Source organism: Silene latifolia, chromosome 6, assembly GCF_048544455.1.
Source record: "Silene latifolia isolate original U9 population chromosome 6, ASM4854445v1, whole genome shotgun sequence".
NCBI lineage: Eukaryota > Viridiplantae > Streptophyta > Magnoliopsida > Caryophyllales > Caryophyllaceae > Silene > Silene latifolia.
Genome location: NC_133531.1, coordinates 133,516,870 through 133,588,063, shown reverse-complemented (window position 1 = coordinate 133,588,063; position 71,194 = coordinate 133,516,870). Strand labels below are relative to the sequence as shown.

At 37.9% G+C, this 71,194-nt stretch overlaps 4 protein-coding genes and 1 non-coding gene across 5 annotated transcripts; 3 read left to right on the top strand and 2 right to left on the bottom strand.

Annotated features, from left to right (window-relative positions):
* Positions 1 to 14,771: 14,771 nt before the first annotated feature.
* LOC141588724 (uncharacterized) lies at positions 14,772 to 15,482 on the top strand. Its single transcript, XM_074410151.1, has one exon. The coding sequence runs from the start codon at positions 14,772 to 14,774 to the stop codon at positions 15,480 to 15,482; it is 711 nt and encodes a 236-aa protein (XP_074266252.1).
* Positions 15,483 to 30,298: 14,816 nt separating this feature from the next.
* Positions 30,299 to 47,736, top strand: LOC141585764 (methylsterol monooxygenase 1-1-like). The gene is made up of 5 exons (XM_074406826.1): positions 30,299 to 30,657; positions 46,001 to 46,323; positions 47,055 to 47,202; positions 47,313 to 47,345; positions 47,436 to 47,736. The coding sequence occupies exons 1-5, from the start codon at positions 30,328 to 30,330 to the stop codon at positions 47,487 to 47,489; spliced, it is 888 nt and encodes a 295-aa protein (XP_074262927.1). The 5' UTR covers positions 30,299 to 30,327; the 3' UTR covers positions 47,490 to 47,736.
* A 36-nt stretch (positions 47,737 to 47,772) lies between these two features.
* TRNAK-CUU (transfer RNA lysine (anticodon CUU)) lies at positions 47,773 to 47,845 on the top strand. The gene has a single exon. It is a non-coding gene; the product is annotated as a tRNA-Lys (tRNA).
* Positions 47,846 to 50,646: 2,801 nt separating this feature from the next.
* On the bottom strand, positions 50,647 to 51,495 carry LOC141588722 (serine/threonine-protein phosphatase 7 long form homolog). Its single transcript, XM_074410150.1, has one exon. It carries the CDS (start codon positions 51,493 to 51,495, stop codon positions 50,647 to 50,649), a length of 849 nt encoding a protein of 282 aa, XP_074266251.1.
* A 1,898-nt stretch (positions 51,496 to 53,393) lies between these two features.
* On the bottom strand, positions 53,394 to 56,991 carry LOC141587323 (ACT domain-containing protein ACR8-like). Its single transcript, XM_074408776.1, has 6 exons — positions 56,677 to 56,991; positions 55,760 to 55,805; positions 55,537 to 55,651; positions 54,813 to 55,447; positions 54,571 to 54,675; positions 53,394 to 54,357 (listed from the first exon to the last, which is right to left on the bottom strand). Exons 1-6 carry the CDS (start codon positions 56,742 to 56,744, stop codon positions 53,995 to 53,997), a joined length of 1,332 nt encoding a protein of 443 aa, XP_074264877.1. The 5' UTR covers positions 56,745 to 56,991; the 3' UTR covers positions 53,394 to 53,994.
* Between the last annotated feature and the right edge of the window lie 14,203 nt (positions 56,992 to 71,194).

The following is a 71,194-nucleotide window of genomic DNA, read 5'->3' as shown; positions in this document are numbered from 1 at the left end:
ACTCTACAAAAGAACACCCCAAAGGATTCTCCTCCTTTACATTGACCATCACAAAGCCAAGAAAGTCATGGGAGAGGTTCACGACGGAGAATGTGGCCCTCACATGAGTGCAATGATGCTTACACGGAAAATCATGCGGCTAGGTTACTATTGGACCACCATGGAAGCCGATTGCCGTAACTACGTCAAACATTGCCACAATTGCCAAATCTTCGCCAACGTACAACGCATACCACCATCCCTTTTGTACACCATGACGTCACCCTGGCCTTTCTCAACCTGGGGCATCGACATCATCGGGAAAGTCAACCCGATAGGCACCAAGGGGCATTGCCTCGTCCTCGTCGCCATCGACTACTTTACCAAATGGGTAGAAGCACAGTCATATGCAGTCGTGACCGCCAAACAAGTGGCCAAGTTCATTCAAAACAACATCATCTGCCGATATGGGGTACCCCATGAAATCATCAGCGATCAAGGCTCTCATTTCCGAGCGGAAACTCAAGCTTTGCTGGACAAATACAAGATCAAACGACATCGATCGTCCCCCTACTGTCCCCAAACTAACGGAGCGGTGGAGGCAGCGAACAAAACTCTTGTCACCATTATCAAGAAAATACAAGACAACTACCGCGATTGGCAGAGCAAACTCCCATTCGCACTCTGGGGATACCGAACCTCCATTCGAACACCGACAGGCACCACACCCTTCTACCTAGCATATAGTATGGAGGCGGTTCAACCGGTAGAGTTAGAGGTCTCATATCTACGCATCCTACTGGAGAGTCAAGTCCCTGAGGCGGAATGGACCCGTCGAAGGTACGAACAACTCACTCTTCTAGACGAACGGCGACTCAACGCCTTGCACAACGTCCAGCTATACCAACGACGTATACAACGGGCATTCAACAAGAAGGTTAAACCCAGAAACATCCAGGAGGGCGACTTGGTCCTCAAATCAGTTCGAGCACCATTACCCGTCGATCCGAGGGGAAAATTCAAACCCAACTGGGCCGGACCATACCTGGTCAAGAAAATACTTTCGGGGGGCGCAGTGAGACTGAGCGACCTAGATGGGGAGGACTTTACAAACCCGACCAACCTAGACCAACTCAAGAAATACTACCCTTGAACCCTAGCAACCAACGACCTAGCCTAATTTTACAACTAGCAACGTCCTCAACCCTTTTCAAGTCAAGTTCCTCAACGTGTTCTGATTTGAAATTGCATGTTTTATCGAGTCTAAGCCGCGGCACTTTTCCCGTTTCGAATGTCCTTTGATCTGTCAAAGGCAACGTCCATTTGCACTAAAACAACAAACCCCCTGAACTAAGAGCATGGTTTGATTTCACCTCTTCAGGTGGATACGTAGGCAGTCCCTCTTATGCTTGAGGGATACAACCACAAAACTCAATTCAAATTCACAAAACATTTCGAACTACGATCATGGTTTGATTTCACCTCTCCGGGTGAATACGTATGCAGTCCTTTCTTACACAAGAAGGATACAACCATTCCCACAATCAAAAAAACATTACCCACATACAAAAAACATCCCAAAAAAGGAAGAAAGGGAAAACCATTTCCTTCCCCACAAAACTACAAAATTGAGCCTTTCTCCCTTCCCACAAAACTCCACTTTCCCAAGTGCAAATGTTTAGGACGATTGAAATTGAATTGCCTTCACCAAATGGATGGAAGAAACAAGCGTTCACAATTTTCGACACGGGCAATCCTCTTATTTAATTAATAATGGGAGGGATTACAATTTCAACAACAAATAAAGCTCGACGAGTCTACAACTTGTCAAAACTAAGGTGTCAACTAACACACCTCACATAACAAAATTAGCACAAAACACACAACAACTAGCTAGTACAACATAATAAAAACTCACAACAATAATACAACATAATAATAAAGCGGGTAATGGAGGTCTTCACTCTTCCATTCTACCCTTGCCTTTTCCTTCGGGGTACATCTTCCCCTTACTCTTCTTGTTGGCCCGCCTAGCATGGATTTCCTCCTCGGAGCGGATCCTCAACGGATCTAAGACGGCGATGGCCTCCGGTCTAGCACAAGACCCCATATTCGACCCAAGACAAGCCAATGCACGGCCCACCATATTCTTGGGGCCGGAACTCCTCCTCTTCGGTGGTCTCATCACATCGGGAGTAACACCATCAACGTACTCCTCAAAAAAGGCACGGTTGGCCTTGCCAACCTCTCGATACTTCAAGTCGACAACCTCGTCCTTACAAAATTTGGATCTCTCTTCCAAGAACGGAGCACGTGACCACTTGACATAAGCGGGAGTCACCCATGTTGTGGCAACGGGGTTTGGCACCTCCCAAAGCGGCCGAGTGGCCCACCATCTTTCGAAGAACTCTACAAGCTCGGAGTTCCGGAAAATATTCTCTTGGACAAGAGTATCTTAAGCGGGCACCTTTTGTTGACGCCCCATTTGCCTCATGAGCCTTTCGGGATATATGAAGGAAACAACCTTCAAGCCCACCACCATCAAAGAACGAGGACTAGCACCCGAAGCGGGCAACCGCATGAAGGACTTCAAGTGCCACCACGGCACCGCCCAACGGATATCAGGACCACCCTCCTCCGCCAATCTTGCGGCCCAATAGGCCTCGGTGGAAGCAAAACTATCTGGGTACAACTTCTTCCTCATAGTAAGGTGACGGAAGGAGTAAGAAGAAGGATTAATCGGAGGCTCCACGTACCTTAGCCTCTCCAATAGCCACACTTGGAGGATCCTCGGGGATCCGAAAGAGGGAGATTCTCCACAAGAGCCTTACTTGTCCAAAGCTTGGATAATCTCCCCAAGCACCAACCATGATGGATCTCTACCATGCTCCATTTGCTCAATCACATGGATAAGGGTCATGCTACCATGGCATCTTGGCCCCTCCTTCTTCAAGACATCAACAAAGAGGTACACATGGACAAGGGAAAATGCAAGAGCCCTTCTCCTAGCCACCTCCGAGACATTAACATCTAATCGGTTTGAAAAGATGTTAATAAGAGCAAGAAGAAAGTTGATTTGGCTTGTTGATAAGCCCAGCATGGAACGGAATTTCTCCTTGTAGCACAACCGAGTCGGAGGAAGCACCGGAGCACAACCCGGCCACCCACCAATGGCTCCAACTTTTTCGGCAAGAGGACAAAGCTCACCTTTCGGGAAAACGAAAACATGGTATTTCGAATCCCAAAACCGAGAACATGCTTCAAGAAGCGAAGGTTGCACCTTGACTTGACGAAGCACCAACAATTGACCAACTCCCATGCAAGCGAGTTGATACTTTTCGGGAGGCGACAAATCCCGGCACCATTGTCGCAATGCGTTCTCAAAAGCATCCATGAAATATTTTTGTGGAAGAAGAAGAGGTTTTGTAGAGATGATTTTGTGTTTCGGATGATGAAACAATGAAGCACGAACGTCCCTATTTATACAAAATGATCAGCGCATTTTTCAGAAAAGGGGAGAGCCGGCTTTCATCGCCAGGCCGCTCGCGCCTCTTTGAGGCTTCTCCAGGATTCCCGTTGTTGACTTGTCTCTTTCAACATGTGTTTTCTCCTGACACCTCAAACCTCCCGCCAGGAAGCTCGCGCCTCTTCGGGATGATCCGGGACATTTTGTGTTTCCGCACCCTCACATTTCCTTGTTGTCGCGTTTTACGAAATCCGACACGGTTTCCATGACGCAGCTTTAAACATACAGATTTTTCTTTCTTTTTTTTTAAAGGGGGAAGGGCTAGTCGCCCCGATCCGCGATGGATCGTTTCCACGTCAGTCGAAATTCCGAAAATTTTTCGCTTTTTCGCAATTTTCCATCAAAAATCAAAATCGAAGATTGATAACACAACATCAATTTTCCTCAAAAATTCAAGCACTCACAAACTCGAGTCTTGACCTCAAAAATCAAAAATCAAATATACTCGCAAAAATCCTTTTGTAAAATTATTTCCTGACGGTTTGAGTTTGAATTTTTCGAGTCAACTTCAATAATTTCGACGCAATTTAATTTACGACACGAGTTAATTGCTCAAATTTTCAAATCATTCCCTTTGAATTCCGAACGTGACGACTTGTCACGGAATTTTCAAAATTCATTTCAAAATTTCAATTTTAACTTCAAGTCATCTTGGTTAACTTTGATCTTCAAACAAATGCTTTACGTGTTTTCAATCAAAATGCTTCTACGTGTCTGCATTTTCGCGTATGTTCTATCTGTTGCCTGTTTTCTACACTAATGATGCAGGAACTGGTGCAAAGCAAAAGGAGAATCAAACAGCCGACAGCGCTCCTCCGAAACACAACACAAAAAAGCCAAAAATCACAAAATAAACCACAATCCAAAAGCACATATATACAAACCGCCTTACGCAAAATACATCGACAACCGTCTATCATACAGACAATGGCCTAAACAAACGTCTATCATACAGACACTGGCCTAAAACAAACGTCTATCATACAGACACTGGCCTAAAACAAACGTCTATCACACAGACACTGGCCTAAGACAACGAACTGGGGGCTATCCGCCACCTACCGAACTAAGCACTCCCTACCCTTCCGATCAGAAAAGAAAGGGAGCAACATAGGGAACAAAGGAGCAACAACGGAAGCAGAGGTGATTACCATTATGGTAATACCCCGTTCCTGCTCCACGACAAAAAAGAAGACAGTGCCTTGCAGACTTTGGATGATGAAGAGGCCAAGAACCATGATGCGATGCACCACTCCGATACTGAACCCCACTCATCAGTCACCCTGTCTATGAGCCACAACGAAAAGGACAAGTCGGCCATATCAGCCGCCTCTCCTCCTCTACGGAAGCATGCTCCACCACTGCCTCGAATACGGCAGCCTCCTCGGCCGCTACAGCCCCTCCAGGATCGACTTCCTCCTCCAAAGCCTCAATGACGGACCCCATAGGTCGCAGACGATACCCTCCGATCAAAAAACAACAACAAACAAAAAACGTCAGCCGAAATTCGGCATTACGACGGCATGAAATGGATAAATCCAAAAAATCACAACCTGCAATGCAAAACAAAGGCAATCCCGCCCAAAATCCAACCAAACAAAGTTCACAAAAAAACATTCACAAAAAAAAAAACAAACATAAAAACGACTCGCCCCTCTTTTCAAGCAAAAGACAACTCAAAATCACAAAAACGGCATTTCAAGACCCATGCAAGGTCTGCCTACAAACCAAAATACATTCCCGACACAATTACGGCTCAAAAAGGCAATTCATACGCTAATTTGAGCCCAAATCGGTCAAAAATTCGAAAACGATCGCAAAAAGGCAAACGTGATTTTATCACGCCTCAAAAAGACCAAAATTACCAATAAGGTCCATTTCAAGGCAAACTGACTCAATTCAAGCCCAAACAGGCGCTTATTTGGTCAGACTTAAGACTGTCACAAAGGGCAAAAATCCAATTTTGCCCACAAACATCCAACGAAGGTCTATAAATGGCAAATACGGGTTTTCCCAACTACAATGCAACCTAGTGGGACCCACTACCCAAGCAAATAAACTTGGCATTGCAAAATGAGACGGTTTCTCGCCTCACTCACGCCTTTCGAGCATAGGGAGCGGGGACGGGACCAAAATGCAAACTAAAAGCACCCCTATACTCCTAAACAGGTTTCTAACCTAATGCAAGCATCAATTTCACTCGAAATTGGCTCAATCAAAAACGTCTAATTCGATTTTTAGGGTAAAATTCGCCCTAATTCAATTAAGCTAAAGATCAACAAATTTGAATGGATTCAAGAGGAAATACTTACCTTGAGATGACATTGTTGATAGTGGCACGAGTAGAAGCTAGCAAAGGTCCTTCAAATGGCGATTTTTGCGGGTTTTTGTGTCGAAAGGAAGAAGATGAAGTGAGGTTGATATGCGGACCAACCTCGCGTCTTTTACAGAAAAATAGGGAAGCTCCTTTGGTTCGCCAGTTGGCTCGCGCCTAAACCAGACCTCCCCTTTGCTCTTTCAGCGGATTTTGGGCTTTAGCCCAATTTCCCGTAATAAACTTCAAGTTTTCATTCGACGATATATAAGGTCGTCATTTTTCTCGAAAACAAATAGTGAAAACTTAAATTCACTATTTTCGAAGGCTTTAAACGACGGCACATAAACCGTCCCTCCAATCGAATCGTGAAAATTTAAATTCACTATTTTCGTAAATTTTCAAGCAAACGGCGATCAAAACCGCCAATTTCAAAAATAATGGTGAAATCAAAATTCACCATTGTCCTTCAAAATTTCAAAAAAAATAATAATAGCGGAAATTCAAAAACCGCTATTTCTCCAAATTTTAAGCGACGGCAATTAAAACCGTCATTTTCAAGATAATAGTTGGGAATTGAAATTCACTATTTCCATCAAATGTCAACGGCGGCACATAAACCGTCACTTCAATTAATAGTGAAGATTCCAAATTCACTATTTCCATCAAATGTCAACGACGGCACATAAACCGTCACTTCAATTAATAGTGAAGATTCCAAATTCACTATTTCCATCAAATGTCAACGGCGGCACATAAACCGTCACTTCAATTAATAGTGAAGATTCCAAATTCACTATTTCCGTCAAATGTCAACGGAGGCACATAAACCGTCACTTCAAAACGCAATAGCAAACTCAAATTTGCTATTTTCCTTCAAAATTAAAACAAACGGCGATCAAAACCGCCACTTCAAGTTCAAAGAAGAACGACGAATGGTGAAGATGCCAAATTCACTATTCTTTCAAATACCAGCAGGGGGCTTCCTCGCGGAACCTGCTCATTCCAAAAACAGTGATAGTGAAAATCCATACTCACTATTCCCACAGCGGCATCACAAGTTCGCTACTTTCAAAACAAGTCCATTCGACGCGGCTACTTCCATGGTCCATTAACCGACCATACTCATGGCTGGCGAGCCTTTGTCCGCAACCTTTCAAGGACAGATCCCGAAGATGCCTCGGGTACATTTCCTTACCTTTGGCTGGCGAGACTTTGTCCGCAAGCATTCAAGGATACATCCCGAAGAAGCCTCGGGTACATTTCCTTATCATGACTGGCGAGCCTTTGTCCGCAACCTTCCAAGGGCAGATCCCGAAGATGCCTCGGGTACATTTCCTTACAATGGCTGGCGAGCCTTTGTCCGCAACCTTCCAAGGGCAGATCCCGAAGATGCCTCGGGTGCATTTCCTTAACATCAGTTGGCGACCCTTTGTCCGCAAACGTGCGAAGACATATCCGAAGATGCCTCAGGTATGACTCCTTCTTATGGCTGGCGAGCCTTTGTACATAATCTAATGGACTTTAAACGACCCGCACGGACAGTCGACAGACTCTAAACTGTTCCTGACGATAGGTCCTTGGCTCGTACCCTCGAGTCACCTTGGCGTCGCCCTTCCCGACGGCAGGTCCTTGGCCCGAATCCTCTCGAGCCGCCTCGACGTCGCTTGGGTCTCCAGGTTGTAATCTTCGATTAACCTAGGGGCTCTACTTTGACTTTCGCCTTGTCCAAGCCTCAGTCAAATTGGGGGCTCTGTAGATACCCAGTATCTGTTGAGACTCCAACAAACACCCGATGATTATCGGACTACAACATGTTTTGGGATCGCGGCGTTTGATCGACAGTTTGTGTACAACTTTACGTCGGAAAACTTAAAACGATTTCGAAAATAAAACATTTTAAAAATACCTGGAGTGTTTAATGCATGACGACGGGGTCACAATGACACTAACTAGAGTCAAAACCGACACCGAGCCAAAAACCGACTCAAAAATTCAAATCCCGACTCCAACAACGAGTCAAACCGAGTCAACCACAAAAAACCAAACATTTCAAACCTTCTACCTTAAGTTTTCCCGGATTCATGAATGGTCAAGTACCAAACATGTGACTACAAAACCTAGGAAAGAACAAATCATGATTGCGTTTGTTGTGAAAGTGACAACACAACTCGAAGAACCGCAACGTGGCTCGCGCCTCTTTGAGCAGCCCAGGTGGCCACGTCACTCAAAACTAACACAACCACTCATTTCCCTATAAATACCCCTCAAATGCCACCCATTTGAGAGTTACGCGAGTGTCCGCCCCCTCTTTTCTCCCTTAAAATTCTCGACTCGACTTCTTAAGTCATAATCCGACGCGTATTTACGACCTACCGATCGTAAACACGAGCCTTACACATTGTTTGGTACCGTCATCGTACATTAAATCACTTGACCGACCATCTCGACCACTACACCATAACTAAAGCTTAAAACACTCTTTTTTACTTACCAAAACGGTTTTAAACCGAGTTTTTTCCGATCAAACGAGTTATTACACTTACGTCGGTCACTCGCCATAACCAAACATGTAAGTATGAGGGTGTAAAAATCCTCTTTTATTGTGTTTTCATTTGTTTCATGACTATAACATGCTAAAACATGCATAACATGAACCAAAACATGAATAAATGAGCCAAAACTGATTTTTGGTCTGAGGCAGAAGCCCTTTAGGTCGCCAACTAGCCCGCGCCTAAATGGGGTGTTCAGACTAGAGATCAACCGTGTTTGTTCTCGTTATTTCCCTTAACCCATTTTTCATATTTGCAATCGGTTTTCACCATTTCAAGTATTTTCGAACCATTGTTATTTTATTTCACATGTTTTAACCATAAAGCATTTTTCACCCTTGGTTCCTCATACCATGACGGTTAAATCCGTGTTTCGGTGATAATATTTGGTTAATGACATTTAGAAGGTATTTTAAAGCCTTTTATTTCATTTCTTTACATTTTCAAACAAACATATTAGTCACCAACACAAAGTCATCCTTGGTTCTACATACCATGCCGGATTTTAACCCGGGTACGATGACGGGTATCGACTAATAACATTCAAATGGACTTAAAACAATTAGTCCATAATCATTTTCAAAACTATTCATGTCAAGTTTGTCAAATCGAACCCGACACCGAATATTATCAAAATAATGATGATTATTCGAGTCTAGTTCTTCAAATCAACAAATGCGGTCTAAACGACCCCTTCAAATCAAATCGGGTTCAAATACCCATTCTCAACACGTTTTATAACGTTTTCTAAAAGGTCAGAACACGGCACATAAACCGTGGGCTAACCCGCGCCTAAACAGGCTCTCCATTTCTCATTTTCAAAACCAGAGGGAGGCCACTTACACCGCCGGCTCGCTCGCGCCTCATATAGCCGTGCAGTGCACAGGCTGTTCCCTTCCGAAAGATAGTCTAGGACGATCCCGACTTCGGTTAACCCGGATACAGGACGGATCAGATGACTATTTGATTATCCAAAACCATATTTGCAAAATGCCTTACTAAGACAAATGGATCATGTTATGCACCGTAAACCTAATACGGTAAATGGATGTTTAATTTCCGTCTTGCATGCAAATCAACCATTAATCCAACTCAACATCTTACACTTGATACTTGGATTAAATCAACCGATTTAGAAAGCTCTCACATGTTAGGTTTAAATTATTGGATGCGCATTCATTCATTTAAACCGTTTTATCAACTTTTGCATTCAACCAACCAAGATCGATCAGTAGAGGACGTTAACGCGGGCGGGATTGGGTGTCTGATTAAAGGTCTTCCCAATACGTACCTACACCTCTTACTCAGAAACTTTGGATAGTGGACGACCATATCCAGGGCGTACGAGAGTCATTCTAGAGATAGGATGCTAAAGAGGGCCGATTTCCTTATCTTTAGTACCTATGTCAAAACGCTGCTTTGTGCTTCGATTTGACTGAGGTATAAACTGGAATTCGAACGGGTTCCAGGCATCCCACAAATGCTTGGTGGCGACTCCAAACATCTCTAATCGTTTTGAGACCCTTACCGAGACGAAACCGTCCGATCTAAAATGATCTGGTCGAAAGCATCTTTACGCCGCCGAGCGTGGCTTTCAAAAAGACCGCTATACGTCCACAGATTGGCCTGGCTTGTAGGTGGCTATGTCCATACATCTCCAGGTGGATCCTGCTCTTGTATCTGCGGTTTATCAGCAAATCATGCAGGCTATGTAGTCTAAGGATCATAATTCTTCTATGGAATGCAATTCTGCAGCCGTCAATTTTGCAGGTATCATTCTTGCCACCAATGCTGTCTCAGATATGAATGCATTTAGTCATATTGATTGGATTTTAGACTCTGGTGCAACCGATCATATGACTGCTCATAAATCACTTTTTTCTGAACTTGAAAGCCCTTCCAAAGCCAGTTTTGATTGGTCTTCCTGATGGTTCTACTAAGACAGTGTCACACTTTGATAATATCAAATTAAGTACAGACATTATGCTGGTTGATGTACTGTATGTTCCTGATTTCAAACATAATTTGCTATCCATTGGGAAATTAATGTCTCATTCCGGCCTAAGAGTCCTTTTTGACAGATATCAATGTATGATACAGGACCAGGATAACAAACCGGTGGCTGCCTGTCAAAACGATGGAGGGCTTTATAAGCTCAAGCAAGTTACTTTTAACCAGAGAATTCTCAATAATAGTCCATTTTGTGATAGTAGTACTAAGTCTAGGAATACTGGTTGTTTTGTGGAGACACATATCTCTTGTTCTGGTAATGGTCTTAGTTGTTCCAAATTGGATAGATGTGTTGTTCATAGTAAGGTGGAATTAATGCATGCTCGTCTGGGTCATACTTCCAATGTAAAAATGGAGCATATTCTCTCAATAAATAAGAATGATATGAAGAATTATATGTGTGAAACATGTGTTATGACCAAAATACACAAATTGTCATTTGAAAGAGATTATTCTAAAGCTGTACACCGTTTTAACCTCATTCACATTAATTTGTGGGGTCCTTATAAAGTTGCCAGTATAACTGGTGCTCATTATTTCCTGACAATTGTAGATGACCACTCAAGAGTCACATGGACTTTCTTATTAAATAACAAGGAACAAGTTCCTTTTACAGTAGAGTCTTTTTTAGCTCATGTTCAAACACAAAGATAATACTCGTGGTTAGGAGAGTTAGGAGTGATAATGGGACAGAGATAGTTCAGGATACTTGTCTCCAATTGTTTGCTAAAAAAGGGATCCTTCACCAAAAGAGTATACCTGGGGTACCTCAACAAAATGGTCGAGTGGAAAGAAAACATCGTCATTTGCTTGAGACTGCCAGGGCAATTCGGTTATATGCAAATTTGCCTAAGAAATTTTGGGGAGAATGTTTGTTGGCTGCCACATACATCATTAATAAGTCGCCTACGCAATCCTTTCCTGGAAAACCCCTGTTGAAATATTGATGGGGAAGGAACCTAGTTACGAAGAACTGAAAGTCATTGGGTGTTTGTGTTTTGCCCTAGTGTCTGCGAGAAAAAAAGGATAAGTTTGATGCAAAAGCTAGAAGGTGTGTATTTGTTGGTTATCCTTTTGGACAAAAAGGATATAAGCTCTATGACTTGGAAACTCACAAGATCATTGTGAGTAAGGATGTGGTTTTTAATGAGGCCATATTCCCTTATAGGCAGGAAGTATCTTCTTTGAATACATCTTGTCATGATGATTCATCATTCTTTGATCCTTCTCCTTCACTGGGTCTGGGTCATGATGATCCAGCATTGACCGGATTGCCTGGTACATCTCCTGTGGCAGCCACAGAGCAATATTCTACTGAAGTATTCATTTCTCCTGATTTAGTTCCTAGCTCCACATCTGCTCCATATGAAAATGTTGCTCCTGATATTAGGAGATCTCAAAGAACATCAAGGCCACCTAGTAATCTACAAGAATTCATTTGTCCTACTTTGTCAAAACATCATTCCTTCTCAGTTTTTGACATCACATCCTATCCACCTGACATCATTGCATCCTTAAATAATGTGATGTCCATACCTGAACCTTCTACTTACAAGTAAGCTCAATCTGATCCTAATTGGATAAAGGCTATGCAATTGGAGTTGTCTGCCTTAGAAGCAAATGGTACTTGGGAATTGACAACTTTACCACAAGGATTTAAAGCTATAGGATCCAAGTGGGTGTATAAAGTCAAGTATAATCAAGATGGTTCAGTTGAGAGGTACAAGGCAAGACTAGTTGCCAAAGGCTATAACCAAGTTGAGGGTAAGGATTTCAAGCACACATTCTCACCCGTGGCAAAATTTACCACAGTGAGAGTACTTTTATCTGTGGCAGCAGCAAAAAATTGGCCAATAAAGCAACTTGATATCAACAATGCCTTCCTCCATGGTTTTCTTGAGGAGGAAGTGTATATGCAACCTCCAGAAGGGTACATTAAGGCCAAATCACATCAAGTCTGTAGACTTAAAAGATCTTTCTATGGACTCAAACAAGCTTCTAGACAATGGAATGTGGAACTCAGTAAATTACTTCTTTCTTAAGGATTTATTCAATCTAAATATGACTATTCCTTGTTTATAAGGGAAGTTGGTGGTTCATTTGTCATGGTCTTAGTCTATGTGGATGACCTACTTCTTACTGGGTCAGACATTCACTACATAACTCATCTCAGGACAGTTTCAGATAAGGCTTTCACCATTAAAGACTTGGGAGATGTTAGATACTTCTTGGGTTTGGAGATTACAAGATCATCAAAAGGTATATTAACCAATCAAAGAAAGTATGTGACTGATCTTCTTCATGATTCTGGTATGATGAATTGTACTCCAGCTCCTTTTCCATTACCTAGAGGATTGAAGTTATCCACTCAAGAAGGAAATTTATTACCTAATCCTGAAATTTACAGGAAAATCATTGGTAAACTTCTTTACCTAAATTTGGCACGTCCTGATCTTTCTTATTCCTTCCAACATCTTAGTCAATTTTTGAATGCACCAAAAGAGCCACATCTTCATGCTGCAACTCATGTACTGAGATACTTACAAGGAACTAAGGATGCAGCACTCTTTTATCCAGCAGAAAATGAGCTCACTTTGCAGGCATTCGGTGATGCTGATTGGGGACCCTGCCAGTTCAGTTGCAGGTCCGTCACTGGTCAGTGTGTTTTCCTTGGTCACTCTCTGATTTCTTGGGAAACCAAGAAGCAAAAGACTGTATCCAAGTCTTCTGCTGAGTCTGAGTATCGTGCCATGTCCTACACAACAAGTGAAATTGTTTGGTTGCAAGGATTATTGCAAGATTTCAAGGTTCATGTGCCTCATCCCATTACTCTTTTTTGTGACAACAAATCTGCACAACACATAGCTGTTAACCCCGTTTTTCATGAGCGCACAAAGCACTTGAATATTGATTGTCATTATGTATGGGAAAAAGTGCAAGAGGGTCTTATTATAACCAAGCATGTCCAGTCTCAACAACAGTTGGCTGACTTGTTAACTAAACTCTTGGGTCGCAAGAAAGACAGATATGTACCTTTCATCCAAGCTGGGTTTGTGTTTTGATTCTCGTTTCACACACCCACCTTGAGAGGGGGGATGTGGAAATAATAACTTGTAAATATGTCGTCATTACTTTGTACATAAGACAGTAACTTGTATATAAGTAGGATATTGTACACATCATCATAAGTTAATACAATTCACTCTTCTATTTGCCCTCTCTCTCTACATATTTTTCTCTCACTAACAATAATAGAATTCTCTAGAATCTTTCCTTTCTTAGTAATCAAATCCGCCATGGATGAAATCTCGAGCTCCGCTGCTCATCTTCACAAGTTCCATTATTAGCGAATGACTTTTTATCACTACCCTTCAAAAATTACGAGCCTAACATTATTTGTGTATTTACCATCGCTTTCAAAATGATATAGAGGCAAATGCAATAATCGATCACCTATTCCCACAAAAGGTGGGTGCTCACACCATTAGTAAAAAAAATGATGTGTAATAGTTTCAAAAACCTTGATTGATGTCTAATCTCTAATCATAATATGTATATAATACAGATTAAGGGGCCATCTTAATGCGATATTGTTGAATAGTTTGATTCAAAATTAATTAAATGTATTATAATTGTAATTATGTGGTTTAATATTTTGTTAATGGGTCAAATAGGAGTTATGGGCTATGGGCTGATTTGATCTGTTTTTGGGTATGTCGGTTTTTTGGATACTATATAAGAACCTCTATGTAAATTGGTGTTTACCATAAGTGGAAGTAATCTATTTTGCCCACCTCTTACTTTTCCTCTGTCTCTACATTTCTGGCATCAGAGCACAGGATTTGGTCCATACACAAAAAAAAGCCTTCCACTATAAACAATTGCAACTTGCAGAAGAAAGCAAAAAAAGGTGTGAAAAACAAAAAAAACCATCTTTCTACCGCAAGAAAGAAAAACAACAAAAAAGAAAAAGAAAAATCCAATAAATTGAAAACAAATCAGAAAGCTTTGATTAGCAACATCAATGGCGTCAAATAATCCATCATCACAACCCTTAATTCCAATTTTTAAGGGGCAAAATTATCAATTTTGGAGCCTTAAAATGAAGACTTTATTCAAGTCTCAAGAGCTATGGGACTTGGTGGGAAACGGGTCTGCAGAAGCCCAGGGAAATCAGGCCACGGAACCTGATGCACAGTTACGAGAGAATCGTAAGAAGGATGCAAAGGCTCTATTTTTCATTCAACAAGCCCTTGATGATGCTATTTTCCCCCGAATTGCAGCTGCTACTAAATCAAAGGAAGCATGAGACATCTTAAAGCAAGAGTTTATGGGAGATAAAAAGGTAATTCAAGTAAAACTTCAAACCCTTCGTCGTGATTTTGAATTAATGGTTATGCAGAAAGACGAGTCAGCTCAAAATTATTTGTCCCGACTGTCCGAATTAATTAACAGTATGAGATCTTATGGTGAAATTATTGATGATAAGGTGGTCGTAAGTAAAGTTTTAAGGACTTTAATTCAAAAGTTTGATCATGTGGTGTCTGCTATTGAAGAGTCGAGAGACTTATCGACTTATACGTTTGATGAATTAAAGGGCTCATCGTTGGCTCATGAGGATAGGCTTAATAGGTCCTGTGAAAAAATAGATGAGAAAGCATTTCAGGTGAAAGGGGAGTCTTCTCATGATAAGGGGAAGACAGAAAATTCACATGGTAGAGGTTACAACAGAGGCGGTTTTAGAGGTGGTTTTAGAGGCCGAGGTCGCGGCCGAGGCAGAGGAAGAGGATACTTTGGTGAAGACCGTCAAAATAGGAGCTTGGTTCAATGTTATCACTGTAAGAAGTACGGGCACAAAGAAGCAAATTGCTGGTTCAAGACGAAGAATGATCAGTCCAAAGCCAATTTCACAGAGAAAGTGGAGGAGGAAAGCAACTTGTTCATGACACATTCAAGTGCACCTAATATGAGCAACGACCTATGGTATGTAGATAGCGGGTGTTCAAATCATATGACCGGAGCAAGATCTTTGTTTAAGGATCTTGATGAGACGAAAAAATGTGAAGTCCGTCTTGGAGATGACAAGAATTTGGTTATCTAGGGGAAAGGCACAATTGCTGTAAAAACAATGCAAGGTGATGTTAAATTACTTAATGATGTACAATTTGTTCCGAGTCTTGCTCATAATTTGTTAAGTGTTGGACAGTTGGTGAGTAATGGGTATTCTGTAAAATTTGAAGATGATTCGTGTGTTATTAGCGATAAAAGGTCAAGCCACACTATTGCTAATATACACAAGTCACCTAACAATATGTTTTCATTGGATGTGTCTAGTGAATTGGGTAGTGCTCTGGTTGTTAAAGAAAAAAAATTCCGAAGCTAAGTTATGGCATTTGCGTTATGGTCATTTGAACGTAAATGGGTTAAAATTATTGAGTAAAACTGAGATGGTAGTAGGTTTGCCTAAAATTGGTGATCATGTATTGTGTGAAGGGTGCATTTACGGTAAACAAAGTAGAGCACCATTTCCTAGTGGAAAGTCATGGAGAGCCTCTAATTTTCTTGATCTTGTTCATTCCGACATATGTGGTCCAATGAAAACGGAGTCAATTGGTGGAAATCGTTATTTCTTATTATTTATTGATGATTATAGTCGGATGTGTTTGGTTTATTTCTTAAAGCTCAAGTCAGAGGCTTTTGATTACTTCAAAAAATTCAAAGCAATGGTTGAGAATCAGAGTGGCAGGCGTATTAAGACACTACGAACGGATCGTGGTGGTGAATTCTTGTCCAAAGAATTCAATGTTTTTTGTGATGTTCATGGTATCCGTAGGGAGCTTACTGCGCCCTATACACCGCAGCAAAATGGCATTGCTGAGCGCAAAAACAGGACGATTGTAGAGATGGCCAGAAGTATGCTTCAGGAAAAGGGGTTGCCAAATAAATTTTGGGGACAAGCAGTAGCAACAGCGGTGTATCTCTTAAATATTTCCCCAACAAGAGCCGTCTCAAATCAAACCCCGTTTGAAGCATGGAGAGGTAAGAAACCTCGGGTAAGACACTTAAGAATATTTGGTTGTTTAGCTTATGCTTTGGTTCCTAGTAATTTACGTCACAAACTGGATAGCAAGTCAGTAAAATGTATAATTTTTGGCTATAGCATTGAATCTAAAGCGTACAAGTTATACAACCCTGTAAGTGGCAAGGTTATTATAAGTAGAGATGTTAAGTTTGATGAAGCAGGAAAATGGGTGTGGAATTGTGATATGGCGCTCTCGACTCCGGTTTGTGAATTTTCCGAGCGAGAAAAAAATTGTGCAAGGCGACGATGAGCGATGGCGGAAGTGACACATTTACTCCACCCAACAGCCCTTCATCTCCTCAAACCAGCAGCCCACCTAGCGGTGCTCACTCGTCATCATCAAGCACCACTAGTAGCACACCTCCAAAAAATTTCCGATCAATTCAAGATATTTACCGGACAAGTAATTTCGCATTATATGTCTCAGATCCTATTACCTATGAAGAAGCAGCCATGAGTGAAGTGTGGCTAGATTCTATGAAGGAGGAGATGTCAGCTATAGAGAAAAATGAAACGTGGGAGTTAGTTGATCCACCCGAAGGCAAAAATGAAATTAGGTTAAAATGGGTATTCCGAACTAAGTACAACTCTGATGGGAGTATTCAAAAACACAAAGCAAGGCTTGTAGCTAAAGGGTACTCACAACGGCAAGGAGTGGATTTTGACGAGACATTCTCACCTGTTGCTAGATTTGAAACGGTGAGAACATTTCTGGCCGTAGCTGCACAGTTTCAGTTACCCGTGTACCAATTTGATATGAAGTCGGCATTTTTAAATGGAGAGTTGAAGGAGGAGGTCTATGTTTCTCAACCAGAGGGCTTTGTTTTTAGTGGGCATGAAAATAAAGTGTATCGATTACGCAAAGCTCTTTATGGTTTGAAGCAAGCTCCGCGAGCATGGTATAGCAAAATTGATACTTTCTTCCTATCTAGCGGCTTCAAAAGAAGTGAAAATGAGCCGACTCTTTATTTGAAGCGGGAAGGTAATGATTTTCTGGTAGTATGCTTATATGTTGATGACATGATTTATATCGGTTCATCTCAGCGCTTAGTTGATAAATTTAAGACTAGCATGATGAAAAAATTTGAGATGACGGATTTGGGTTTGCTTAAATATTTTTTGGGTCTTGAGGTAAAACAATGTGAAAATGGTATTTTTCTGTGTCAAGAGAAGCATGCTACAAATTTGCTTAAGAAATTTCACATGACAAATTGTGAACCCGCACCTACTCCTATGAATATAAATGAGAAATTACGACGTCAAGATGGTACTGAACAAACTGATGGGAGGATGTACAGAAGTTTTGTAGGGGGTCTAAATTACCTTACACATACTAGGCCCGACATTGCTTTTCCTGTGAGTGTGGTGTCTAGGTATATGCATAATCCCACGAGACAACATTTTGGTGCAGCAAAACGGATACTCCGTTATGTGCCTGGAACGGTAAATTTTGGAATATGGTATACTAAGGTACCAAATTTTAAGTTGGTTGGGTTTACTGATAGTGATTGGGCTGGATGTATAGATGATAGAAAAAGCACTTCCGGTAATATTTTTAGTCTTGGTTCTGGAGCAATCACTTGGAGCTCAAAGAAGCAAGAGACTATTGCTTTGTCGTCGTCTGAAGCCGAATATATAGCAGCCACGACAGCAGCAAGACAAGCTTTATGGCTCCAAAAATTGTTAGCGGATTTTCATGTTGAACAAAAGGAAGCTACAATTATCTTTTGTGATAATATGTCAGCTATAGCTATGGCGAAAAATCCAGCATTCCATGGTAGAACTAAGCACATAGATGTGCAATATCATTTCATCTGAAAGCTAGTGGCCGAAGGAAAAATGATGCTGAAGTTTTGTGGCATAAATGAGCAGACGGCAGATATCTTCACAAAGTCATTTTCGCAGGCCAAGCATCAGTTTTTTGTGTCGCAGCTAGGAGTCGGTAATTTTGAATCAAGGGGGAGTGTTGAATAGTTTGATTCAAAATTAATTAAATGTATTATAATTATAATTATGTGGTTTAATATTTTGTTAATGGGTCAAATAGGAGTTATGGGCTATGGGCTGATTTGATCTGTTTTTGGGTATGTCGGTTTTTTGGATACTATATAAGAACCTCTATGTAAATTGGTATTTACCATAAGTGGAAGTAATCTATTTTGCTCACCTCTTACTTTTCCTCTGTCTCTACAGATATTAGATTTCCTTTTTTATTTGATCACAATATATATGCTGAAAAATGTCATACTTTCTTTTATTTAAATTGCCGAGCAATCAATTAACAATACCGAGTGGCGGATTTCCACTGAGGTGCAAAGGGGACAAGTTCTTGTAGTCTTTCTTAAGACGGATATATATGTTTTAATGGTGAAAGGGTTTAAATATATGAAATACGATAAAAGTGAAATGTCTAAGAAATAACAAGATATTTGTTTTTGGTGTAAACCGGGTGTCCACTGTCGACAACAAACGTATAATCCTCCCGTCGCGCGTGCTCTCACGAAGAGGTAAACGGTTGGCCAAAGAGTTTGCTCTATTTGTCATATCAATACAAATGAGTTATTATTTGACTCATTTTAAACTTAAGACAAATATTTCCGTCTTAAATGATAATTTCTGCTCGGCCATTATCAAGGATGTTAATAGTTTAGGAGAAAAATAATTTTTGATTAACAGTATTGGACCCTCTAATATGTTGGAAAAAGTTGTACAGTAACAAGAATGGAAAGGTTGAAAATCACATCACTTTAAAAAAAAAAAATTAATAACTTTGTTGCTCCACCCATATTCACGATCACACGTGAATTAGTATGCTATTCTCTTCTTCGTAAATTTTTACAGATTTTTAGAGCTAATTCGAAATCTGTAGTTAAGTTAAAATAATCTTTTATTAGATGGTAAAAAAAAAAAAAAAAAAAAAAAAAAAAAAAAAAAAAGTGACCAATGTTATTCATTGAAGATCCTGATTTTGGTTTATTCAAACACATTATTTGGTATAATTAAACAAAATTTATTGGTTATATTAACAAAATATACACTTAATGTACAACTAGTTTAGATCTTGCGCAATAAATACGCGGTATTTATAGAGTTACTAATATAGACCCGTTGCAATATATGCATGGTATTTATAGAGTTTTACTTTTTAGTGTATTTTTTATGGAGTAGAATATTATTTGACAATTCACTTATATTTCATGTCTCTCCTTAAAATGTATTTTGATTAGAGAAACTAGTTTTGGGACCCGTGAGAATCACGGATTTTTTTGTTTTAAGTTTCTTTGTTGGGTTTCCTTCCGTAAGCCTTTGTTTCGATTTTTCATTTTTCCCCTTTTTATCCATTTTGGAGGCCAATTGGTATTATTTTTTTGTCGTTATTTTCTCCTTTTCTGCTTTTTGGTTGGTTATGACTTATGAGAACTAACCCGGTTTTGAATTTCTGCTTTCATTTTAAAATTTGGTTGTATCTCTGTCGGTGAAACCAACACAAAACAACAGTCATTCTTCATTTTTGCTCTCTCTATTGCTAGTCCCGTTTTTTGCCTGAGCTGTAGATCTCGCCAAGGTTAAATTATCGTCATTCGGATCCTTTGGTCAACCATTTTATCCTCTTCCCCGCCATCCCCAGTTTAGATCATGGTATTTGTTGAGATGCATGAATAATTAATTAAAAGGTGAATACATTAATAATTTTGTACGCAATTATGTCAAAATTTATGAATACCAATTTATAACTACCAATAATTCGTGAGACTTCTATATTATAAAATTGGTTTAATAGTGTTATTTAATTTGCTCAAAAGTTTTAATTGTAATAAACAAAGAGAAATGTAGTAAAATACGCATTTGTAACTCATCTAACTTGGCAACAAAACTAATTCTTTTTTTTTTTTGTTCATGGAAATTATTTTCTCTTATTTTTTTTCTATTTACAACCAAAAATCTTAATATCGATGATTTACAACAATTGTGATTTGAAAATTTAAGTTGGGATAATAGAGAAAAATTAATCGTGAGAGGGTTAAATTTTCCAAAATTCATAAGATACGGAATTGGCCTAATTTAGTGCTCATATGCATACAAATATTTGTGCATTGATAGAATATGAAAAGCTAATAGAAACAAACAACAATAAGCACTAATATCCACCATATTTGTAGAGTAAGAGTCATTTTTTTATATATATATATATCTATGAATGATAAACATATAAATATCAATTAATATCACAAGGTCAAGTTTACAACAAATTTCTCCTTGATGAAAATTTAATCACCAATTTATGTTTTAAAACTTCATAAAAATACAAATACTTTGACTTAAATGGAAAGACATTGTTTATAAAATTGAATATTTTACATGAAATGTATTAGAAAATTAAAAACCAAGTGAAAAGAATAGGAAACCATAAAGCTATAATAGACCAAATGTGTTAGATTGGAAGTCGTGAATAAGGGATTGAAAGTTACAAGAGCATAAACCATCACCTAAATTAATTACTCACATATATAATAAGAAAATACTCTTAGTTGATGTAGTCATTTGTTATCATAGTTTGAGAATTGTTACACTTTTGCACTGTTACAATGGAATTTTAAGTAGAACCTCAACATGAATGTATACACATGTTTCTGCTTAAACGAAACTCACAAAATTTAGCATTTGTTAGTGGCAATCAAATTAATCAAACCAAAAATATTAACCTAAATGAGGGCCAAACGGATCAAATGCTTAGTTGCAAGTGTCGAAACTCCTCACGCAAGTAAACCTGCAAATCCAAACACTTTTATTAGTAACTTAAAATCTCATATCGACAATACACCAATTAAAAAAAACTAATTAATACAAAAAAATTATATATTAAACTGTAAAATAATACTTTATTAAATATTAAAATATTTTAAATGATAAATATAACTTTGTCAACCTAAGCATATGAAAATATAAACATATTAATTTAAAAAAAAAAACTAATAAACGAAAATATTGGCAAAGAGAATATGATATTGAAAGAGGGAGAAAATTTGTATATTTATACATTTTTTAAGACATTAAAGATTTTGAAACACCTCTTTCCCTTCCCCAATATTAAAACATAAAAATGAGTAAATTAACTATATGAATTTATGAGATTAAAATTTGTCAAATTAATATAAAGATTCTTTAACTATGTGATTAATGAGTTCTTAATTAGTTTGTCATTCTCTTGAACTTCTACTAATGTAAATACATAATTAAACAATAGGTAAAGATGGAAGATGGAAGTTTATGTAGACATAAGTAAAAAGAGTTTAGTGCTAGCATGAGATGATGTCACATGTCTTTTACTTAGATGCTCTACATACCTTTTTTTTATATTATTGTATGTATAGATGAGTGAATTACCTTTTTTTATTTTCTTAAATGCAAAGGAGTTTGTTAAACTTTTTCAGCAAATAATACATTTATAATTCTTGTCGATTTGTCGGTCTTGCAACATCGTCCTTGTAAATTCAATTGATTTCCAATGTATCGGGAAAAATATTATTGAAATGATTTTTTTATAACGAAATATCTAAGTGATATACTTAAATTATTAGCAAGGAGTTGATGACACTTATACAAATAAAATTTTAGAATAAATACCCATTCAATAATTTTTAAAATAAATTTTGTGTGAGCAATGTTTTAGAGGATACAAGAGAAAATGTATATGTTCAACAATGACATCATTCTAGTTTCATTTCTATATCTCTTGTCAATTAATTAGTGTCATCTCTATATCTCTTGTTGTTGGTGAACTTTTATGTGAGAAGTTTTAACGCCTATCTCAATGAATTCCAAATAATGCAAGGTGACATTTAGTCCATGTCTACGTGACTTTTAAGGTGGTGACGTGGGATTATCGTAATCCAAGATGGCATTTAGTCCAAGTCTACGTGGCCTTTAATGATTACCCTTTTAATAATATTTATAGATGATAGAGGACGGTGTGAGTGGAAAACATGTCTGCGTGTCAATAGTTAGAGGCTGACGTTTACATAGAATGTCCTACGTGGCTTTTTGCAAGCCTACGTGGCTTTGTCTATGTGGAGTTTATTACTCATTTTAGGAGAGACTTTTTTTTTTTGCAATAAAACCCCAAGGGGTTATACGATTTCTATTAGATCATTACGAGCAATGTCATCAATGTAAGGGGGCAGGACATTACTCCACTCACGTCTACAAAACGACCAAGGGGTCACATGAGCGAGAGCATGAGCTACCCGATTATAATCCCTACGAACATAAGAAAAAACAACAGACTCGAAAGAATTACATAAAAAGAAAATGTCTTCATAAACTAGAAAGATGTCATGGCGTCCCTGTTTTCGACTTCGCAGCTCCTCTATAACGCTTGAGCAGTCTCCTTCAACTATGATCCTCGAGCATCCCGATCTCCGTGCTTCCTTAATCCCTACCAGAATAGCCTCCGCTTCCGCCATCTTCGCCTCACACTCCCCTGTCCGTTGCATCGTTACTCCCCAACACACCTCGACTCTCTCATTCCTACAAACCACCCCCGCACTTACCCCGACACCCTCCACAACCCCTGCATCCACATTAATTTTTAAAATCCCCACCCCCGGCCTCTTCCATCCTTTGCTTTCCCTGCCCAAACTATTTGCCAACCCCTCCTCTTGCCTTCCCAGATTTCCTCCACCCCGCCCTGCTCCCGCGATACTCTCCCTCCCCTGTTTGCTCACCACATCCATATCCTCCACCAAAGCCCTCGTCCTCCTAATCACAGCCTGTTCATCCCAATACACCCCCTCAAAAATCACCTTGTTTCGCCTCTCCCATATAGCCCAGCAAGCTGTCATGAAAGCCACCCGCTCCTCCTCCCTCAGCTCCCTCATAATGCCTTCCACCCACTCCCTCACCCACTCACCCCGCTGTCCATTCTCCACTGTCAACCCCAACCCCTCCCAAATCCCGTCCACCCACCCACAATCCCGAATAATATGGAGAGAAGTTTCCATAGGAGCGAAACAAAGAGGACATTCAGAATCATTGGTCCTCATCCTCCTCGAAATATTGCTCTTCGTGGCTAACGCATCATGACACATTTGCCAAAAGAAGACCTTAATTCGCGGAATGACCGGCGCTTGCCATATCTTGCTCCACAACCATTTATCATGTGCCCAATTCGAGTGCTCAGCATCCCTATCCACGCCATAGAGAAGTTTATAGGCCGATCTAACCGTGTAGTTCCCGTCTTTCTCAACATCCCAGCACCATTCGTCAGGGGGTTTAGTCTCACAAATTCGAATATTTCGCACTCTTTCACGTTCGAAAGGAAGTAAACACACATGTAGCTTTTCATCATCCCAGCTCAGTCCATCATCGCTCATGAGTTCAGCCACCTTCATGCTAGCATCCCTATCAAGTCGAGGGGAGAGAATTCGGTGTGATTGGGTACCGGGGATCCAGGGATCTGTCCACAGATTCGTGCTCCATCCGTTCCCAATCCTCTTCCTCGCTCCCAAACTGATAACCTCACGCGCATCCCATATACTCCTCCATGTAAAACTTGGTGACGATCCAAGGTCAGCCTCCATAAAAGATCTATCGCGGAAATACTTGCCTTTCAGCACCCGTGACATGAGACAACTCCCATTAGTTAAAAGCCTCCACGCCTGTTTGCCCAATAAAGCTAGATTAAACTTCTCGTAATCTCGGAAACCCAATCCTCCATGGCATTTTGGCTGGCACATGCGATTCCAAGCAACCCACGGAATTTTCCTCCGCCCATTCTCCGCTCCCCACCAGAATCTCGACACTAATGACCGGAGCTCGTCACAAAAGGTCGTAGGTATCTTGAAAATGCTCATGGCATAAGTAGGGATCGCCTGAGCTACAGCTTTTATGAGAGTCTCTTTGCCTGCCTTACTCAAAAGCATCCCTTTCCAACCTTGTAACCGCTTGCTTAGTTTGTCCCGAATTATCGACGTGAGGGCCCGTTTGGAGCTCCCCGCAACAGTAGGGAGTCCCAAATATTTGTCTTGTACCATTACCTCCCTAACTCCCAGTAGATCAGTAATGCTAGCCCTCTGATCCCTACTCGTACCCTTGCTGAAAGACACAGTGGTCTTCGCTAGACTTACCAACTGGCCCGAAGCCCTCTCATAGCTCCCAAGAATATCCTTCACGACCCTTGCTTCCCTCACATCCGCCCTAACAAAAATGATACAGTCATCCGCAAACAATAAGTGTGACACCATAGGCGATGTGGGAGCTACCCGAATCCCGTGAATAGCACTCCGCTCCATAGCTCTTCTCAGCATGTTAGACATAACCTCGGCGCATAAAATGAAGAGATATGGTGACAGCGGGTCACCCTGTCTCAGCCCCCTCCTAGGAGCAAACTGCCGCGTTGTGGAGCCATTTACCAGAACCTCATATGACACCGATCTCATGCACTCCATGACCCTGTTAATCCAACGGTGATGGAAGCCCATCCATATTAAAACCCGCTCTAAGAACTCCCATTCCATCCGATCATAAGCTTTCGCCATATCCAATTTCAGCGCCAAGTGCCCGCCATTACTTCTCGAATTTTTCATATGATGGAATAACTCAAAAGCAACAAGAATATTATCCGTTATTAGCCGGCCCGGAGTAAACGCGCTTTGATTTTCCGAAACTATCTCACCCAAGAACCTCTTCAGGCGGTTGGCAAGAACCTTAGAGATTATTTTGTATAACACATTACATAAACTTATGGGGCGAAAATCACTCAATTTGTCCGGGGCCTTCTTTTTCGGAATTAGAACGATATGAGTGCTATTTAAATTTGGTGGGAACGGAGCTCCATTGAGGATGCGCAAGACAGTACTAGTCACAGACGGTCCAACAATATGCCAATATGTTTGGAAAAATAAAGCATTCATACCGTCGGGGCCCGGAGCTTTGAGTGGGTGCATTTGGTTTAAGGCTTCGACAATCTCCTCCGCACAGTAAGGTTGTTCCAGCTCCGTATTCATCTCTGCATTTACACGATCCTTCACGCCCTCTAGCAACTCATCGAAATTCCGAGGTTCATCCGTGGCAAATAAATCCTCAAAATACCGAACAGCCACCTCCTTAATATAAGCTTCATCCGTTACCTTTCGCCCATTATCATCAATCAGGTATCGAATAAAGTTCTTTTTCTTTCTTTGCTGAGCTTTGCTCTGAAAAAATTTGGTATTTCTGTCTCCATCCTTTAGCCACAAGGCTCTCGATCTTTGTCGCCAAAAGGTCTCTTCTTGACGAAGAAGGTGCGAAATCTCGGTCACTAGTCTCTTCCTCTCCTTGACAACTGCCGCGGTACGGAGCCCTTCATTTAGCCTGGTAAGTTTTCGTCTTTTCACCTGAATATCCCTCATAATTTTCCCAATACTCACCCCCTTCCACTTTGTTAACTCCTCTGCACATCGACTAATCGTGTCGATCACGTCACCACAATCCAGCTGCCACGCTCCCCTTATTTATAGATAAATAAAAAATTTAAATTGTAAGAAGTAATAAAATGAGTGTTTTTTTTTCTTTTTTTTACCGAGAAATTAATGATGTTAATTTACAAATATTTACTAATAACATATTTTTTAGCTATAAATTTTTATCATAAAAAGTCAATAAATTTTAGCATATATTTACTAATGCCATATTTTTTAGCCGCAACTTCTTATCATAAAAAATTAATAAATTTTTATCAATAAATTCTGTAAAAAAGAATTTCCTTATCCTAAAAAGTTCGAAGATAAATTTTTGCAGAATGTGAAATATTAAATGTTATAAATATTTAAATACAAAAGATTATATCTATTTTTAACTTATCATGTCCACACTTATAGTATATGCTACAAATACCAAGCACTATTCTAGGAAATATGTTTTAGGCGGGAAAAGTTGAAGTTTCGCCTATTTATTTAGTAAATAGGGGATATTTCAATGACTAAAGTGATGGATAGAAATGGGCACGCGGGTCGTTGGGCTGGCACGGCCCACGACCCATTTTAGCATGACACGAAACTGATACGGCTCAACACGAAACTATACGTCATGGGCCATGGGCTGTGCCTGGGCTGTTTGAGAAAAAAGACCGTGACTAAGCACAACACGCTTGAGCATGATCAAAATACAAAAAAATTGGGTAAAAATGGATGAATTGTTAAGGCACGCTCAAGCACGACACGCATGAGCCATGGGCCGTACTTGGGCCACCATATTCATTTGACTACCACGATACGAAAGCCAATCTTCACGGGCCAAGACCCTGCCATTTTCTTCTAGGCACGGTGGGCCGGCACAAGGCACGACTCGGCACGGCCCACTTCCATCTCTACTTGATAGATACTTTGACGTTATTATACATAGGGACAATGAGTAAGCAAATAAATATTTTGGCATTTCTCAAACGAAAAGAACCAGAGAACTTGCTACTAGTACTACGACAAATGAACGACTGAATAATATGTTTACATGATTTCTTTTTTAACAAGTCAGAATAGTATTAGTAATTTTGGTCATCAAATGTCTTCGGTCTGTATAAAGGCACAAATTCTCATTTATAACGGACAGTTTTTGTCATAAACTTGTAAATTGTAAGTACTTGTAACCTTTCAAAAACTGATTAGTGATCACAATAGTAGGCATGAAGGTCCACAACTACACGTAAAGGTAAAACCATTAATGTTTTGTATTAGCATGCATACGTTGGCTGGTAATCGTTGGAGAATGGAGATATAAGCTAATTGTTGGTTATATACTTTATAGTACTTATATTACATGGACAATGGAAATACTTAATTCATTCAATCGTAATCAATACTATATATTAAATTCAGAAACCAAGGGATTTTAATGTAATTAAAGAAAGTTATACAAATTAATTATACTATATAGTTTTAAATCACTAGCACCGTATGATGGACCCGATTAAGGGATCTCAATGCAAATATTATATAGTTTGGGCTAAAACTAAATTATATAGAAGCATGATAATTTTCCTAAACATTTGTAAGAAACTAAAAACATGGTTAATTTCCTTAAAATAAAATAGTTAATTAAGATAGTCAATTTCCTTAAAATAAAATAATTAATTAAGATGGGTCAATTTCAAGGAGACTAATAGAAAAAAGATGTTTGGTAATTTTCCTAAATATTTATAGAAGTCTAGAAGATGGTCAATTTTCTTAAAATAAAATAATTAATTAGTATAAACATGCACACTTATAATATTAATTATTATCATCATAAAATTATATACTAAATTTAAAATCTATGCAATTTTATTAAACTTTATAGTTTATTAGAAGTATACAGATGTTAATTATTTAACATACAAAAATATAATATAAGTAGGTTATAATAATTCAAGTTAGATTCCATAATATATAATATTGCATAATTCTTTCGATTTCATTTAATGCATATATGTAATATATTTATATAAATATATAATTCTCTTAAAATTGCATGCCTAAGTAGTAAAAGTAATTTCGGCAGTAAAGAAAAGAATTGTAGTAACATACATTGGATATAGTTATATGATAATAATGACTCATTTGAATAGTAAAAGTAACAATATTGTCAGCGAGATTAGTGAAATAATAAATATTAATGCGGCAATAGTGAAAGTAACAATAATTACGGCGGGAGTAGTGAAATTATCAATATTAATGCGGTAGTAGTGACAGTAACAATATTTACGACGAGAGTAGTGAAAGTAACAATGATTACGGGCAAGTAGTGAAATGTTATTACTATTGTTTCATTAATAAGAGTAAAATATTAATAGCGGGAGTAGTGAATTTGTCTCAAATTTATTTCATCCTAATTTTAGGATATGTCATAGACCAATATATTAATGATAAATTTATGGGTTATGCAACTTTAAGTAATTTTTTTTAATGAAAAAAAATTTAATACTCCCTCCAAGTTTGATCAATCTTCCCCTTTGCTTTTTGCACCAAAAATAAGGAAAACAATAAAAAAAATGGATAAAGTAGTATGAGTTGTTGAGAGAAAAAATAATAAAAAATGAATAAAGTAGGATAAAGTAGGGGAAATTGTTGACTTTTTAGGAGAGAGGATGAATAAAGAATTAATAAAAGATAACCAAAAAAGGAAAGGGGAAGATAAGAAAATAAGCTCAAAAGAGAAATAGGGAAGATTGATCAAACTTGGAGGGAGTAGTAAGTAGAGATAGCCCGGCCGCCCGGGCGAAGCCGGACACCAATACTAGTGTTAATTATTTTTATATAATACACTTTTTTACTCAAAATACAATATATGTTACGCACCATTTAGACTAAAAATATCACTAAATTCAATTCTCGATCTCAATCTCTACAAATATAACCTCTTAACTCAATCATATTTCATCATTTATAATTATAAATTAAGTGTAGAAGTATCTAATCAGTTAATTGCTACTAGTAAGTACTCCCTCCGTCCCGGTCAATTGTTGTCTTTTGATTTTGGCAGAAAGACCAAGGAAAGAGGAGATGATCAATAATTAAATGACAAGTGGAACAAATTGAATGAGAATGATCAAATTACTCATCAAGTTCATTCTTAAAATAGAAATGACAACAAATGACTAAGACACCTAAAAATGAAAAAGGACAACAAATAACCGGGACATAGGGAGTACTAATTATCAAGCAAATTAATTTATGAATCATCAATTGTTAGAAACTCGGATTTTTTTAGGGTACTAGACAAGAATTCGAAAACTAAATTTAGGTAACAACCTTAGGCCCTAAGTATTAAACAATTATCAAATATTAAATTTATTCATATTAAACCTTTTCTATTCTTCCTTAGCTTGTGGAACTACACAATAGTGTAAGGATGAATAACAAATATTCACGTATTTTCAAGTTATATCATTTCACCGTTTTTCTTTTCTTTATTTTCCCCGAGTTCTTGATTTCTTTTTTCATATTGCATATATACTTGCTCTTTTTTTGTTTTCTACTTTGGTAAATTGTTATTCCGTAGAATTTATAATTTTGTGGTTCTACATAATATTAAGAAGTCCGATAAAATCTACAAATCCTAATTTAAATTGAAAAAAAAAAGAGAGAATAATGAAATGAATTATTAATCATCAAACTAAACATAGATACTGAAGTAACGTTAAAACTATTAAATTTTTAAACCTTAATATTTGACTTTGTAGCCTAAAAACTTAGAAAAAACAAGGAATAATTAAGTAACTAGTTAATGTAATTAGGCCTCCCAATTAGCTTTCGCTTAGAGTCTATGAAATTCTTGACACGACCTTGTGACCAAGCATAACTTTCGAACTGCCACCCAACCAACCCTGACCCTCCTACTAGACCACCGCATGACCTCCTTCATTCACCCTTCGTTGTCATCCATAACCTACCCGATGGCCTGGTAACATTTTATCAGAAAAATTTACATTTTATTGTAAAATGGTGACATTTAATCCGTCTTAATTTCAGACGAAAACAGGACGTCTGAAACAAGAATTTGCCTAACTTCAGTCTTCAGATATTACATATTAGTCAGAATTAAGTAACTGAAGGTATCGTGATAATAGATCACGGGTTCCAATTCCTCGCTCCTTTATATTGTATTGACCTTGCGCCTCATTTGACAAACGGAAAAAAAAAAAAAAAAAAAAAAAAAAAAAAAAAAAAAAAAAAAAAGTCGAATTTAAGTAAGGGTATTTTTTACCTTTTTTTTTTGAGACTTTTCTCTTAAGCTAAATCGCTATCTTGAATGTGTCACTCTCAATCACCCAACAATATTGCCATGCATATAAAGATAAATCACTATCTTCACTAACTCACTCGATCATTCACTCAAAAAATTTCACCCAAAAATGCTGACATACAAAACAATAATGGATGCAGAAATATCATTAAATCGCAGCTTAAGTTATGCAGAAACAATATGGTTTAATTATTCTGTTAATAAATCTGATTATTTGTTGTATTGTCACAACATTTTAATCTTCTTCTTAGTTTACTCATTAATCCCTCTTCCTGTAATATTTGCTGAATTTCTACAGTGGATTAACATTGAATGTCACAAAATTCAACCAAAAGTTAAGCTTTCTTTTGATGAGATGATTTCTTGTTATAAAGCTGTTTTGAAGATGTTCTTCCTTTTTGTCGGTCCACTTCAGCTCATCTCTTACCCTTATGTTAAGGTTCAATCTTTTTCGTTACCTTTGTCTTGCTTTTTTGGGATTGTGGCTTTGTGAGTGATCACAAATTCTTGATTAAGACGGAAGTATCCGTCTAAAGCTTAAAACGTATAAGTCAAATATTTTGAATGGGACAAAAGTAAAATGTCAAGTGACTAACAAAATATTTGTCTCATTCATATAAGTGAAATATTATTTATCTCATTCTGCTTATCTTACTACTCCAGTACTCCGTAATAAGATAAGCAGAAGACTAATTAAGATTTAAGAATATTGTTAGCAAGTAAATATTTTGTAAATATTGTAGTTGACCCTTTCCTTAGTTAGCTTCTAGTATCATGCATATAATCTTGTATATTATGACACATGTTCTCTTTTGGAATTAGCCGCGTATGTCTCAATGCAAGAGAACAATGGCTGCTAAAACACCTCTATAAATGGAGAACAATTAGTAAATGTCACAACTCTCTCTATCACTAGAGAGTTCTCCTCCTCTCTCTGAGAGTTCCCCCATCTCAAACTACCAAAGTTTAACCTTTCGATAATCCAATTTAACTGTCCTATCTTTTCATCTGCTAGAAAAAATCGATAATTTCCTTTCTTTCACTCTTCTTTGTTACCATTTTAATCTAGCTTCTATGGAAAGCGCACAAACCCCCTTTCGTGCTGGTGTCAAGATCTCTTTACCGATAGATTTGCGGGTTAATCTAATGGGGTTTGACTTTAATCGAGTTCTTATTGGCCGATTCATCGACCAACGAAACCTTAATTTTGATCGAGTGTCACATGCAATCACCTCTCGTTGGTTCACTAGGGCTGATGTTAAGCTTCACTATTTCCACCCTTATTACTTGTTTGAATTTGCTAATACAGCTGATCTTGATTACATGGAAAAAATGCATGTGTTAAATATTGAAGGAAATTTACTTGTCCTACGGAAATTTACTTGGGATATGGTGCCGGAAGACATCAATTTTCATGTTGTTCCTCTATGGGTTAAGGTCCATGGGTTGCCAATGCAGTATCTCCACACCTCTGTTGCGGCTCATCTTTTACAACATGTTGGTCCTGTAATTGAAGAAGACAATTATCCAAATTCCCTCCCTCCTCGTCAATATGTTCGTGTTCGTGTTTGGGTTGATCTGGCCCAACCGCTTATTCCTGGATGTTACTTGGAACTGTCAGACTGCAAGCATAAATGGATCTCTTTCAGTTACGAAAATATTTTCAGAATTTGCAAACGCTGTGGGATCGTTGGTCATCGGGTTTCGTTCTGTTGTCTTACTTTGAGTGACGCCGCTGCTCAGATTGAGCAAAGATTGACTCATTTGCAAAGGGATGGGTTTACAATCCATTATGGTCCCACTGACATTCCTTTTTATAATAAATCTATTCTCGGTCTCCCTGCTAAATTGCGTTTTTTGACAACTGAAATTCGCACATCTTCCTTGGCCTCGGTGTTTAGTTTCTCTGAGTCATCTTCTTCATCCGCAAGCAATGCCAACCTTAACAAGCTGCCTGTTTTTGGAAGTAGGGTGACTAATAGCCCTGATCTTATGTTTGACGCTTCCTTGCGCTCGGAACGCTTCACGATGCGCAATTCGGATCACTATTCTTTTCGGCCGGAAAACATTTCCGCCGGTGCAGTGCGGCAGTTTTCTGGGTCAGAAACTTTTCGAATTTGGGAACCCGGCCCGGAGTACGAGCCGGCCCTAGAAGATTCCTTCGGGCCTTGGGACCCAAAGACAGATGGCTTCTTTTCAAGTAACGTAAAAACACAGATGTCCCTCGTTCCTCTTCCTGACTCTGAGTCAACCTCAACACGTGGATGTATTTCTTGTGCAAATAAGAGCCACTTCTCATCCCAGGTTTTTGCTACTACTTACTCCAATCACCTGGCAAATGACACATCTGCTATCTTGGGCCCAAATACTCTTTCTTCTTCAATAAATCCTCCTTTGGGCCTTGCGGAACTATCTACACCAACTCAGCCCATTGAAGTGGGCTTTCTTTTTCGTGACCAAGGTGGTGACTGCTCTTCTGTTGGGCCTGGGCCTGATTTGGACCCTGTGGATACGGCAGGCCGCAAGATAAATTTTGTCTATAAACGCAAGGTACCTCTTGTTTTTCATTACTGTAGTAAGCCCAAATTTAAGAGATTTAACAGGCCCAAATTTATGGATTTGTCTTATGATGTTGGTGATTGGCATTTAACTCCCACTGAGTTAATGTTATCCTTTTTGGGCCTTTCTGGTTTTTCTTACACCTGGCCCAAATCACCCCATATTCATGTTATGGATCGGCCAACAAAGAAGAGGACTTGTCCGTTTGAGGACCCAGTCTTGTATCAACTTCCGTACAAGCGTTTTAAAGCTAAGTCTCCTTTTCCTCTGGATTATTTTCAACAACAGACGCTAATGTTCTCTTCTTCTGCTTCTGTTTTATCTTCCGCCGTTGAAGACACCGACATCGTCTTAGGTCTGGTCGTGGACCTTAATTCACCACCAGTGGAACCATGACTGCATTTTCCTGGAATTGTAGGGGATTAGGTGAGACGGATGATCCTAAAATTCCGTACCTTCATCACTGTGTCCGTAAATTTCATCCGTCGATTTTGTTTTTGCAAGAAACTCATACTTCTGTCGACGTAGCTGTTATGAAGACTAGTCATCTTGGCTTTCAAAACTGCTGTGGGGTAGACTCATTAGGGCGTAGTGGAGGCCTTCTTTTGTGCTGGGATGGCTCTGTAGATATTAGTGTCTTATGTTCTGATGCACGTTTTATCTTTTGTAAGCTTACTTTAGATGCTCCTCCATCTACAAAGCAATCAATGTATGCCATGTTTATCTATGGAGAACCTGCTTTTGCTTACCGCTGTGTTGTTTGGGAAAGAATTTCAAGGACAATTTCAGGGTGCTCTCCTCTTGTAATCATAGGAGACTTTAATCAAGTTGAGTTACACGGTGACAAACTAGGAGGTTCTGATATTATACGCGGTCAGGAGGAATTTATTTCTTGGAAACTCAACAACTGTCTGCTTGACGTTCCTTTCTTTGGCCCTCGATTTACTTGGACAAATTCTCAAAGAAACTCCGACTGCATTTTCGAACGGCTAGACCGTGCCTACGCAACGCAAGACTGGTTTCAAATTTTTCCAGCTGCTTCTGTAATTCATTTACCCATAATTGTTTCTGACCATGCTCCGATTATTCTAAATTTTCAAGCGTCTCTTAAATCTTCCAAGCGACCATATCGAGTGGACAACTGGTGTCTTTCCATTCCTGAAGTGACGGATCTGGTTCTTCTTGCTTGGAATACTCCGGTCTCAGGTTCCTCGATGTATGCTTTATCACGGAAACTTGCTTCAGCACGCTATGCTATTCTTTCTTGGGTTATTCGGCACCGAATATCGCATGGCATCAATTGGTCATGCGTTGAAGCTGAACTGGATAGCCCCTCTGATCTTATAGTTAATTGTCAAACAGCAAATGCTTATCAGGAACTTCGAAGTGAGCAACTACAAAACATTAACAAGCAGCACCAATATTGGATTCAACGAGTAAAACTGCGCAAAGAAATTTTGGATGGCCTTCCAACTCGTTTCCTGTTTAACAGAGTAAAACAACGGACTTCCAAGCAACGAATACTCGCCTTACGCACTTCTGTAGGTACGTGGCTTCATGAAGCTACAGAAATTCAGGCGGAAATTATTGGATATTTTAAGGTTCTCTTGGGAAAGTCTCCAGCTCAAGATCCAGCTTTTCCGATGGATAATTATGATTCCTTCTTGAATCCACTGGACCTTCCTACTTTAACTTCTGAAGATTGTTCAATTCTTACTGCCCCTTTCACGGAACTGGAAGTTCTTCGTGCCCTTCGTAGCATGGACGGTTCTAAATCGCCAGGTCCTGATGGTATTACACCACGCTTTTTCCAAGTTTTTTGGCCACAGATCGGCCGTTTGGTTACTACTGCTATCTTGCGATTTCTTAACACTGGCGTCATGCTGAAAGAATGGAATAATACACACATTGTCCTTCTTCCTAAAGTTGATCAGCCAGAGATGGTCTCTCAGTTTCGACCTATTAGCCTATGTAACGTTGTATACCGCCTCGCTTCTAAGTGCCTTGCTAACCGCATCAAGCTGGTTATTTCTTCTCTCATCTCGGATACTCAGCAAGCGTTTGTACCTGGAAGACTAATATCGGATAGCTCTATTATTGCTCACGAGATTATGCATTATGTTAACAAAACTAAGAAAGGTTCAAATTGTTATGCGGCTCTCAAGCTGGATATGCATAAGGCTTTTGATCGGGTCTCATGGCGTTTTCTTATGGAGATAATGCGTAAGATGGGTTTTCCTACTGTCTGGCGCAATCTCATCTGGGAATGTATCTCAACCGTTTCTTATCAAATTCTTATTAATGGAGAGCCGTCTTCTTCCTTCACTCCGGCATGTGGCCTTCGCCAAGGTGATCCGTTATCCCCGTATTTATTTATAATGTGTATGGAAGTTTTATCTCGTCAACTCTCTCGAGCTGAGAAGGCGGGCTTGCTCACGGGGTTAAAAATATCGCGGTACGCTCCAACGGTCTCACACCTATTCTATGCGGATGATGCCCTTTTATGCTGTAAAGCCACCCCCACTTCCTTTGAGGCTTTAAGGGATCTTTTTAAGGAATTTGAATCCGCATCGGGACAAATGATAAATCTCAACAAGTCTTTTATCAAATTCAGCCCAAATGCCCCCACTGATTTTACCTCGCATTTAAAATCTATACTTAAGATGCAGAGCTGCTCCTCATTTGGTACCTACTTGGGAGTTCCTGTCGACATTCCACGGAATCGTTCTCAGGTTTTTCATCCTTTTATTGACAAACTGACGAGTCGCATTACATCTTGGTCTTCACTGCATCTTAGCCAACCGTGTAAGCTCCTTGTCATTACTGCCATTTTGTTTGCGTCTGTTAATCACTTGATGGCAGCTATTCCATTCCCTATTGGGATTTGTCGGAAAATCGATGCTCTTATTGCCGCTTTTTGGTGGAGACATGACTGGAAACGTCATTCTATTCATTGGCTTAAGCGTGAGACTTTGCAGATGCCTAAAGATAGCGGCGGCCTAGGCATTAAGAACACCCTCCTTTTCAGTCAAGCTATGCTCGTCAAAAATTACTGGCGCCTTCAAACACATCCAACGGGTTTGCTTGCTAAGTACTTAATTCCTAAATATGGTCGAGATCTACCTATTCCGACTGCAAAATCACGTGTCTCACAACCATCTTTTCTTTGGTCTGGTATTTGTCACGCTGTGGATGCGGTTTCCTCGGGCATTTGTTGGAAGATTGGAAATGGTAGAAAGATAAATTTGTTTGATAGTCGTTGGGTGCAAGGTTCTATTCCGGTTAGACGTGAGAGAAATGCAACGGAATCTCCTTGTTCTTTAGCTGATTTGTTGCTTCCCTCTGGTGACTGGAACACCGTGGCTATCTTCCGCAAGTTTGACTCTTCTACGGCCAAGTTAATTATAGAAATGGAACCTCCACTTACAGATATTGATGATTACCTCTACTGGAAGTATACGGAAGATGGTAGCTACTCTATCAAGACGGGCTACTTATACCTTTGGCATAGATCTTTCACTTCATCTTTATCTTTGATGCCTAAGTTCCCATGGTCGAGCATATGGAAAATCCCAGGTTCAACTAAATTTTCTCTGCTGTTTTGGCGACTTGCCCATAATATCGTGCCAACCAAAACTAAATTGAATGAACGTGGGGTGCCCCTCGATTTAGTTTGTCCGTTGTGCGGCTCTTCTGAGGAATCTACAGATCATCTTTTCCGATCTTGCACTATTACCCGGCATGTATGGCAATCTTCTGCTCTTGGTATTAACACGCAAGCAAATGCTGGGATACCCTTTTCTAGATGGTTGGCCGATTTGATATCCTTTTTCCATCGCCAGTCATCAGGTTCTTACAATCCTCTCCTTTACTTTGGTTGTGTCTTGCAAGCAATTTGGACTGTCCGGAACTCTGTAGTTTATAACCACTCTCCCGTGGATCCTCTGCGAATTTGCCAGCTTACCGATCACCTCTTCACTTCACATCAAAAATTTCCAGAAACTTGGTGCACCTTAACGGGTTATACTTCGCTAGTACCATCTCCTGCACCGGCAGTCGTCCCAAGCACCATTACCTCTGACACTATTTGCATATATGTGCTGGTCGGTCATTCGAGTTCGAATAAGTGCTATCACGCCTCAATTTCGGACTCACTTACGGGAGAATCTGATCGGGTCTATATCAGAGCTTCGTCTGCACTAGTGGCATCGACAAGAGCTCTACTGTCTGCAATGCGACGTGCCCGATTGGCGGGCTTTACCTCTGTCTCTTTTGTCATTTCATGTCGAAAATTATCTTCTGTTCTGGCAAAGTTACAGCCAGTATCAATAGGTGTGCGAAATTCATTTCATGAAATTCGCCACCTCTTTAGAATTTACCCTTTCTGGTCTGTTCGTTTAGCTACTGGATAGACGATGTAGTTTTTTTTTTTAATATAATCAGTTTATTGTTGTCAAAAAAAAAAAAAAAAAAAAAATAATCTTGTATATTTCCTTATTTCTAGCAAAGGTAGTTTTGTAATCACAAGTATATATATCAATAGAAAACCATAACCCTAATCAGGGGATTATGATATTTGACATGGTATCAGAAGTTGAATAGAATTTCGATCTATTCCGATTCCTGCCCTGTGCCTCACGCCTAAAAACGCCTCACGCACATAACTATGACGAATGATACCCCTCCACCTCCCAAAACCGGCCTACATCCGGTCTTTACCGTCACCAATATCCAGCACAAAGTTCGTGTCCTCGATGGCACGAAGGTCACGTACGTGTCGTGGGTTCGCCTATTTAAACTCCACGCCCGCGGGTATAAGGTTTTGTCCCATATTGACGGAACCCCTGCCCCTGCCGCGACAGATGCCTCTTACGAGTCATGGTGTGAAGTCGACGCGCACGTGCTTCAGTGGATTTACGGTACTCTAAGCGATGACCTCCTCCCTCGTGTTCTTGAAGACGAATCAACGGCCCGTGCAGCTTGGGTCCGTGTTGAAAACATCTTCAACAACAATAAGGGGGCTCGCGCCGCCGCCCTCGAATCTGAGTTTAATGCTCTTCGTTTGGGTAATATGCCCTCGCTCGAGGCCTATTGTCAACGCCTCCGCGAGATAGCCGGGATGCTCAAGGATGTCGATGCCCCCGTTACTGAACGCCGCCTCGTAATTCAGTTGGTTCGTGGCTTGCCTTCTGAGTACGACACGGTTGCATCGTACATTAATCAGACTTCCCCTAATTTCGAGACAGCACGGAGCATGCTTGAGCTCGAACTCCACCGCAAATCTGGGTCTAAGGAATCTGCCACGGCCCTAGCCACCCCTGCGGTCCCTACTGCTGAACCATGGACGGACCCTGCTCCAAAGGCTGCCTCCAACGGTCCCCCACGTCAGCCGCATCCTAACTCGGGTAATTCCAGGAATTCTCGTCGCAATAATAATAACAATTATTCTAATAATCGCAACAACAATAATAATTCTCGCTACCAAAATCAATCCATTAATCAACCTCAACAAACGGCACCACAAATGCCACCGTTGACCCCACCACCATCTGCCTGGCCGTCACCTTGGACACCACCCCCCTGCCCTTACCCCACTTACCCGGGTTAGACACAGCCATGGCCTCCTTACGCCATGCCCAGTCCTCGGCCCAATTTTCGCATGTCGCAGCCTCGACACCAAGGTCAGGCCTTTGTTGCTGATACGGAGGCCCCTCAACCAACGGATTTGGCCCAAGCTTTTCAGGCTTTATCCGTTCATCCGTCTCGATATGACCCATGGTACATGGATACGGGAGCATCTTCTCATATGACCGCGGACTCGGGTATGATTTTATCTCCGTTAAATACAAGTAATATTCGTTCCATTTACGTTGGTAATGGCCATAGTATTCCAGTTACGGGATCCGGTACCTCCCTTATTCCCACTGCCTCACGATCCCTACACCTAAAACAAGTCCTTCATGCCCCTAACATAATTAAGAACTTAATTTCCGTCCGTCAATTTACCAAGGATAATAATGTTAGTGTGGAATTTGACCCATTTGGCTTTTCTGTGAAGGATATTCCGACTGGGAAACTGATTTTGCGGAGTGACAGTGACGGCGAGCTCTACCCCGTGTCCACCCCATCCTCTTCACAACCGTCCAGCACCTCCATGAGTCAGCCACAAGCTCTCCTCGTCCACAGCTCCGATGTATGGCATCCCCGCTTAGGCCATCCCGGGGCATCTATTTTACATTTTTTGAGGTCTCATCAGAATATTAAGTGTAATAAACCTCATGATTTTTGTTCTTCATGCCATATTAGTAAACATAAGAGACTTCCATTTTATGATTCGCTTACACAAACAATTGCTCCGTTTGACATAATTCATAGTGACCTTTGGACTTCACCTATCGCTAGCAAACACGGTCATAAATACTATATGGTTTTAATAGATAATTTTACCCAATTTGTGTGGGTTTACCCACTCCAATACAAATCACAAGTGTTTGACCGATTCTTACAATTTCATAATTTTGTCAAAACACAATTTAATCGTACAATTAAATCTTTTCAATGCGATATGGGTCGCGAATTCGACAATTCTTCCTTTCATAATTTCGCAACCAAAAATGGCCTAGTTTTCCGATTTTCATGTCCCCAAACGTCACCCCAAAATGGTAAGTCGGAACGAATGATCTAACGTCTCAATGATATTACCCTTGTCCTTCTCAATCACGGGTCCGTACCTCCCATTTATTGGGTCGAAGCCTTACATGCTGCCACTCACCTCCATAATATCCTCCCCACTTGAACACTCAATTACACAACTCCCACATCCGCTCTCTACCTTAAACACCCTTCCTATGACCATCTTCGAGTCTTTGGATGCGCTTGCTACCCTAACATCTCCGCTACCCGACCACACAAACTTGCCCCGCGCTCCAAACGCTGTGTTTTGCTTGGTTACCCACCTAATCAACGGGGTTACCGTTGCCTCGATCCTACCACGGGTAAGACTCATATCTCGCGTCATGTCGTTTTCGATGAGTTCAGTTTTCCATTTGCAGAAAAGCCAAACTCAAAGCCACATTCCTACACTTTCCTTGATAGCACATTACCTCCCCTCCTTTTCGACTCCATCGACCAAACCAAACCCGCTGATCCAAACCCATCTGCCACTCCCCAAACACCGCATACCCCACCTGACCAGAACCCACCATCACCCCCTGTTTCGAACCCCACCTCTACACCTGTTTCTGCTACACCAAACCAGCAGACCCCCTCCTCCCCTACTCCCAATTCCGCTGCCCCATCAACACCACCCCCACCCCCACCACCTCCACGCCAACCCCCTAAACTACCCACACACTCCATGTCCACCCGAGCTATGCACGGCATATTCAAACCCAAAGCTCTCCTTGCCAACACCGACATATCCCCCTTACCAAAATCCCTCCACCAAGCCCTCGGTGACCCTAACTGGAATCGTGCTATGCAGGACGAATTTACTGCTTTACGGAATAATCATACTTGGGACTTGGTCCCACGGCCTTCCAATGCTTCTATTATCCGTTGTATGTGGTTGTATCGTCACAAATTTCATGCAGATGGCTCTTTGCAACGCTATAAGTGTAACAACTCGATCCACCACGGTCATAACATAACCCAATAAGATGGGATGTGTACCTTTGGGCCCATTACTTGTCCTCACTTAAGCCCAAAAGCACAAAGCCTTGTTACTAAGTGGTGAGTGGAATTCCCTTATAAACATATCACAACCTCCTCAATTCCCCGATGTGGGACAACCTTACTCTCAATAACTTGGGGTGTTACAATCTCTCCCACTTAAAGAACACAACGTCCTCGTTGTGCCTCCAACTTGACCGCAGCCAAGCCCAGAATCCTCCCCCGCTAGGTGTGTGACCCGGGTACTCCCCACCATGGGCTCACCACACGGTCGCAGGGTCGCTCTGATACCATTTTGTAACAACTCGATCCACCACGGTCGTAACACAACCCAATAAGATGGGATGTGTACCTTTGGGCCCATTACTTGTCCTCACTTAAGCCCAAAAGCACAAAGCCTTGTTACTAAGTGGTGAGTGGAATTCCCTTATAAACATATCACAACCTCCTCAATTCCCCGATGTGGGACAACCTTACTCTCAATAACTTGGGGTGTTACAATAAGGCCCGACTAGTGGTTAAAGGCAAAACTCAACAGGTCGGTATTGATTGTGATGAGACTTTTAGTCCGGTCGTTAAGCCAACTACGATTCGTACCGTTCTAAGTCTCGCTGTCTCCCGCTCTTGGCCCATCCACCAATTGGACGTTAAGAACGCATTTTTACATGGTGATTTGGAAGAGACAGTATACATGCACCAACCGCCTAGTTTCGTCGACAAAGCAGCACCGCATCACGTTTGTAAGCTCCGTAAATCCCTCTATGGCTTGAAACAGGCGCCCCGGGCCTGGTACCATCGGTTCGCAACATTCATTTTATCACAGGGATTTAAAAATAGTGTGTGATCTGACTCCTCTTTGTTCATTTATAAAACACCTACTGCCACTGCGTACTTACTTCTTTACGTCGACGATATTGTCCTAACGGCATCCAGCACCGCCCTTATTTCCTCTATAATTGCAGGGCTCTCACGCGAATTTGCGATGACTGACCTCGGTCAGCTTCATCATTTTTTGGGTATTAATGTCAGCCGCACTTCCCATGGTTTATTCTTATCACAGGCTACATATGCTAAAGATATTGTGAATCGTGCTAAGATGGGTTCTTGAAAACCAAGCTCCATTCCCGTAGACCCAGGGTCGAAATTAAGTGCAAATTTCGGACCTCCGGTTGATGACCCGTCACTCTATCGAAGCTTAACTGGTGCTTTACAGTACCTCACTATTACCCGCCCTGACATATCTTACGTCGTGCAACAGGTTTGTTTGTTTATGCATGATCCCCGTGCCTCGCATCTTCAATTTTTAAAGCGAATCATTCGTTATGTACAAGGCACCATTGATCATGGCTTGACCTTTCGCCCTTCACGCTCCTTTCATTTAACCGCTTACTCTGACGCTGATTGGGCCGGCTGCCCCGACTCGCGTCGTAGTACATCCGGGTATTGTGTATTTATGGGTGATAACCTCGTCTCTTGGTCCTCTAAACGACAGCATACCATCTCTCGATCAAGTGTCGAGGCCGAATATCGCGGTGTAGCAAATGTCGTGGCCGAAACTAGTTGGTTACGCAATCTTCTACTTGAACTTCACGTCCCTATTAGGCGCTCCACCTTAGTATTTTGTGACAACATTTCGGCCGTTTACCTATCCCGAAATCCCGTCCAACATCAACGAACTAAGCACGTTGAACTCGATATACATTTTGTTCGTGACAAAGTGAAGTTGGGCGAAGTTCGTGTTCTCCACGTGCCCTCCGAACATCAGTACGCAGACATCTTTACCAAGGGGCTACCTCGTCAACTCTTTCAGAAATTTCGAACCAGCTTGAGCGTTCAGCCTCCTACCGCTCCAACTGCGGGGGCGTGTTAGCAAGTAAATATTTTGTAAATATTGTAGTTGACCCTTTCCTTAGTTAGCTCCTAGTATCATGCATATAATCTTGTATATTTCCTTATTTCTAGCAAAGGTAGTTTTGTAATCACAAGTATATATATCAATAGAAAACCATAACCCTAATCAGGGGATTATGATATTTGACAAATATGTTACGTAATATACCCCCTAACCCGTCATTTAATTTGTGGAGCCCTTGAGACAGTAAAACACTGTTATTGTTAGTTGTCGTTGCTGTTGTTGTTGTGGTGGTAGTGGACGGTGGTGGTGGAGACTAGAGAGGCGGAGCCAGCACTCCAACTGACCTACCAGATGACATTGTATAATATAGTCCCTCCCATTTTTCTTAATCTTCTTATTTACTTTTTTTGCGGTCTCTAAAACAGTATTTTAACCGCTCTTTTTCAACACATGTATAATGTTGTAGTAGAGATTTTGACAATGAATATAAATATTTTAGTTTTATATCACTACAAGAAAACACGATAAAGGCGACAGACATACTACAGTCGCCAAATTGGCGACAGGAAAAAAAAACGGGCGACCACTATCCGTCGCCAATTTGGCGACTATACCTTTTTATCCAAAAATCCGTATGAAATCCACGGGCGACGCAATATTATCCAAATTGGCGACCGAAATCAGTCGCCAATTTTGGCGACCAAAACCCGTCGCCAATTTGGCGACCAAAAACGGTCGCCAACCCTCTGTTTATTTTTTTTTCGCCAATTTCTTCACCCCGTCCCCTTCATTCACTTCAATCAACTTAAAAAAAAAAAAAAACGCCCCAGTTTGTCCGACGATCCGACGCCACCACCAACTACAACCACCGGACGCCACCACTCGCCGCCGCCATCCGCACACTACATCCCTACCGACCCTTTGTTTATAATAAAGGTTTGTTTTCGACTCAAATCGATTTAATTACTTCAATCCTTCATATTTTGTTTAAGTTGTGATGTTTATTTCTTACTTCTCTGTTTACTTGTGGTGAAAGTTTTCTAAATTTGTCTCAAAAATGAAAATGGGAAGATATTAAAAATTAGGAGGGATTATTACTTTTTCGTGTCAATTAGTGTTTACATATACTAAAAACTTTTTTGCTAACCTATACTTGAACACAAATTCCAAGCTACGCCCCTGATTGCTTTGCTGTAATAAGTTGGAGTCCCATTTATCAATTTCTGTTTGCATGGTGATATCTTTTTACGATGGAAAATCGTTATGTAGATTTAGGTCTGTTAAGAGATGGTCTTTTAATAAATTTATTGGGAGATTGATAACAAATTGATGAAAAAATGGTAAAATAAGTAATAAAATGCGTTCTATATTATAAAATCTCCCTACTACTAAGAGAATAAAAATTCTCTTAGTTTTCCCACCTAAAGAGACTTCTTCTTAGTTGGGCCTATTTTTCTGGATACTACTAACACAACAAGATTTGATGGATTGTAAATTGTGGACCTTATACGTAGCCCACTTTTTCTATCTCATCTATCAAAGTAAAAGTTATTAATAGCCCATAATTTCGGACTCTACATGTCATATTATAAGCTAGAGGAGTGAACTTGATTTCATATGAATTTAAATTATATTATATTTATATGTTACCTCTTTTGTAAGAAATCATCAGTTATTTATTATGTAAATTTTTGTCTTAGTAATATGGACTATTTTTTTAAGGATGTAAAAATACTTATGTATTTTCTATTAGAATTAAAAAAGTGAAAACATTATTTTGATAATTCGTAAATCGTCTTTTTCGACGCGAGGAATAGTTTTTGCCGCTTTTCGTTTTAAGGTCAATACACGTTTTAATAAAATTAGGGAAATGATAAATACAGCCCTTAGGGCTGTATATAAGGAGCCGTAAAAGGAAATAAATCCTTAATATTTGTATTAATTGCATTGAGTAATGTGTAATCTAATTCTTAATTCATAAGTTAATACCTTATATAGAAGGTATTAAATGCTTTAATACAGCCCTTAGGGCTGTATTTAACATTACCCATAAAATTATACAACTAACTTAATAATTGTACAATTAATGTCATAAATTAGTTGCATATAACGGTATAAAATTATTGTGTTATTTTTAATAGTAAAAAAATATCTTAACTTAAAATGTCTTCTTATGGTAGTAAACTTTTTTTCAACCTCTTATTAATATTATATTTAGTAGATTATAACATTAAATTAAAAGTAAAATTCATTTATGCAAATAATTTAATTGATAATGTCTCTTTATAAAATAAACCTAAAAAGTATCGTGCTATAGCACGGGTACTACACTAGTGAGGTACTACGAGTAATAAAAATAGTTATAAGAGTATATGATAAAATAGGTACGTTTGTTATGAAAATATGTATCAATTGAAAGAGACATCTAATCAATAATAAAAGATGTAAAAAAATATTATAAAAGGATACAATAAAAGTGATCTCTTAATAACTTAGTAAGAGAATATATCTCCAAAGTTTTTACGTATTAAATACGTATATATTCAGGTTATTTGGTATGCTAGATTAAGTATAAAATGGTGCATGTTTTTTTTTTGAAGGAATAAAATGGTGTATGTTAATTGTTATGGCATGCATGATTGAATGTTGTGTTTTAGTGTAAAAGGGCAATAAAGTTGAAATATTGCATGCAGAAAATGTTTAGTGTTTGATCATATTAAGATATTGTGAGCCAATGTCATTTGGAATCCTAAATGGCAAAAATATTAAGAAAGGCAAAAATATTTGCATAAGGCGATTTTACATAAATTTATGAGTTTTTTGTCAAAAACCACCTTATATTTAGGGGTATTTGTAAAAAACTACCTTATATTATTTTTCTTGTTTTAGACTACCTTTGTTTTCTCATTTTTTGGTCAAAAACTACCTACGCTGAAAATATGGCGAGATTTGGTCGATTTAGTGACATTAACCTATCTCACATAACTTTCTTAACATCAAACAACAATGATCAACTGCGTCCAAACCAAAAATTAACATCAGATAAGCAAAATTAATAAATTTCACATTTCAATAATAGCTACAAACATCTACTAAAGTTTAGCGTAAGTACTTTATGACATCCCAAAATCGGGCCTTAGTAAGATTAAAACATAAAAGAGTCATGTGAGATATGTTAAAGCCGGAAAATAGACCAAATATGTCTAGATTCTTAGCGTAGGTAGTTATTGACCAAAAATAAAGAAAACAAAGGTAGTTGAAAACAAAAAAAATAATATAAGGTAGTTTTTTTACAAATACACCTAAATATAAGGTAGTTTTTGACAAAAAACCCTAAATTTATCGTAAAACGGTCTTTTGATAACCACTTTACACACTAGTAATAGGATTATGTTTGGATCCGTTTTACAATTATATTAGTGCAAAACCGCCTTAGACAAGACTTACTCATTAACGTTACTATGTAAAAGTTGCCTTTTTTTCCCACGTGCTGACGTGCATGTTACTTTTTCACCTTTTTAAAGTTTGTAAAGAATTTACACCTCAATTTCTTAGTGTTTTTGTCAAAAGTAAACGTAAAGAATTGACAGTATTAAGTAAAAATGTTTTTTTTTTTTTGCAAGACAATTGTTTTTCATGCATGTTAGGAAGATGGTAACTAATTGAATTGATTGTGATTTGTGATGATGTATGGCAGAAAATTGGGATAAGGACAGGATTACCATTGCCATCAGGGTCGGAGATACTGATACAATTAATTGTATACTTCATTGTTGAGGATTACACAAATTATTGGATCCATAGATTGTTACACAGTAAATGGGGATATGAAAAAATTCACAGGGTGCACCATGAATATATCGCCCCAATCGGCTTTGCTGCACCATATGCACATTGGGCCGAAGTTCTGGTCCTTGGGATTCCATCATTTCTCGGACCTGCAATTGCTCCCGGTCATATGATCACATTTTGGTTGTGGTTTGCTTTGAGACAGATTGAGGCTATTGAAACACATTCCGGGTATGCACATACGCAGTTTACCTTATACTATTACCTCTTTTCCCTTGTTGATTTTAAATTCTGGTTTCGCTACCGTGCATGCCTATGGCCTATGATTATTGTAAACAGTTGGGGTTAGACCTGTCAAACGGGTCGAGTCTCGGGTTGGGCCAGGTGCGGGTCGAGTCTCATGGGTCGGGTTAGAGTCAGAATACAGGTTATGAAATAATTTTGAACGACTTTTTTAATAATTTTTTTTAATCAAAATAGTATTTTTTTTTAAATGTAGAACATATTTAAAATTAATATTTTAATCATATTTAAGATTTACATTAATTATATTGATATAATTATTATTAAAATAAAGTGTTTTTTAATAATTATTTTATTATTATTATATATTATAAAAGATATATAAAATTGACTTTTTAATTGTGTTTGAAATTTTAAATAATAAAAATAATAGTTTCGTAACTATTTTTTCAAATATAAAATACAGTATAAATATTAATATTTTAATAAAATTCTTAATTAATCTTTGACTCAACGGGTCGACCCATTCGGGTCGGGTCTCGACCCTAAAATAACAGATCATTTCGGATTTGGGCCAAACGGGTCTCCGGGTTGAAATTTTTGGGTCTTGATCCTGAAAACGGGTCGGGCCGGGTCAGAATTTGATAGGTCTAGTTGGGGTCTTGGAGATGTCTTCTTCGGCCTTTGTTTACTAGAAAATGACTTTGGTTGTCTTGCAGATATGATCTCCCTTGGACACCAACGAAGTACATTCCATTTTACGGCGGTGCTGAGCACCATGATTACCATCACTATGTTGGAAGACAAAGCCAAAGTAATTTTGCTTCAGTCTTCACCTACTGTGATTACATATATGGGACTGATAAGGTATAATTCGATCAAATTCCATTTCAAAGCTCGCTCGTCTGTTCTTTTGTAACCTGTATTATTGTATCGGATATTGATATTTTTATGTCTTTTAATCGCGCTCTCATCAGGGCTTCCGTTATCATCAGAAGGTCCTCGCTAAGGTATGTTGAATTGTTGATTAGTCCTAGCTCGTTCCATTCTTTTGCTCTTCCGATGTATAATTTTTTGGATTTTTTGTTGTGCTCGCGTAGTTAAAAGAAGACTCGGCCTTCATTGGTCGACAAAATGGACTCAAAGCCGATTAAGACTGGCTGTTTCCGCCATATGAAGTCCAATAGCAAGAGCTGATGGCAACGACTTTACCTCGCCGATACATCACTGTGCATGGAATCAACTGTGTGGTTACTTATATAGTTGTAGTTATGTTTAGTGAACATTTCTTTGATTGGAAAAGTTCACAAGTAAAGTTCACAAGTGTATTAACGGGCTTTTAATAAGGCAACTACGTTTTCCTGGAAACTTGTGAATAAATTCATCTCTGTTTATGTAGTTGTATATTTATTGTTTATGAACAGTTGTTAATAAAAAGCCCGTCTAGCTCAGTTGGTAGAGCGCAAGGCTCTTAACCTTGTGGTCGTGGGTTCGAGCCCCACGGTGGGCGGCAATGTCTTATTTTTGGTTTTCAACAGCCTTTCCCTTTTTAAGCTGCAAATTGCAATTTGGTAGATCATATGGGGTCGTTGCTCTTTGGATTGGCCCACAACTTTTGAAGCCCATACCCATTTCACTTGGTAAACAAAACAATTTGTGTCAAAACCAAATCTCGAAATCTAACATTTGAAGGAACAACGACCGGACCTAAAACCGATTAGTTTGGCATTTTCAGTCAATTATTTACCTTTTTTATTTTAGAAATATCTTTGATAGGAAATTGAATCCTCTATATTTAATTTGTCCACTTTTCATCTAATAATTAACTCTTTTCTCTTTCATTATTCTTTGTGTCAAAATCAAACGCAATCAAATGACCAGCAGTGGGAATACTCCTTGGTAATTAGACGTACACAAATTCTCATTATAATCGACTATCCGTCTATAGCTATAGACGGATAGTATCTCTCTCACAAATGAAAGTGGGTAGTGGAAGTGGATGAAAAATGGATACCCTCACTTGCCCTCTCACTTTAATTTTGTGAGATGATCATAATATGAATAATTATAATAGTTGGGCTTAAACCATCACCTTAAGGTTTTGGTTGAGATGGTTCATCTATCATGGTATCAGAGCCAGTGTGATCTGGGTTCGAATCCTGGCAACCTCAAAACTCCTCAAAAACTCGAAGTGGGTGAGGGAGCGTAATAGGAATAATTATAATAGTTGGGCCTCAACCATCACCTTAAGGTTTTGGTTGAGATGGTTCATCTATCAGATCACTATCCGTCTATAGCTATAGACGGATAGTGGCCTCAAAAACTCGAAGTGGGTGAGGGAGCGTAATAGGAATAATTATAATAGTTGGGCCTCAACCATCACCTTAAGGTTTTGGTTGAGATGGTTCATCTATCAGATCACTATCCGTCTATAGCTATAGACGGATAGTGGCCGTCTATAATGAAACGGACTAACAGTATTATGCTCATGTAACTAAGATTGACTTTTACTAAAAACCATCCATCTATCTTTTGCTTCTAGCTCGATATATTTTTTTGTGTAAATTTAGTCCAGATTCAAAACGTGTAGAATCACTAGAATTGTAAAACATGAGACCTCTTATAAAAAAATGAACAATCCCTTACTACTTAATAATCTTATAAAAAAATGAACAATCCCTTACTACTTAATAATCTAAGTGCTCATGGCTATCGAGACTCAAGTTTTACTATGACAGGTCGTTTACAAATATTTGGCCCCTTGGGTTTGTTCAACTTTGGCCATAGTGTTATGTGTTTGGGTAACATCGCTTGCTTGGGTGATAGAACGTGACACCAATAAATCACCAACATATATAGATGAAGAATTGAATGAATCAAATTTCCAGCCAACATCATACTGTTCCATCACTTAAGAAAATGTCATCATCTAATTTTTCTAGTGTAAGTAGTGCTCTCTCACTATAACAATGACAACAAATCCTTCGTGTTTGGCTGATTAACATGACACCATGTTCGTTTTTGACTTATAAACTAGTATTCGGCTTTGTAGGGCTACTATTATTTAGCATTAAAATTTATTTTTAATTACATAAAATTATTTAAAATTTCATAACTCGTAAATTTAGAGTCCGTTTTTGAAATAATGCTCAAAAATAAAAGAATTGTCGTTTTGGGTCGGTTTTGAAAACAATTATCGAAATGGTGTCCACGTAGGCTCGTTTTTGACGAGCCTGTAGGAGGCTTAAACACGCCATACGTAATGGCGTGTTTATGCAGTCCAAAAAACTAATCAAAGACAGAAGCTGAGAAATATTATCAAAGGAAACACGCCATACGTAATGGCGTGTCTAAGGAAGAAAACACGCCATACGTAATGGCGTGTTTAAGCAGCCTAATTTTCTTACCTGAGTCCAGTAGCTGCAAAATAGAAGAAAATAGAACACGCCATACGTAATGGCGTGTCTTCCTCTTGAAACACGCCAATACGTATGGCGTGTTTAGCCAGTTTTATTTTTTTTTTTTCATTGCTGCACAAATTCCCTTCGTCCGTATCTTTCCTTTGCCAAAACAGAAAACCAAACTCAACAATGCTCAACAATGCTCAACAATGCAAAGGACAACACAAACCATTGCCTATTATAAATAAAAACCGAGTTTACACAACACATATGTTTCGCACAAGGGGATTAAAATCTAAGTTTTACAACTAAAATGTCAAAGAAATTAACCATCTAAAATGTCAAACAAACCATTAATCTTCTAACTATTACATCATATCCTCAAGTCTTCTTCTTGGTTTTTCGTCGAAGGCGATTCCAAAACCCTTTCTTAGGCTCCGGGGTACCTTCTTCATTGACGGCTTCTTCATTGACGGGTGACATTGAAGACATGGAAGGCATTGAAGACATGGCCGGCATTGAAGACATGGAAGGCATGGAAGACATAGAGTGTCTAGCCGGCATGGATGACTTAGAGCGTCTACCCCTCCTTGTGTATTGAACCAATGGTGCATCATCATCCACATTCATTGAGTTGAGGGACTCTTGAACCATTGGTGAACTTTCTTGCCTTGGTTCTACGGTTGGTTGAAGGAGATGGGAATAGCCTACATGTTCAAGCGATTGAGTGGAGTAGTCCCGTAGGTGTGAAACCATTGTCCGGAAATGTGGAGGCACCTCAAGAGGCATTTGTCGAAGCTCCGTATCACATTATTATGGACATTGAAAAACCTTGCGCCTAAAACAAAATAAGTAGTATAAGCTAATGACATTTTATGATATATTGGTTAAGAATTTTAAGACAAGTATATTAAAGTGTACTTACAAGATATTCTGTGGCTCCAAAGGGTGCTTGATAAGTAGCTTGTGGGGGAAAAGGGTTCAAGCGAAGATTAGTGCGATCCCGGTACCAAACCATGTAGGGGTCGAAGTAGTTCATTTCAATATCATCCTCTTCACCACGAAACCGAAAATCACCCCTCCTAACCCAATTTGCTATGTAGGGTTGATGTTTTTCAATCCAATTCCGTGAAGAGGCACCCCTTTTGTCTACTTTGTGCAATTTTGGTTCGGTATCAGAGTTTAACGGGATAATTTGTTTCCACCCAAATTGACGAGCTACCCTATTTGGAAAATGCCACTCAACAATGTCGAAACAAATCATAGGGGCCATCACTGTCCAATCGTCGGAGTCATCATAACAAAACGGGGGCAAAAAAGACAAAATCTGTCGGGTGTAAGGTTGCCATGTAAACTGATCATGTCGCATTGAATCAAAAGCATCCCTATACCCAATTAGTGTGGTCACCCCTTTCGGCCTCTTACGAATCACACTTGCCCACCTACGACCCAATGAGTCAATCCTGATTTGATGTTGTGAACCTAATGGGTTTGGTCCATGATGGGTAGCATTAACGGGTCTCGTGAGTGTAGGTCGACCAATACTAATCCTCTCCCATGCCCACAATTGCAATAGAACAAGGGGACCTCCAATGTCTTTGGACTTTACGTTGCTTGCTCTACATAAATTGCGATACAAAGTAGCAAGTACGGCACTTCCCCAAGAGTAGTTATCTAAGTTACTCAAATCCCTCAACAAAGGCAAATAAATAACTTGTATGTCATTACCACTCTTATCCGGAAACATGATAGTTGCCATTAAGATAAGCAAATATGCCCTCACATATTGATGTAGAACATCTTCATTTGCATCTTCCGGAAGACCACTAAATTTTTCTAACAACCAACCAATCCTCAAAGAAGCCCCCTTAAGGTCTTCACTACCCGGTGTTTTGCCTAAGAGTTCAGTTATTAACAAGGGCCAATTATATTGGCGTGTTTGGCTCTTAAACACGCCATACGTATTGGCGTGTTTGGCTCTTAAGACACGCCATTACGTATGGCGTGTTCTATTGTCTTCTATTTTGCAGCTACTGGACTCAGGTAAGAAATTTGGGCTGCTTAAACACGCCATTACGTATGGCGTGTTTTCTTCCTTAGACACGCCATTACGTATGGCGTGTTTCCTTTGATAATATTTCTCAGCTTCTGTCTTTGATTAGTTTTTTGGACTGCATAAACACGCCATTACGTATGGCGTGTTCATTGAAGTAAACACGCCAATACGTATGGCGTGTTTAAGCCTCCTACAGGCTCGTCAAAAACGAGCCTACGTGGACACCATTTCGATAATTGTTTTTAAAACCGACCCAAAACGACAATTCTTTTATTTTTGAGCATTATTTCAAAAACGGACTCGTAAATTTATCATTAATATATTTTTTTATGACATATTTTGAAATTACAATGAAATAAATTATGAGACAAATTCACTACTCCCGCTATTAATATTTTATTTAAATCAATTGATTAACTTTTTTTATCATAAAAACCGAGATTTTCATCATACTATTAATAAAGTTGTTTTACCCATTTTAATAAAAAATATGGCCAAAAAACTTGTAAAACAAAAATCGACCGCGATGAGCGGTTTTGGTCCGCGACAAGCGGTTCGGGAGCGATTACGTGACAGCGCGATCACGACCGATACCGAGATTTAAAACCCTGGCACCCGTCACCCCCATTCCATAAATCCTAAATTCGCCACTGCGTATAACTAAGACCTTATTAGGTAATTAATTATTTCCGTTCTGGTCGTTTATTTACGTTTGTTTTTGTCACAAAGACTAATGAGAGAGGAGAAGATTATTTTTGTTTAAATGTTAATGGATGACTAGTGAAACAATAATGCAATGGGTTAATCAAATTACCTATAAAGAAATTTTCTAATATAAAAAAGGTAAACAAATGAATAAATATAATAGGTCAAATAAATAACCAGAAATGGGGAATTAAAGGATTAACTTATCTGCTTTCGATAATGTAAATTCATTTGAATATAAATTCCTACATTGGTAATAAATACTTTTGTCAAATTCCTATCAATTTTCTGAGTTAACCTTCAACATTGTGTAATTGAGGAATTCCATTTAGATTATTGATAATTAATCTGAAATACAATTTACGCTACAGTAACTATATATTTTATGTCAAGGGGAAAGTAGTCTCAATAGGATTTAAAATTTTGGAAAATGATAAATACAGACCTAAGGACTGTATTTAAGGTACCAAAAAAAAAAGAAAAGCTTAAATCAAGCATTAATAATAGCATCAATTTACGCATAATTATATCATAAATTCCTAATTTAATTTTACTTTGGAAGTAATTTAGTTCTTAAATACAGCCCTATTTATCAATACCCTTAAAATTTGTTTAGAATTAACTTATTCCATTTAGATTAAGTTAGTTTGTAACGCTTTCATAACTAATTCGAGTTGACATCTATTCATGAGACGAACTCATATTAGTTACACCGATACGATCTCACACTGTACTAATACTAATACCGCGTGACCCTCCTTGGGACACTAATTGGACGACCATAAAGAAAGTAGTTAACATTGAATCACAAAATAAGCACGCTTTACCCACCATTTGCCGACACTAAACCAATAAACCAGCAAAACAATTAACAACAAAAAACAAAGAAAACGACATTTGGAAGAATCCAAGTCAATTTTATAGGAATAAACTGGTCAACCAATTGAACAAAAGAACGCCTTTTACGTAGACTATTTACAAAATATATCATGATCTATGAACCCCAAATTTCTTCCCTTCATCCCCCACCACATTACCTAATTTCACCTACAAAATCCACATCTTTCCACTCTTTTTCAAACTCAAATCTTCCAAGTTTTTCCCTCTTTTTTCTCTTTCGAATTCTTCTTCAACGCCACACCCTTTGAAACGTTCCAATGCGGCCCCACCTACTATTTTTTCCGACATCATTGAATAAGAACATGTCTGAGATTGGCTATACAACGGTCTGATACAAGAACGTGTAATACAACAATCGCTGACAAATGAAATGTGTCCCTATCCGGATTCCGGTCCGGTCCTTTTCTTCACCGCCCTAATTTTTATAGTTAATTAATACTAATAATAATTAAAACTAATTAATTCGTAGTTTTCGTACTATGTACAGAAGGCATGCACTAGTTGACCTAAACAAGAAGCAAGGTATATGCTGATGATAAAGATGAGGGTAAGGCACTTTCACTTTCTACCCAACAAATATTTGCCTTTGAGTTGGCTTTAAGAATGAGATCTAATTAACCCTAAATGGTATAGATTCTTCCTTACTATACTCCCAAGAGATAGCAACATGGCCCCACCGACCCCGACACCTGGTTCATTCCTTTCTGGCTCTTGGTGATATATCAAAGGCAACTCCTTTACTTTCAAGTGACTTGACCCGATCTTCTCACGGACCCCATCGATTGTCTTTGTGTCTGGGGTGTAGCCCTCGACATCTGTCACGTAGAAGATGTTGCAAGCTGAGTCCCCGGTGGTAGAGATCTCGGCTGTTGCTATGTTTAGGCCGTTCTCACGGAATGTCCTGGTTACATCGGCTAGTAAACATGGGCGATCTAGGGCATATAGTTCGAGTCTCACACCCTGCAATTACCAATTACCAAATGTAAGAAAGTTAATAATGTCAGTTATAATGATTTCTAACCACCACAACAGCTAGCAGATACAGAAGTCAACTAGAGTTATTAAGAATTTAAGATTTTACATTCCGGAAAAAGTAAATAGCAGACAATAACATCAAGTTTGTGTCCCAATATATAATGTAATGTAGAACTAATTATGACAAAAAATTTATACCTGGGATGCTCTTCTCTGAATTGCAGCTTGAAGGCATTGAACAACGCGTTGTCTTTCAGCGTCTGAACTAATTGGGGTTCCGTCTGAGTGTTTAATGTAGAATTCCTGAAACAGAATCATAAGAATGCATATTAACACGCCTGTCATATAACCCGTTTCATGATAAAGTGTATTATGACACTGCCAACGGAAAATAGAATTAATTTTCCGTACAAAATGAGCAAAAGATTGCGAAAGTATACCAGAGAAGCACGCCTTCCTTGAGTATCAACGGTTGCATGAAATACGACATAGTCCATATCCGTCAAGGTGCAAACAGCATCAAATAAGAGCTTAGGCCGATCTTTACACTGAACATTGACAACCGAGTAACCCCTCTCATTCCAATTCTGAACCGAGACCTCAGGAGTATCTTTTAAAGAGCTAATTGATGGGGTTCTCTCATAATCACGATCATCAAACATCATTTGATGAAGTCTTCGTTCAGTATGAGTTACAGCCATCGAAACACTCATCTTGGCACTCCTAATGTCATTGTCCCCTTTAAGAACCGGCCTCAATTTCGACTCAATTTTCCTAATCCGATGTGAATCCTCAATTTGGCACCCGGAATCACAATCCTTAATGTATATAAGAGATGCAATTCGACCATTGTGCGTCCACAATTTGGCATCCACCACACTGCAATTCAAGTCAGCTAAGACCGCAAACACCTCCGATAACAGGCCTACCCTATCCGTCCCCGTTAACTCCAACGCAGTAACGCCTTCATAAGAGCATGATCTCATGAAATGGATGCTACTTAGAGACTGTTCCATGTAGCTGATTAAACTCTCGTCTTTCAGTTTGTTTCCGTTAATATCAGTTACATGGAAAACTGCATAACAAGAATTAAAATTCAGGATTATTAACTGAACCGTAAGTCTTCTGTGAGACCGTCTCATATTGAATAAAAACAAAACTCACCATCCATGAACCACCTTCCATCAGATGATATGTAAGCTTTCGTAACCGAAAGGTTAAGATCTGTAATTACTTGCACTGCTTCTAACAAAATCCCATGTTTCCTGGCGCTATCAACCTATACATTATCAAAATAATTAACAAAACATTATTTACTAAAACCCTATAAATTTATTTTCCAAAAAATCCAATTAAACTAAGAGGGCAAATTAGTAAATATATATACCTTGACAATGGTGGTATTTGGGCATACAGCATTATCAATAGCAACACTGCAAAACAGACCACACCTTGGTCAATACACCCGGTATACTACGTCATCATAATAGACGGAAATTATATACCGTACCGTGTTACATTCTAGAAGCACAATAATCTCATATTGGGGCTATAATTTGAAAATTCAAATTTAAAAAAAAATTGAATTGAATGAAGGTGTGAAAGGAGGGAAATTATCCAAGTTAGTGGGGCGGTGTGATCAAATTAGACAAAGACGGTTTATTTTGAAAAAGTCAAAGGAAAGAGTTGTTTACAATTAATAATTAGCGTAATGAACAAGCAAAACGCCTTCATTCAACCAACAAACCAACTAATTAACTGTTAACACTCTAATTAATCGGAGTCGAGTCGAGTTGGTGTAACCATAATTTAAATCTCACACATAAACAGATAATTGGGACGGAGAGATTAGTTGGGAGGCAAAAAATTATGAGGGGCCGAGTGCTCCAGCTAGCCCTTTAGGTCCGCCATTGTGTTAATTGGCGGTAATTATCCTATAAGACCGTTTTGGGGTTAAAAACCAGGATTTTTTTGTTAAGGGGCGAAAAATTTCAAAATTTTAATAAAAAATTTCACCCGTGTTGAAAGATGGCAGTAAATTAAAGATTATGGTAATATTCGGACATAATTAAAAAAAATGTAAACTTATTTCAACAAAATAAATTCAGACAGCGAATAATAGTTTCGAGATTTTTATTGTTCAGCGGGCAAGCAGGGCGTCCCTGCTTGCTCGCTGCTAGCCCGGCCCTGAAATGTCTAAATATTGAAGTAAATCAAAGATTATGGTAATAATCAGACATATTTAATATTTAATAAAAATAAAAACGTAAATTATTACAAAAAAAAAAGGAAAAATTGACAAACCTGGGAGAATCCAAACGAAAGAGAAGCTTCTCAAATTCATTCAAACAAGCAGGCCACTCCATGTTCATCAATTAACGTAATAGTTTGCGAAATACCCTGATATAATTTTGGAAAAAAAATAGATCTGGGGAGAAACGGCGTCGTATCGTGCAAAATGGGTTGCGTTAAAACGGCGGAAATTTCAAAAAAATTGGAGTTTTGGTTTTGTTTGAAAAAAGGGGGAAAAGAAAAGGCTTAATTATAGGAGAGGAACGGAAGAGGGAGAAAGAGTCGTTTTCTGTGAAGAGAAATGTGGAGAGATGCGTAAAGCACGCCTCTTTTAAGCTATTCCGACCATCTCTATTTATACCAACCTTATTTCAATCCCACAAAATTGGTGGTATCTACTTGATCCGTCTTAAAGGAAACTTACCGTTTTAAAATAATAATAAAATGTAAATATGTGGGAGACGGTTTCGGACTTTCGGTCGCTCCCTCTAAATATTCTTGATTTTTCAAAATCTTTTTATTATTTTTGGTATATGTTTCCATAATCACGTGCCTCTTTTATACATCGAATATGTAATCATATCCTATATCCTATTAGTAAATAATTTATATTATATGTATCTATATATTGCCTTCGTTACCGTTTTTACTTCAAATTGTAAAATAATCTATCAATACCTTAATGAGAAACTTTCTTTCAAGAAATATACAAATTTATGACATTATAGAAATATATATAAACTAGTAAAATTTAGATTACTCGTTAGTGTAATTCTACTATTCACGTAACTAGTAGAATTACCGGGGGGGAGCGTGTTTATATTTATTTATTTATTTTAATTTACGTTCGCAAAAGTAAAAAATGAAACCCCTAAATATGTTATTGCTATGGGAGCGTGTACAATTACCGGGGGATGTTCAGTACCGATTCCTACAGTAATGTTCGGGGGGTCGATAAACTAATTCCCGTGGATGTCTATTTGCTTGGTTTGTCCTCCAAAATCGAAGCGATTATAGATGCTATAACAAAGCTTCGTAAGAAAATGTCTAGGGAAATTTATCAAGATAGGATTAAGTCTCAACAGAAAAATCGATGTTTTACTATTAACCATAAGTTTCGGGTTGGGCGGATTATTCATACCGGAAATTATGATCAAGGATTACTTTATAAATATAAATCTCCATTTACTTCAGAGATTCTTCCCGAAACATTTTTCAAATACAAAAATTCAGTATCTTCCCATGAATTAGTGAATTAAATGGGATTCATTTTTGTGTAATTGTAAACATAAGCGGCAGATTCATTTTCATAAATTAAATCTTAAAAAAAAAATGCTGTTTAAGGGATAAAAATGTAACCGTGTTGAAACTGTTTTCATTTTGTTATCTATATTTCTTTTATGGTCCTCTTATATACGGAGTATATATGTTCCTCATGAAAAATTCTCATTTATTCCTCAAGAAAAATAAGGTACAAATGTACAATGTAGAGTAATATTTTACCGTTTGCCTGACGAAACTTTAATACACCATTTAAATTATATTGTGTATTTGTTATTTATGAAAATCATCAATTCTAATTTTCTTATCCGTGACAAGAGTACGATTATATGATACACCAGATTCTCCCATTTCTCTGTTACTTATGGACTACAAAATCATCCGCCGTTCCTTATTTTAAAAGATTTGTGAGGATCATCGATGAATACATAGGATTCGAACAAAAATAACGTCCTGAAAAGAAACGAATGCTTTGACTTTGACTGGATGATCACACACACATAAATTACCTTAGTTACTATGGTAAAAAAATTTGGGTCATATAAAGTTGGTCCAAAAAGCGTAATTACGGAGTAACATGCTATAAATTCTTCTTTTTTGGTTATAAAAAGGAGCAAGTGTGCCGGGATTAATTGAGATTCGAGAGGCGTGGTTCATGTCCTTCATGAGACATAAATAAATACAAATAAAATTGAATGAATATTGTAATTATTCCACACTTCCACTTACTTTAAAGAGAATATATATAAATACACATTTTATAATGATATATGATCATAAAATTGGCTCATGTTATATAAAATTGTTTATTTTCTTTTTAGTGGATTAATAAGAATATATTCTACGAGTAGTAACAATAATTTAATCTTTTTTATTTTAGTAAAATGCACGAGTAGAATAATTTTTATTCGTAATAATTCGTCATGACATAAAAGGTTTGATACCTGTATATCTGCTTCTTTAGTAACAATAGATTTTTTTTTTATTTTTTTTTTGGCAGCGGTAAAAAGAGGTATACCTAACTAGTCATAACCTTACATGCAAGGTCATGAACAATATTATTAAACGACCTAGGTGCATAGCTAAGGGATGGGGTCGGTACAATATTATTAAACGACCCATCTGTAGTAACAATAGATAACTAAGTTAGTTAATGTTTCTTTTAGATTGATTATTATTTATTAGGAGTATCTCTTAGCGATAATTGGAAGAATCCATGTAACATGGCGCCTAATTCTTAAGTTCTTGTCATGCTAGGTTTGGAAAAATGCAATCCTACGTACTCATTTATTTGTCAAATATCAAATATTTTACAAAACCAATATCGAGTACAATACGGAGCAACTTTTTAAGCATGAATTCATAAATAAAAGTCATTAAAATATAGTTATCTGTGCTTTTTATGTGAAGGGAAATTATTCAAACATAAATAACTATTAACAAGAACAAAGGGAGTACTCCGTATATATTAGACGAGTCGACATGAAGGCTTGCGGCACGCATTGCAAAGGAAGTAGGAGACCAAAACGCCAAAATTAGGGCTTTATTTGCGAATTGCGAGTAAGATTATGATAAGATTTAGGGTATAAAACCACTAAAGTAGTATAAGTGATGTGTAAAGCACATTCTTATACGTTCTTAAGAACCTTTCCCCCAGCTAACAATACGTAATTTAGGTGGATTATTATAGACACGTGACAAGGATTCCGCCTTTATGTTTCATACTCCTCATTATAATTCCGGATTTATGGTTTATACTTAAACGGTAATCCAACTTAATTAAGGCACTATTATTTAGGTAATATATTATTGTCTCAAAGGAGTATTAAATTAGGAGAGGAGTCGGTACTCGGATGGAAGATTTTCCGAGGTAGAATAAAGATGGTTAGGGTGAGATTATCAGTAAGACTCTCTCAAGTTTTAAGACTCTGTTACATCAGCTTTTTACTAACTTTTATTATTTCTTTATTGTTTAGACTCACCTCAGGGCTCCGACTTTATACATTATTCGGCATACTCAGCTTAAACTCTACTTTTTCAAAAAAAAAAAATGACACATGTGGTTCACTCATTGGTTAATTTCTCTTTAAGGTGGGATCAAGACTCACCAAAAGTCTTAAGTTGAGTCTTGGATTCCAATACTCAACTTAAGACTTTGTCAAGACTAGGGTAGATTATTGGTAGTTTTGAGTAAGTCTTGTTATAAGACTTACCAAAGTCTTGTTTCAAGACTACCAATAATTTTACCATTACTCTTGAAAACCAAGGTAGCCAGACTAGTTTAGTTAATGTTTTTTTTTCGTAATTACTCTTTTATACTCCGTATATACATTTTATTAATACGAATTTTCATTTGTGACGACATTATTCTGTCACAAGCTTGTGACCTCTGACAAGGAGCAAGTGAGAAAGTAAGTGAGACTGTGGGAGGGGAGCTGTGAGAGGTTACAAACTTGTGACGGTCACAAGCAAGATACTCTGTTTTATTAAATCATGCACACTTGTGCTTCATTTGTTAATTTTTCTTGTTAATTTTTTTATTTATAAGCATATGGATCCTCTCCATTACTTCCACCTTTCCATTACTTAATGGGTAGGATTTGATTTGAAGATTAAATTAACGGTTTAGATTTATCAAGATTGTATAAAAATTGAAGTGGAGATTGAAGTGCCTAAAATTAATCCAGACCCTTTATTTAATCACCAAAAACAATCCGGTCCATTAATAAGTCTTCCATAAATCTGCAAATTGCATAATAACGAACTCACTTTTCTCCTTACAAAAAGTGGATCCATGTTACCATTGGTGTGGTATAGAGGGAGTAATAGATAGATGAATTGGTTTTGGTATAGACGGGTGGGGCGAACAGACGGGTAAAGGCCTCTAATAAAATGGGTAGGGGGGACAAGGTGGGGGCACCCTCTATGTGCTTCCCACTTTATGACAAATGAGTATTTTGTGAGGGAAAATGGTATCCGTCTATACGTATAGACGGATAATGTCCGTCTATAATGGGAATTTGTGTAGATAGATAAGGGAAAGAATCCGAACCGCATTCATAATATCATACACCTAAACATGAGATTTGGTTCCTGAATGTAATCACGTACCTACCACTAGACTAGTTTACTCCACCCTAATAGGCTGACCATTGTCAACCATAGCGATGTTAGATGGGTCCACCACATTCATAGAATAGCCACATTAACGGGCCTAGTTGCGGTAATACAAGTTTACATATTGGGTCCACTCACGAACCTTTGGTCCAACGCATCACATTTTCACATGCGCCATTTCATAAACCATGTTAGGTTGCTCAGTGTCTTCTATTACAACCATCATTATTTTATTACCGACCAACTAATATAAAATTCAACATTTTGATTAAATACAAATTCTTATTTAAGACGCTTATATTTGTTTTAAGTTTAAAAAGGCTAAATATATAAGTATGGAAAAAAATATAAGATTTATCTTATATACTAATATAAAATGCTAGAGTATTTAATTCGTTTTATTATTAAGATGATAGGCCATTGAGTAGAAGAATAGTTTGCTGAAATAGTGGAAGTTTGTTGGTTTTGTGTACTAGATCCGTATATCCGACAAATTAAATGCAATTAATTTAAGAGTTACCTAAAGTTCCATTTCACCGCACTATCTTCCACCACGTAGTCACACGTCTTTGCACATATTTTGAATTCCATATCGTCCAATTGCATACTTGAACACATTTCATGCTACCTCCCTTCATAAATGAAGAAATAGTACATAATATACTACTCCGTAGAAGTATCTATTTTTGAAATATTTTTTACAATAAACTCTAATAGTGTCCAAAAGACGGCCTTCACAAATAGCGTTCTAATGAGCGAGAGTGTGTAAAAGAAGGGTTAGCTTAATTGGTAAAAGCTCTCTTACTATAACTATAAAGTTGGATATTGGATTCTTATCCATGACATAAGTATGCTCATTTGAACTAAAAAAGAAATAGTGCTACATTTCTTCCGCTTTTACCATAGCCTTCATTTTACGAGTGATTTAAGGAGTAATGATAAAATGACATATCTCTCTTTGAAATAAAGAGAATGTCAATTTTGTTATTTAGTAAGTTTTCTGAGAGACCGCCTCTCACTACATTAATGAGAGACAATCAATAAATCAACCAACCAAAAACTGCCTAAAAAGAAAAAGATTATCCGACTTCAAAAACCGTGTCTTATACGGAGTGCCATTTTCCTTCTTTAGTATGGAGTATGTATTTTTAACACTAACATTTCCATTATATAAAGGCCAGGCTCTCATTTCAATAGAGAAACATTAGATTAAATTGTCAAGTGTTTCAAGTTTTAGTACCAATTTTACATTGTAGAATCTATTTAATTTATGGGTCGTTTTTCCCATCTATACCCCTGTGGTTTTCACTTTTCCAACTGTACCCTCGCGTATCAGAGATTACTAATTGTACCCCAAACTTACCTAATGGTTCCCAACCGTGACTAATCTCTAATTTTCCGTCAAATGTTATCGTTAATTGCCAACATGGCACGCTTAATGTGTCAACATGGCATGACTTGGCTGCCAATATGGCATTACTAAACCCCTTCTACCATTCACTATTCATACGCTTAATTTCATTATATTGACGTTTGTCTTATTTATCGTCTCACTCACGCTTTATCGACTTTTAATTATTTGTAATGTCCCACCTTATTCACCCTCACCAACCTCTTCACTCTATATCCCATTCCTCAACCCAAACTGCCTCCTACCTTGCTCTGCTGCCCCCACGTCTGTCAGCTTCCGTGGGTCCGTGCCACACTCGTCGCTCACTGATGCGACGCACTTCTCTGTCGGACACTGTTCTTTCGATGCTGATCTGTACCTCTTCACCCGATGTCGACACCAGCCACTGCGTCCCCTGATGCGACGCAATCCACCATTGCGCTCCTTACACTACAAAAAAAAAACGTTTCGATGCGACGGACACATTGCGACGGAAGATTAACCCGTAGCAAATTTAAACCTGCGACGGACCTCAAAATGTGCGACGGACTTGCGACGGACTTTCCGTTGCAGCATATTTTTCCAGACTGCCAAATTTTCTGACATGGCGGGAAGGTCTGCGACGGAATTTCCGTCGCTATATTAAAATAATAATAAATTCTGCGACGGAAATTCCGTCGCTATATTAAGTGCCATGGTAGCACTTAACGGCCAAAACAAACGGAGTAGCCAAGTTTAGTCACGGATGGGAGTCATTAATTAAGTTTAAGGGCACAATTAGTAATCTCTGATACGTGATGGTACAGTTGGGAAAAGTGAAAACCACGGGGTACAGTGAAAAGTAATCTCAAAGAAGATGTCGTTAATGTTGGTAGAAGAACCCTAGAAAAAATTATAAATCTATTAAATGAACAGTTGGTCACTTGGTCTCCCTTAAAACGGAGCATTTTGATCTTCTCTAAAAGACGGGATTTTGAGAACATTTTATAGTAAAATATCACCATTTTTTGAAAGTAAGTTACCCTAAGCAGTAAAACTAGTTAGACTACAAGATGTCGTCTATTTAAAAAGACGAAAATGGTTTTGAACAAGAATTTGGCTTAAATGAATGAAGGATAATAGAGTAGTCCGTACATCGTGTGAGATATGGGAAGAAGAAGAAGGTGGTGGCATTGAATTAATAGCGAAAGGGCAAGTAGGAAGTGGCATGCATTAATTAGTGAGATATCAAGTACGTGATAAGAACATCCTTTCATGAACGTTGCATGTCGCATTGTCGGGTTTTATTTTAATACCAACTATCTCCAGTTCTCCACTCTATATTCCGGTTTTTTACAACTCGGATTTCTGAGACATGATAATGACTTTTTACGTCCGATTTCAAACTCGACCCCCTCGAATGCCCGTTCAAAGATCTTATCGATACTTTGTAGTATTCGTTATTTATTTGTCTTTGATTTTATATAAATAAAGATTAATAAAATAGATTTGAAGATATAATTGTTGTATGACAAATGGATGAAGATAGCTTAATACTAAGAAACATGATCCTAAATTAGAAAGGAAACAAATAATTAAGACATCCAAAAAAATGAAATAGATAAATAAATTACCAAGACGGAAGAAGTATTATAATTCGTACATAAATATTATCCAGTAGTCTAGTTACTCAATTCAACCAATACGTTTCTTTTTAAATGTTATCCGGTAGTCTAGTTAAAATGCAGGATTTTAACAATCTCATTTAAATATTTCTTTAGTTTGATTTAACTTTATACGACGCGTATATACATTATAAGGTCATATGGATTAATTAAGTAGGTTAACATACATATTAACTTAACTTGATTTCATCACATTTAGATTAAACGGGTTATTCGTATCAGGTTTGAGTCGTAAGACCCCAACCATAAACCGACCCTTTCAGCTTTCGTGTCGTGCTTGTGTAAACCAATTACTTAAATGGGTCAAAATAAACTGAAAATATCTCGATCCTAACACGCAAATTCGTATCAGATCACTATTTACCAGCTCTAAATACATGAACAATGTGTTAACACGAGCTATGTAACGTCAATTAAGTTGGGGGCAACCATTGTATTGTAATCATAACTAAAGAAGAAGAAGAAGAAGAAGAAGAAGCAGCATAATTGCATGCATAAGTAAGTAATAGACGTGGATTTTCAATTTATTGTGCAATTAAAAAGGTGGTTGATAGTGTGATACATATATACAAATATCAACAAAAAAAATTAACGTACGATGATGGCAAAGTTGGTTATTATTATTATTATTAGGGAAATAGGGGGTCTAGCTACTCGCCTACTATACTAATTACGTGGCTATGTGCCTTGCCTTAGCAAACAATCAACATTAAACAACATATTGGTAGATCACGGTAAAATGAGTACACGAATCATTGCTTGTAGTATTGGCGCTTCACACATTTGAGCTGTTGAACGATGAGACGGATTTCACTGATTTTTATTTGTATATCTTTGCTTGTAGTATTAGCGCTTCACACATTGTTTAATTATTCACTTATTCAACCCGCCACCAGTACCACCATGGTCCATGGTGTGTTTATGTTTGAAATCCATACCCATCCCTACCACCCATCAAAACTACTACATCTTACTCATTTTAACGCAATACCTATTTTTACTAGAAGAAAATATAATCGCAATATAAGGGAGTATATAAGGCTTTGCAGCCTATGTAGGCTAGTATGTAACAAATCATGACCCACAACTCCATAACTGCATAAGCCCCTAACAAAGAGATTTCAAAGAGTTCCTAAGTCAAAGCCCAAAAACAATAGGATGTAGTATGTTACTACGGAGCTGTTTATGGACGGCACGAACTATTAAACCCGACCTATTTTGCTCATTAAAAAAGCGGGTTGGACAATGCCTTTAAATACTTCAAAGAGGCAATGGTAGCTCAGGGTTGGATAAATCTTTTGGACAAGTATAGCCATATTTACTTGTCCGAGATTATTCAATTTTATGCCACTATCAAGGTTAATGTTGCATCTGGTACTCTCTCGGCCTACATCAATCAAAAACCCCTTGTCCTCACAATTAAGCAACTTGCGACCCATTTAGAGATTAATGATGTTGGGCTAACCACCTTTCCAAAACGTGACTGGGGTGAGGTTGAGGAAGTCACATCTACCGAGGTTATGAAAGTTCTTAGACCTCACGAGGAACATGGTCCTACAAATGTCTATGCCCTTGAACTCCCGGCCCCAATTCGATTTATCTTCAATCTTGTCTTTAGGAATCTGGTACCTAGCAATAACAGTCGAGGGAGGTGCTCTCTCCTCGACATGCTCCTCATTCATCATATTGTCAAACATATTCCCATTAATCTTCCCTGTCTCATGTTCCACCGCATCAATGAGATAGCTGTCGAATTTCAAGATGGAATTATGATAAGAATATCGTGGTTCCATATAGGATATGGCTTTCTGTAATTTTCGAGAAGGAAGGTTTAGTGTTGAAAAGGAGTCCCGTTGTTGAGAAGCTAAGTGATGAGATGACTTCGGGTCTCCTTTCCCGAATGAATATGGAAATTCAAAATGGGAAATTGACAAAGAAAAATCTAGGAAGAGGTGATGCCACAGTTCAAGCTTCTGTTGATCTTGGCCTTGTGCTTAGTAAGTTGGATCAACTCTTGGGAATGGTTAATCGCTTGGTTAAGGAGAATGCCAAGCTTCGGGATGAGATGAATGATTTGCGTATCATGAATGAAGATCTCCTTGAACGTCTTGACAAGAGGAAGTCATCCCGGTAACTTTGTTGTTGTCTTTCTAACCCTCCTTCTCCTTAAGCTTTTCGGCTCTTTGCTTTAGAAACTTATCTTGCAACTCTTTGATGTTTTTCTTTTATGCTTAGACTTATTTGTGTGTGTTTTGACCTATTCTCGCTATACTTGAACATGTTTTATCCTTCTTTGACGATGTCAAGAGGGGGAAGTAGTTCAACTATGCTATGTGTGATCTTTTAACTCTTCGGCCAACGTTCAACGTGACTATGCCTTAGCTTCCATGATTAGAATGTTTACCTTAGCCAAGCATGTTGCACCTTTCGACTACCTTGATCATGTTTATAATAAATTATGTTTATGTTGAAATGACCAAAGACCGACTAACCATGGGCTAAGGGGGAATATCACACATGTTTGGACTTGTCATCATCAAAGGGGGAATTTGTTAGAACACATTGTGTTGATGATGCCAAGTCCCTTTGTTATTTGATTGTTTGCTCTTAGTTGAAATGATTAGTGATTGAAGCAATCAAATGGACTTTCAACAATGATTCAAGATGATCAAGATAATCAAGAAAGTCAAGACAATGATATTCTAAGCCTTAGTCGAAAAATGTAAAATTAAGTGCAATATTCTCATTTAAGTCAAGTTATGGCAAAACCATGCAACAGTACGTTGTACTATGGTTTCTGGTACTATTATACGGAGGAGGAATTTCGACCAAAATGTTTTAAGTGTTAAAACTTTGCAAACTTCAAACCTTAAACATTTGAATTTTCAAAAGCTTGAAAATAATCTAAAATTTTGGAGTCACAAACCCACTTGACCGAGCCTCTAGATTTGTGCAAACACCTTTTACTAAAATGGCTAAGAAGACTTGTCAAACTTCTAAAGTAAGAAAAACTTTTTGCCATTTTGGTAAAATGTCACATGTTGAGCGAGTGTAGTAGCTTAAGTATTCTGATTTCTTAAGCCCCAAGCCTATAGTCTAACACTTACCATCACTCAAGGCTACCATTTTAATATTGGATTTAATTTTTCTAAGTTGTACTTACCTAAGACTAAATCCACTATAAATAGAGTGTCTTAGTCACATTTATTTCTCAAGACTTCCAAAGCATTTATTGTAAAAATCTTGCAAATCATTTGTGCATTTAAAGCTTTGTTGTTCAAGTGTTTGCAAAACGTTTTTCTGATTTTAAAGTCTTTAAATTGTTTTTCGAAAAAGCTATAAAACCTCCAAGTATCAGTTCGATGTACTGTGACATAATGAGTTTGTTCCATGATTCTCGTGTTAGATCTTAATTGTGATCTCCATGTTCATTTAGTGAACTCTTGAGATTCAAGATTCTGTAACACCTTGAGATAGAACCCATAAACTCTTGAAGCGGAGTAGCTTTAAGTTTGAGTGCAACCGGAGTAGGTTGGCGAGTTATTTTCATTGTAAGGGGTTTAGTAAGTTTGAGTACATTTCTAAACAAGCAATAAAATAACGGTTGGACGTAGACCTCGGAGTAGAGGCTGAACCAATTTTTAAAATGTCGTTTTTTTTAGTTCATTTACTTTTACGTTCTTCCACTTTGATATTTCTCGCATGTACCTAATCAAGTTATGTGTCACAGTCACCTATATTGTGACATAGAACTGCTGTACCTTCTTGTGAATTTACATTTAATTAAGTTTCTCAAGTCTTGTACTTCAATATTCTTTACTTAAGTTAATTAATTAACCAAGTTAAGGATAAAATTTTAAAAGGTACACCTAATTCACCCCCTCCCTCTCTTAGGTGTTTATCGTTCTTAACTCTTCAATTGGTATCAGAGCCTCGTGCTCTTGATATTGGTTAAATCCAAAGAGTTGATCCTATAGTTATGGACGATTCAAAACACACTAAGTATCCCATTTTCAAGGGAGAAAACTATGCCTAACTCAAAGGGGAATAAAATACCCTCCATCATGCACAACATGTACTCCTGATTCTTGCCTAACTCGTATCGAAAAGCTGCAAAACAAATATACTCCCTTCTATTCGGTATTTTCTTCCCCTTTGATGTGGGCACAAGATTTTAGGAGATGATTAAAGAATGAATAAAAGAAAATGGTGGGGTTTGTGAATTGGAGAGAGGAATGAATAATTAGGAACTAAATAAGAAATTGTGAGTTAGGTGGGGTTTGGTGATAGGAGAAGGGATGAATAAAATAAGAGTAAAAGTTGAGTGAGGTTTGGTAATAGGAGAGAGGGATGAATAAAATAAGAGTAAAATTTTCCAAAATAAGAAAAAGGAAGAAAACCTGAATAATCCGTTTAAGGAAATAGGGAAGAAAATAGTGAATAGGAGGGAGTACAAGAATCGGAAGGAAATCATTTACAGTTTATTTAACTCTAAAAAAAAGACTAATGAATGTTGTTGCACTTTGTATTTTGATGATGACAAGTCCTTTATCTTTTTGTTCCCTCTTACCTTATGCTTGTGAGGTAGTTATGAATGAGTTAGTTTTTAAGACGAATATATTCGTCTCAATTTGAACATATAGAACTAATGTTTTGCTTTTTTCTATGCCTCCTATTTTATTTTACTCATAGTATTTTACCCGTTTTAAATTTAAGACGCGTACACCTGTTTCAAACAAGGATTTGCGACCTATAACCTAACTTATCAAAACTTAAAATGATCCGTTTACTCGCTCAATCTTATATTAATTAAAAATAAGAGGGTGTTAAATATAAATAAAAACCATTGAAGAACGAAAAAATCAAATGTTAATATTTATTTTGACTAAATTTATAAGAGATAACTATTATTAACACTCTATTCTCTGTCATTATTCACTTTTTTTTATTATTTATAAGAGATATTTTCATTAAAAGTAAATAAATGATTGGACAGATGAAGAGGGAGCAACATTTATAAACATTCCCCACCTGAGCCATTTGTTTACATTTGAGTACAATACTCCGGAACAAATAATAAAAGCTACACAAATGAATGATTTAAAAGGAGTATCAATTTTGAAATAATAGTTCAAAAGTTATTATGTAAAGCTAACCATAGTTTTTCAAAGTTTTGATTTGAAACAATGTTTGAATTTCATACCCGTGCAATTTGCACGGGTTTAAAACTAGTTCATAAGTAAAAGAAAATAGGAGCGTACCCCTAGCATCATATTTTGCTAATGCTTTTCGATGTTCGGGTAATAGTAACTTCTCCATCCTCTTTATATTTCGATTCATTTGAATGATGCATATGTGCGCAGGAAAGGCGTCTCAGGAGGTCACTCATCCCAACACCACTCTCACCTAAGCAATACTACTCTCACCTGAGTACGCTTAACTGTAGAGTTCTTTTGATTCGTTACCGTAATTGAAAGTTAACTTTGTTGATATAATTAGCAATTTGAATCCTTTTAAGTTTATTTTTTTCCTTTAAAAATTTTCCTTTAAGACTATTTAATTACAACAATGTTACATGATTTACAAATTTTTGCGGGAAAAACATTATTTTGGCCAAAACCATCAAATTTTCGATGTTAACCTCCCGACTAATGATTGACGTCATTTTTTTTTGTACTCAGAAAAACTATTTTCTCCAAAACGTAAACTTAATCCTTTTTTTCTAACATTTTTTTTATTTCTTTAGGTTATCGAAAATTATATTTTCATTTCTCTTGTACTCATTTTTTCGTATATTTTTCTATGTAAATTCTATAGTATAACCGTCGTACCTACAATATGAAAAATGTGACCATTTGTTTTGTAAAATAATGACCAATTTTTATAACTAACGGTCTTTTTTCCCAAAGTGATCACTATTAACCAAAACGTATTCACTTTTTACCCAGAAACACGAAAAAGACCGCCATACAACATAATCGCTTATTTTCCTAAACCGATATCTCTTTGTTTTGATTTTTGGTTTTTTTCTCAAAAGTTTTAAATTATTTGCACACGTGACTTTAAATTTTTATAATTTCTATATTTTCCACTTGATGCACTCATTTTCAATGAAAAAAATTCTCCATATTGAACTTTTTATTCATAACTTTTCCAATATGTTTTTTCCTTAATTGATTTGTGGTAGATAATTCTTTTACTTTTATTTCTTAGCGCACTTATTTTATTTAATCAATTTTTTAATCAAATTTTTGTTTCTTTTTCACTCCTAAAAAAAAATTTCCCACAATTTTTTCTCAACAAGTTCAATTTTTTATGAAATTCAAATTTTTCTATAAGTATCTTATAAATAAATTTGTAAATCTAATTTTAAATGAAACGGTTTGACTATATATTAATTTTAGATTTGTCTAAATAGATGGTAAATAACTTATTTATTTAATTTGATATGGTCTGTCTTTAAATGTGATACGATCATTTAAGATTGTTATTCAAGATTATAAAGTTTTAATGTAAAAAGTAAAATAAATTAAATGAAATTCATGACTTTAATATAAAAAATTATATCATTAAACAAATTTCTTAAATTATTAATGTTTTGAAAAAATCTACAAAACATAATTGTGATTTAATTTGTAAAAAAAATCAAAAAATTTGGAAGAATCAACTTTTCTTTGCTTACATATAAGTTTATAGAATTTTAAAATTTCTTATTAAAGTAAATAAAACAATAAGAAAATTTAATTTAGTTAACAAAAGTATTTTCAAAATTTTATATTTAAATGTATTTTCATATTATTTATATTTGATTAAATTCCATTCAGATTTTGTATTTTTTTAAGCAAGCAATATTTAGATTTGCCATAACATGAAAATATCTTTATTTAAGTCGGAAAAGATACTCGCCACGGGTGTTTGTTAGTTCATGACTAAAAAAAATATTTACCACGGAACATTCCGTAGCTAATAAAATTTCGCCACGGGTGTGACATAGCTCATGGCTAAAATCATTATTTGTCACGGGTGTAGCCTAATTTGTGACGCAAGTGGTTAGTCACGGGAAAAGTTATCCCGTGAC

What these genes read in the sequence shown, in the direction of transcription:
- LOC141588722 (XM_074410150.1), bottom strand. Translation starts at nt 51,495, where the DNA reads ATGGCAACTATCATGTTTCCGGATAAGAGTGGTAATGACATACAAGTT.
- LOC141585764 (XM_074406826.1), top strand. Translation starts at nt 30,328, where the DNA reads ATGCTGACATACAAAACAATAATGGATGCAGAAATATCATTAAATCGC. An exon ending in TCTCTTACCCTTATGTTAAG is followed by an intron (nt 30,658 to 46,000) that starts GTTCAATCTTTT and finishes GATGTATGGCAG; the next exon opens with AAAATTGGGATAAGGACAGG. An exon ending in ACATATATGGGACTGATAAG is followed by an intron (nt 47,203 to 47,312) that starts GTATAATTCGAT and finishes CGCTCTCATCAG; the next exon opens with GGCTTCCGTTATCATCAGAA.
- LOC141587323 (XM_074408776.1), bottom strand. Translation starts at nt 56,744, where the DNA reads ATGAACATGGAGTGGCCTGCTTGTTTGAATGAATTTGAGAAGCTTCTC. An exon ending in TGGAAGGTGGTTCATGGATG is followed by an intron (nt 55,448 to 55,536) that starts GTGAGTTTTGTT and finishes CTTGTTATGCAG; the next exon opens with TTTTCCATGTAACTGATATT. An exon ending in AAGGAAGGCGTGCTTCTCTG is followed by an intron (nt 54,676 to 54,812) that starts GTATACTTTCGC and finishes ATTCTGTTTCAG; the next exon opens with GAATTCTACATTAAACACTC.
- LOC141588724 (XM_074410151.1), top strand. Translation starts at nt 14,772, where the DNA reads ATGGTTATGCAGAAAGACGAGTCAGCTCAAAATTATTTGTCCCGACTG.